A 72,089-nucleotide genomic window follows, 5' to 3' on the forward strand; every position below is an offset into this window, starting at 1 on the left:
ATTTAATTTCTGCAAGCCAGCCCCATGACACATTACCATGGCTAGCTAAGCATTAACTGGATTTTCCATCCGTTTCCCATATTGTTGGGCTCAACCTTAACTTGTCAGCTTGGGCAAATCCCTTAACCCCTGTAAGCCTCAGTTTCTTCCTCTGTCAAATGCAGGGGTTAGGCGAATTGATCCCTCTAGACCTTTCTCACTCAAAGCTTCTGTTATTCTGGGTACAGCAGCCTGGTTGCCATACTCTGTTGCCCTAAGCTCAAGGTGAAACAAAAGAAGTGTGCTTAAACAGGGCAGACATTTTACAGAAAGTGGTACCAGTTAAGAACCATGATTTCCAAGCTTTTGTGAGACTGCAATTCAGTGTTTAAAAGAAAAGAAAAAGAAAAAAGAAAGCATGCTATATATGTGTGTGTATGTTTATGTATATATTTATTAAGCTATATTGTAGTGGTGTGTTCATTTAAACACATCCCAAAATATGAAACTGAAAGTCCTAATATTTTCTTCCCATGCCCAGATGGATCATGTGTATCCTCTAGAACTGCTGCTTTAGAGAACAGAACTAGTTTATTCTTCAATTAGTATACTTAATAGAGAGCAAACTGGTAGGACCCGGAGTTCTTCTATCTAATGGCAAAAAGAAAAAATACTGAAAATGATTTTGTTTTTCAGCTTGACAGATGCCACCAATTAATTTGTGGTTGAGAGGTAGCCAAGTGATGATTTAAAAAAAAATCCCTGAATCTAAAGTCAGAAAACCATGGTTTGAATCCCTATCCCCAGAGGCTTCTACCACTATTCTTGTATCTTAATTCTTTGTGCCTTAGTTTCTTCATGTATTAAATAGAGTTAATATTACATATCCTCCATAGCTCACAGAATTATTGTGACTAAATAGATTATATAGACTATATATATATTGCATTATACAAATGTGAAGTGTAAGAATTATTATTACCAAATACACAAATAGCATAAATTCCAACCCACCTTCACCTTCTACAACTGCCTTCATTCTTACATACATATAGCCTAACCAAAGAGTACCATGCACTGTATCCTAAATTGATAAATCTATTAGGGAAAAAAAAAACAACCCAGAGCAATTAAGTTGAAAACCTTCTGAAAATAATGCTGAATTTCTCATCTTTGCAACAAGATTTATTGCTGGGTAAACAATAGATTATTGTTTTGGTAAGAGGGCCCTCCTACATGTTCTGTTCACATCCTGCACCCTCCACCTTACTCCCCAGCAGCTCCCCACTCACAGTGGTCCTCCTCGGCAGGATGGGGCTACCACTCTCCTGGGCATTGTCCCGTGCTCAGGTGATCTCGGTGCCGCATTATCAAACCTATCTGCCCTGTGGCCCGTTCTCTCAGAATTCTGTCATCTCATTCCTGGGAGAACAGTATCCCCAAGCAATGCCATTTACTGGTGGTAGGTTAATGTATGACCTCCTGCCCCAAGGACATTTGCATTTTAATAGAGAATAGAGACCTGAATATACAGTGTATTAGTCAAGGATAGCAAACTAATGGTTGGGTTGTAAACCAGCTCCTGGCAGGTGGGGGTGGAGGATGCATTTGACTTCAGTTCCCACCTCATTGCCCTTCTGCCTCTACCATCACCAGTGCCCCTCGGAACGCACTCTGTCTCCTGTAATCCCCTATCCTGGCAGTCAAGGTCAAGCCTGGGCCCAGGAGGCAAGGACGACAGCACCCTTGGGCAACTGTTCTTCCCCCAAATCAGGTGGGACTCGGCATGAACCACTGTGATATCTTCTCCGACTCAGGGGTGCCCACTACCAGGCTTCTTCATTGTTCGCCAGGCTCCCTGGATGTCAACCTCCCCGCCTTCCAACTGATGGCAGCTAAGATTTATTGACCACTTGCTATGTGTTAGGTTCTACGGTAAGTGCTTTACATGTTTGAACTCATGCAATCCTCACCATCCTGTGACACTGAAATTATATATCAAAATGGAATGTCCAGCTGAATGTCAATCCTGGGTACAGGTACAACTAATAACGTGCATTTTAAAGATTTTAAAGATGAAGAAATACTCTTTTATTAAACTATTTTTATATGGCATATAGCTTCTATTATATGTCAGTCACTGTTACAGGCTGTAGGGATAGTCCTGTGAACAGAACACAAAAATGCAGCCCTTGGAGATCTTCCAATACCAGGAAGGTTAATAAAGGTAACTTTTAGGGAGACTTTTGGCAGAGATCTTAAATCAGACAAGACAGTTAGCTACCTCTCCTGCCAGGCCTTCTCTTTTGCAGGTGATACCAACTTTTGTAGAGTGATCAGACTCAGTCAGTGGACTGGTGGCCCCCCTTCTCTCATATACTGGCATCCACTCCAGCTTTATTTGCATCACCGTGGGCTCCAAGGAGCCGAGTTTCTAAATCTCATCTGTCTCATAAAGGTAGCTGTTCAAGGAAGTGGGCTGGGACGATGGCAAAAGACTGACCACATATTCTATCTGAACCAGCCCTATGGACAGAGGAGAGTTCTATTTCAGAAGTTATAAAGTCACTTAGAGCTTAAAACCAAAAAAAGTATGCTTTGCGCTAGAAGCTTCTAGCTACATGTTAGAATTCACGAAAGACAAAACCTCAACTTCATTTAAAAAAAGAAGTCAACTTCTCTTTGTGAATATGGAACAAAGTAAATTAGGATCTCGATCTCAAGGGTACTCTATTTATAAAGAAATTTTCTACCATCAGCATCTTGACAGGACTTTTGTGGCCGCTGTGATGAGATGCATTGTGTTTCTAAACTTTACCCCCAGGCTTTTAACATAAAAATGTCCCTTTGGACTTTGAAAGCCTACTATCCCAGAGAGAAGACACGGCAGAGAGTAAAACCCAGTAACTAAAGTGGGGCATACCCGAACTGCTGGGACAGTGGGACAATGCTAAGCAAGGTAAGCTGCTTTGGGGTTGCCAGTGAATGATGAATAATTTGCAGACAATTTTCTAGACTACAATGCAGGGTTGGGGGTGGTACTAAGGTTACCATAACAATGCAAACATCATGCTTCCATCTTTGCCCTGTCACTCTGTGAGACCTTCTTCCCCTTTCCTCATCTGGATGTATGTTACATAATTTCATATATTTTTCTGATTTAAAAAATATATGCTCAGGATAAAACTGCAAACATTACAAAACTAACAGAGTTGAAAAGGACAGTTCCTCATAGTGTGACCATACTTTCTTATTTTACATTTGCTGTCTTATTAGCAGCACACCCTTCATTCTCAAAATCATTCCTGTTTAGATGACAAATTACATGTCACCCTATTCATAACCTGCACCCTGGACTTCACTATGGTTACTGCTTTAGTGTTTTGTTTGGCTTTGTTTTGTTTTTTGAGAGAGAGAAAGAGTGCGTGCACGCGTGAGTGTGGGGAGGGGCAGAGGGAGAGAGAGAATCCTAAGCAGGCTCCACGCTGAGTGTGGAGCTCAAGGTGGGGCTCCATCTCATGACCGTGAGATCATGACCTGAGCCAAAATCAAGAGTCAGACACCCAACCAACTGAGCCACCTAGGCACCCCTCTTTTAGTTCATTTCTAAAATACACCTTCACCCACTAATTTCAAGAGCTCTGAAAAGTATATCACATGTGCTCAAGAACATGATCCTCACAGTTCTTAAACGATGCCCAGCATTTTCCTCTTTCTGAGATGAACTTGTGAAGCTTGTGGCATCCCATGGAGTTTCTATGGAGGCACTCCTGCCATCCCTCTGCTGCCCCCATTGGCCCTGGGTCACTTCTGTCTAATGTCAAAACCAGTCACTTCAACCTGCACTGATGATGCTATAACGTCATAGCTCTAGTGAAGCAAATGCACCCAAACTGCCAAAGCTGCTAATGAGCCAACACTTTAAGCAACACCAAGTCACAGTGACCTTCATTACCACAGGGCACCCCCATCACGGTGCACTTTGTCAATGCAGTGGGGAAGCATGCTACGTGTCTTTATAGACTTTAACGAAAACAACACTTTTGGCGTTCATCCTCGGGCTGTCTTCTTGGGAGGCTTTAGGCACAATTCCATGGGGATCCATCCAAGGGCAGTATCCTTGGACATCCCACTCCCCATACTCTGGCACTAATCTTCCACCATGCTGGGGGGATTTGATTCTCAGTCTAGGTGAGTTGTAACCCAGGAGGTGGCTTGGTCTTCACTAAGACAGAATTCTGGGGGCGCCTGTGTGGTGTAGTCAGTTGGGCAACTGACTCTTGTTTTCCACTCAGGTCATGATCTTGGAGCCTACGATTGAGCCCCGAGTCAGGCTACCCACTCAGTGCGGAGTCTGCTTGAGGTTCTCTCTCCCTCTCCCTCTGCGCTCCTTCCTCAAATAAATAAATAAATAAATCTTAAAAAAAAAAAGAATTCTGCCTGTGCTCTGCAGGCATGTTTGAGTCACAGTGTGATCTCATTTGCCACATGCAATCATTTCTTAATCTATTTATATTCTTGGTCCCCATTCTCTTTACCTTCTGCCTCATTTTTTCCCTCCCTCTTCCACATTTTCTTTTTTCTTTTTAAGATTTTATTTATTTATTTGACAGAGAGAGACATAGCGAGAGAGGGAACACAAGCAGGGGAGTGGGAGAGGGAGAAGCAGACTCCCCGCCGAGCAGGGAGCCCGATGCGGGGCTCGATCCCAGGACCCTGGGATCATGACCTGAGCCAAAGGCAGATGCCTAACGACTGAGCCACCCAGGTGCCCCTCTTCCACATTTTCTTGATAGTTTTCCAATCCCTAGGTATTTCATTAGTGTAATATTTGTTCATTTTCTTAATTCTTATACTTTATTTTTTTATGGTAGTGGAAGAAAGTAGGGGAAAAAATGTTTCTTGTGTGGAATGATATCTCTTTTCAATTGTAAATTTCTTGAGAACAGGACCGTTTCATAGCACAAACTCAATGCCTCGTGCATGTGAATCCTTAATAACTGCTCTTCTGACTCAGGAAATAAAGCTCAGGATTTATAATAAATCCTTCATATTATTAACTTTTTGACAGAACATAAATATAGCTGTCAAGATATTAAAAATATTGGGTGGGTTCAGGAATTAGAGATTTTTTTCTTTTTTCATGGCATCCAGTGACTAACCTTTCCCCAAAAGGAAAGAAAGCAGACAGGATTTTTGTCTCTTCAGCATCTGCTAACAGAAAACCTACTTTTCATTAGGGCTGCTTATGTGAATGTATGTTAAGAAGCAAACCATATTTGAATAACTTCACTTTGGGTAGTTTTCCACTTCTTACATTTTTCTGCCCTAGTGTTCCAGAAGTTTCTCTTGTCAGTTAGCCAGTAGCTGGCTGTTGCATCCTGATGGTATATTCAAACATAAGGATTCAGTGTAAGGTCAACAAAAAGGCTCTCTCAGATCTGGAGGGAGCTCGCACAGCCTGCCCACATTCCTGCACACTACAGCTCTACATTTCCTAAGACCTGGGCTTAGTTTGCCAAATGGGACGAGTTAAGATAATTTGAAGCAGCCTTAAATTGCACTGCAGCGTTTTGTATGAAGGAACTGAAATTCTGTGCTAATTAGGAATATTTATATCATGGGGATGTCTTGCAGAGTGGAATTTTTAAAAACCAAATTATACTGAGTTCTCACCATAACACTGTCCTTAGACTTCCCACTGTGGGACCTCCTTTGGGGTGTGAGTGGCTTCTAATAAGCTCCCTTTAATGCTTCAGGAATGAAAACCCTTGAGTAGTGCCTAAGGTGATCCCATTGATTCAGCCTTTCAGCCTAGAGTTTTGCAGAGAGCTCAGGACAACAAATAAAAATAAACCTTGGAATGATTACATTCCAAACTAACATTTTGTTTACTGACAAATTATTAGATCCCTTATTTTAAGGGGTTTTAAATTTTGCTGAATGTAACTCATTATTTGATTAGTTTATGGTAAACCTGAAATCGTCCTATCAGAGAAATAATTTCATCTATTGACTGCCTTGACCGTCCCTGAAATAATGTCTCTTGCTACTATGAGATTATCACACCCGCTCTTTTTACTTACTGACCACATGAAAGAATATAGTATTTATACATATTATGTAATTGATCTAAAGTAGATTTGACTCAAATAAAATTTTAGCCAGGCAATGTGTTAAGCTGTTGGGATACTAAATAAAGCAGAGACTATAGCCTGGTAAGGAAAAGAGGTAACTGTACAAACTATTACCTAAAATATGTAAGCTCTAAGCTAATGAATGTACAGGATGCCACAGGAGTGGGCACACATAACTGCTCATTATGTGTCTGTGGGGCTCAGGGAGACCTATCTGGCAGAGAACACATATGTTAAATGACTGCATAGTTTTCCACAGCTATTGAAAGCTTTGGTGGGGGTGGAGGGAGAGAGAAATGTGGTATTTTAGAATCGTGAATTAGAAGAACAACAAAAATTTCCTATAAATAATTAGATGTACTGGATGTTTTTTCCTTTGGCACTTAATACATAATTATATTAAAAAGGCAAATGCACATATGTCATATTATCCTCCCATACACAGATGACATCAAGCTGGTTTATAGAGTGGATATGACAGATGACAGAATTAAAACTGAAATTTATCATTTTAGCCTGACAAGATGAAGTTATCTTTTCCTGCAGGAAACAAAATGATATTCATCAGGGATACAAATAAAGGCTTACTTTTAGATTAGAAAGTGGAAGCTGAGGAAAACCTGGTTTGCAGAGCAGATGGGCATTTTGCACACCAATAGACTAAAATATGAAAAACATATTTTCATTCTGGGAGTCACTTATAAAGAGGGACAGTAACAACTGACCTGTATTCGCGGGAGGGTGGGAAGTCAGGAATGATTGATGAAATCAATTTGACACAACCACCCTTTCCTGAGTAGCTGCTTTGTGCCCAGCCTGAGGGTATGAAAATGAAGACACTTCCCTCCTGTGAAACTAGTCACTGTCCACTGGGGAAGGCTGACACATACGTGATAAATTCTACACAATGGTTACTTAAAAAGTGCTATGGGAACACAGAGAGGAAAATTAATTCTGTCTGGGGGTATGAAGGACCTACCAAGAAAAAAGAACATGAGTTTAGCCTGGAAGACTGGAGTTTGAATTTCCTCGGTGGTAACGGAGGGCAGGGGAAGCAGGGTATATAGCTAAGGACTTGGCAGGCAGGAGGAAGTGAGAGGCTAATTTTAGCTCTTCTATCATCTGGAATAGTCAGCAGTGAAGGGGACTGCATCAAGATTCGGGACCTTCTTGAGATTGGAGGGATCATGCAGACAACAGATAGTGACTCTACAACAGTCAGTAAAAGATTCTAAATTGTTTTTAGTCTTATAAGCATTATGGATTTTACAGTTCATCACTTTATACTTTTGCTCCTAGGAAGCTCAGAGACAAAATTTTAACCAACCACTGGTGAGTGTATAAGCTTTATAATACACCTATTGCATATTACAAATTACCTTACCTGTTTCCTACTTGCTTAATACAGTAAGTTCTATTACCTATTAGTAATATTTTATATTTTTCTACATTTATGTTATATGATACATTTTGATAAGCCATATGCATCCTTTTGATTAATAGACTGATATATATATAAACAGGTAAGCTATGAACTAATTCTAGAGTCACTTTCCTTTTTCAGTTTATTTAGAGGTATGAAAAACATCATGATTTTCCTTTTTCACCACTGAATTGTTCCAAAATATTGAAAGACACAAAATGCAAATCAAAACCACAGTGAGATACCATTTCACACTCCTTAAAGTGGCTACAATAAAAAAGACAATAACAAGTGTTGGTGAGGACATGGGGAAATTAGAACCCTCAAACATTGTTGAAGCCACTTTGGAAAACTGTTTAGTAGCTTCTCAAAAAATTAAACATAGAGTTACCATATGATCCAGCACCACTCTTAAGTGTAAACACAAGAGAATTGAAAACCTACGCCCACACAACTGACAAGGATACAGAGAAAGGGGAACCCTCATGCACTGTTGGTGGGAATGCAAACTGCTGCAGCCATTCTGGAAAACAGTATGGAGGTTTCTCAAAAATTTAAAAATAAAACTACCCTACCAGCCAGCAATTACACTACTAGGTATTAACCCAAAGGGTACCAAATACAGATTTGAAGGGGTACGTGCATCCAGATGTTTGTAGCAGCATTGTCTACAATAGCCAAATTATGGAGACAGCCAAATGTCCATCGACCAATGGAGAGATAAAAAAGATGTGGTATATATATATATATATACACACACCCCCACACTCACAATGGACTACTACTCAGCCATCAAAAAGAATGAAGTCTTGCCATTTGAGAAGAAGCTAGAGAGTATTATGCTAAGCGAAATAAGTCAGAGAAAGACAAATACTATATGATTTCACTCATATGTGGACTTTAAGAAACAAAACAAACAAGCCTAGGGGAAAAAAGAGAGAGGCAAACCAAGAAACAGACTCTTAACTATAGAGAACATACTGATGGTTACCAGAGGGGAAGTGGGTGGGGGATGGGTGAAATCGGTCATGGAGACTAAGAAGTGCACTTGTGAAGAACACAGGATGACGTATGGAAGTGTTGAATCACTATATTGTACACCTGAAACTAATATTACACTGTATGTTAACTAACTGGAATTTAAATAAAAACTTAAAAAAAAACAAAAACATATGCCTACACAAAAACTTGTACACAAATGTTCACGACAGCATTATTCATAAGAGCTTAAGGCATCCATTAACTGATGAATAGATAAGCAAAATGTGGTATATCCATACAGTATGCTATTATTTAGCCACAATAAAGAGTGAAATACTGATGCATGCTAAAACATGGATGAACCTAGAAATCATCATGCTGGCTGACAGAAGTCAGACACAAAAGCCACATGTAGGATTCCATTTATATGAAATAGCCAGGGTAAGCAAATCTATACCAATAGAAGGTGGATTAGTAGTTGTTAAGGGAATGACAGTGGTGTGGGAAGGAATGAGGTGTGTCTGCTAATAGGTCAGGGTTTCTTTTTAAAGATTTTATTTGTTTATTTGAGAGAGAGAGAACGTGTAGGGGGAGGGGCAAAGAGAGAGAGAGAAGCGGACTCCACACTCAGCTGGGAGCCCGATGCGGGGCTCCATCCCAGGACCCAAAGGCAGACGATTAACCAACTGAGCCACCCAGGGGCCCAAGGGTTTCTATTTAGCATGGTAAAATATTCTAGAATTAGGTAGTTGTGAGGTTGTGTAACTTTGTGAAATAACAAAACCCACTGAACTTTCCACTTCTTAAAAGGGAGAATTTTATGGTACGTAAATTATATCTCAATAAAAAATACTGACAGGATTAGTTGGGCAGGTAGAATGTGTGGGAGATCGATTAATTATATTTTCCTGCATAAGACTTTGTTTGATGATCACTTCAAACATCTCTAGGTAATTCAGGTACTTTCTTTTATAACTTTGAGAACTTCATTAAAAAAAATCATTTTCCTCAGCCTTGAAATTTACACAATTTATTTGGAAGAAATGGCTGCTTAATGACTTTTTTAAATTAATCATAAACTGTCTTTTGAATTGAGTATTAAGACTATTAATAGTTAATTCCTAATTAATTAGATCTAACATTTATTTTGAAGTTTAATACCCATCTTTATTTAGACTATAAAACCATTTCAATAATAAACAAAATTATCAAACATTGTTTTTCGTATTCCCTAGCTAGATGCTAACATGACATTCACCATATCTGGGGGAGGTATTTCTTCCAAGCCTATTCCCAGCACAAAGGAAAAGGCTGCTTGAAACTTTCCAAGCTCCAGTAAGTACTATGGAATAAAATTACTTCATTCTAAAAAGATGTGACTGTCCTCTCCCCTGTACTGTAATTATTCTTTCCTAGGAAGCAAGTTCTTAACATGTTTAAGACAACATGAAGTTTAGATATCTTGGGCTTGGGTTTTTTTTTTTTTAATCTTGTAAAATCAGTTGGGATATAGTTGAGCCCTGTCTTACTCACATTTCCCAGTTACCTGGATTAATTGATGTGAACAACAATGGTGCTTTGAAGCACTCACGTACAACAGTGGAAAGGATCACATTTCTTAGTTAGTGAATGAATTTCTCTTTCATAAAGCTTTGTTTATGCAAATAAATAGAGTATTACCTTGATTAGTGAATTCCCTGGGAGGTAAGGGCCTTCTAAGAAGTCAGTTGTGTTAAAAACCTAAACAAACAAAATCGGAAAGGATGGGAAGGTGAGCTGCCTGAGAAGCCTGCGTGCTCAGCTTCTGCCAAAGGCTGCCCCACTGAAAGCGAATAGGCCCAGCCGGGGGGAAACCAGTAGCCTTTTGAAGTCCCACCTCTGCTGGCCCATCAAGCCTCCACCTGCCACACTGTCTCCCTCTCCATGTTGCTGTTGCAAGCCGGTTCTAAGCAAGAGACAATCTATACCCTTCTCCTTCCCTACCTAGTGGCTGGTGAACTGATTAGATTCTGAAAGCCTTCTAACTAGAGGGATAACTCTAAATTAAATTTTAACCTCTAGTTATGAAATTAAGGCCCTATTCTTTTAATAAAAAGTAAAATTAAAAGAATCTGAGGCCTGGGCAAACCGCTCAGTGGCCTCGAAGAGGGGCCTGCTGGGCATATCAGCCCGGCACCTGGCTGTTCCTGAATTAGATCTCTGGGGACAAAGACAATGCAGGCAGGACAGGTCTGTTCTCCACTGAGAGTCCTAAAAAGCTAGTTCTCATAGCTGTTTTTTTTTTAACTTATTTATTTATTGAAGAGAGAGAGAGCACGAGAGAGAACAGAGAGCACAAGCGAGTGGTGGGGTGTGGGCAGAGGCAGAGGCAGAGGGAGAAGCAGCCCCCCCTCACTGCTGAGCAGGGAACGTGACGCAGGGCTCCATCCCAGGACCCGGAGATCATGACCCGAGCCGAAGGCAGACGCTGAACGACTAAGCCACGCAGGCGCCCCCACTAGCGCTCATAGTTTTGAGGTCCAGAGTCCAGTGAAGTTTCCACAACATCTTCACAAGAGGAGGTATGCAAGTGGGAGGAATGGCTAGGGGCTTGCCTTGCAGTTGTGTTTGCCAAACACTTCCTAAAGCTTGAGATACATGAGTTGTCCCTATCAAAACCTAGGGGAGAGGCTGGTGGAGCAGAGAGTCCTACTGCCACTGCCACTCCTGTGTATCTTGTCACCAGTTTCATCCAAGATCACCCTGGCCCTACTTGGGTCTGCTAGTGTGTTTCTTCTCTAAGCCCTGTGTCTTCCTCCACTGAGCACTATCGGTCCCTTACTCATTTCCTTAGCTTTACTTAACCCAGTGTTTCAAAAAGCAGGCTCCGGGCTCGGCAGGGAGTCTGCTCCAGATTCTCTCTCTCTCTCTCCTTCCCACTCTGCTCCTCCCCATGGTGTGAGCTCAGGCGTGTGCTCTCTCTTTCTCTGATAGATAGATAGATAGATAGATAGATAAATAAATAAATAAAATCTTAAAAAAAAAAAGCACCTCAAAAACCTCTAACATCCAAACTACCAGAATGGAGGTTCCTCAACACCTCCCTGGCCAACAAAATCAGTCTCTAAAAGCGAGGCCAGAAAGCCTCATATTTAATAAACTCCCTGAGTGATTCTTAAGTATACTCAATTTTAAAAATTCTTAGCATCCATTGCTACCTCTGATAAATATTGTATATTTTGAAGATCATCTGCTTTCATTTTAGTTAACATTGAATTAGGTTTCATTATAACTTGTTTTATCTGAGATCTTCAAACATACCCTACACCTCCTATGTTAATTCAACTTCGCTCTAATGAAGCCAGTATTAAAACACGTTTTCTCTATTTATATAGCCATACTGTATTCAAGTGACCCCTGGGCTGTTACTGAATTATCCTTACTTGGGGAAAAAAAACTATAGAGAGGATGAATAGTTTAAAATTTTAAAAGAAAATAAATGATAGTGGTATTAGACATCCCTTTGCAGATATTAACTCATCACTGATTTCTAGACATTCTACTATATCTCTATATATTCCCTGAAAATTTAGGTGCTTGCAAGTAATGCATATTTGGGGATACCTATGAATATTTGAAATCCTTCTTCTTAAATAGCTGCTGAAAAAGGCATATTTTTTTTCAGAGAGATTTATATGTATATAGGAGGAAAATGTATACTTTTAGCTGTAACAGTCTGGATCGAAAAAAATCTTGCAGTTGATTTCTAGTGTAGACTAAAAATTATATTTTAGAGAACATTTTTAAAAATGCACTTGTAACGCTAGAAAAATTTCTTTTCCAAAAGTGTCAACATAACATTTTAAACTAGGGCAGGCGTATTCATTACCTGAATTGGTAAAAAATGCAACCCAGGCAACTGAGATTTTCTTTTTCTACAAAACATTTAAATTAAAGATCATGAGAAAAAAAAATTTCCCTTTAAACATGATGATAACTTCATAAAGAATTAAAATCTATAATCACAGCTAGAAATACAGATCAGATTAATTGGAGATGAGATGAACTATGTTCACAATCTCTCACATCTAGCCCTTCATCAAAGGGCAAAAATGCAATCATTTGAAAGATGTGTTTCTCAGGAAAACCATTCAGTTATATCTGCAATAAAAGTGGTGGGCTTATATGTGTTCACTTGGGAGAAGATGGTTGACATCAGTCATTTGCCATCTCTTTCTGACCTATTTCTGAGACAGACACAAAACATGAATCTAGAGGGATATGTATTGAAACGACACATAGGGTAACATAAAGGGTAGCAAAGGAGAGGATGTATATAGCAAGGAAGAGGAAGAAAGATGACATCTGGAATATAAAGAAATCTATAGAGTTAGAGGATTAGCACTGGTCTGCAGAGTGCTTAACAGAAACTGAGGTAAAGGGAGAGGGGAAATCAATGAGGAATTGGCCATTGACAGAAGCATACTTTGAGAGAATGAAATGGAGAACAGAAGAAATTCAGGAAGCCGGTTTTTAAAAAACAGAATTGTGAAGAATGAGATTGTGGTGGGAATACTTCTAAAAGAAAGATCTTCTAGCTGTTTCCAACAGCTGGACATAGATGTGGCAGATAGAATAATGGGCCCTCAAAGATGTCCATGCTCTAATCCTTAGAACCTTATCCTGTATCCATCTAATCATATGAGTCCTTAAAAGCAGAGGACCATTCCCAATGACAGAGAATCAGACAGTAAGAGAAAAGACTTGACCCAATATTTCTGGCTTTGAAGATGGAAGAAGCATGCCATGGAGCCTTGGGGGCAGCCTCTAGAAGCTGGAAAATGCAAGGAAATGGATTTTCCCTTAAAGCCTCTGGAAAGAAACACAGCCATACAACACCTTGATTTTATCCCAGTGAGACCAAAGTCAGATTTCTGACCTATAGAACTGTAAGATAATACATTTGTGTTTTTCAAGTTTCTGGTAATTTGTTACAGTGGAATAGAAAATCAATACACTAGACCACAGGAATGACCAAGGCACCAAAATGGCTAGCTGCTCTTTCTATATGAGGAAATAATGAAATGACCAATCAACTGCTTTGATACAAGCCCTCAACCCTGCTCAACTTCACACATCAAAATTCATTTGGTATGCTTCAGTATTATCAAAGGAACATTTTCATAAGTGCTATTGAATAAGTTCCCTCTGCGATATAGTCAACAAGGACGAAAACCTAAGGCTCCTGCAATTCTTCAATTAGTTATCAATCCAGTAGAGGAGCATATTTCTAAAAGGAAATTATGAGTCTCTTTCTTATTATAATTTAGAGTGGCCTCCAAGAGCTCTTGCCACGTTACCCAAGTGTACAACCTACCAATTAGATCCGAATTGTCAGCAGCCATAAAGAAACTGAATTTGAAATAGTATGTCACAAAGCAGGCATGAATGCATAGAAATGCACTCATGCTTTAAGAGCAATATCATTAGTTGATTAATATACAGAACATTTTTTGTGTCATTTAACCTTAAGGCTGCCCATTAGCTTAATCTTTTATCTGAATAAGTCTTGTAAGACATGCTTAGCCTGATAAGAGGATGCAGAAAAAATACGGCATTAGTTTGGATTGTGCCTTTTCAATTTCCATCAGCAATAATGGTGAGTTGTAGAAGGACGAAGGAAAGGGACAGGGAATCACAGGAGATGAGAGAGGAGAGGAGGAGGGGTGATGAAGAAGAGGTAGAAGAGGAAGAGAGACAAATATTTGGTGGGGAGAAGAAGACTAAAACCTGTAGGTGACTCTCCAGTGCTAAAAATATCATTACATACTTTATTTCTTTGATCCTCCCAACAGTCATATGAATTAGTAAAAAATTATTATCATCATTTGAGATAAATGGATCTCAGGCTATAAGCTAGTTGGGATTCAAGCCAGGTTTTACAACTCTAACATTCTTTCCAAGATGACATTCAACATCTTTATGTCCAAAAAAACTGATTTTTTTTGAAAAGGAAGAAGAAAGAAGGTTATATTTCTAATCGAAGGCTATGGCCCTATTTGAGCAATGTTTCCATTCAACTACTCTACTGTACTCACCCCCATGAGGACTGGCCCCAGGAAAGAGTAGTTGACTTTGGTTTTCCTTATACCCTTTCTTTTTCCCCCTTCCAATGCCAAATGACCCCACTGTGACATAAAGCACCTCCCATCCTAGCTGCTTCTCACATCAACCCCAACTCACCAATGAACAAAAGGACAGACAGCTCCTGGGACACCTTTGCCCCTCCTGTGAGGACTCTCAATCCAGCATCTGCCTGTGAATTTGCCACATTTTGGTCTGGAACATATTCTTAGCTCTCCTACTTCTCTGACCTTCAAACATTCGTGTAAAAGAACTTTTTCCCCTAAAGAGTCCTCCTGAAGAAGGGCTTTCTTTCTCCTAACCAGGACCCAACCCCATTCAAATGGCACAGTAGATGCACTAGAGATTGACTTACACTAAATTTAACCAGAGTCTCATAAAAACTGGGAAAAATGCTCCACGTATCTGGGAGAACCCAAGTGTAGTGATAAAGCCAGAAGATGGGTGACCAGGAAGACTAAAGAAAGCCACCCACCCCCAGTCACCTTGAATCCCTTCAGTGACTGGGACATCCTTTTCTAAAAGAGGTAGCAGGTGGAGGTGGGGAGGAAGGTAGTCAAAGTAAGAGGGAGCCTTCAAGATATCTCAACCTCTTTCCCTACTTAGCTCAGTGTGAATGATAGTGAAAACCCTTCACATTTGTACAGAGCTTCTCTGTTTATAAAAAGGCTTTCATATCTATTATATCATTAGTATCTCCATTTGCTCATGAAACCCTGTGGGTCAGATTCACCCAAGGTACCTTAACCCGATTAGCCCAGAGTTAATACAGGAACACGGGTTTTCTGGCTCCCAGGCCCGAGTTTTTCCTCTGCACTTTAGCACCTTCAATGATGCAAGGAAATGTGTAAAAGAAAATGGAAATGTGGGATATGAAGTATAAAAAATAGTACTAAACAGACATCTTTATAAGATTTTTCAGTAGACCTGTTTCATGTTATTTACAGATTTCTTCCCACTGAAATTATGATGCTAGATTTAAAAAATAAAAGCAGGCATTTTATGGACTGTTATTGGTTGAATGTTTGCTTCCCTCAAAATTCGTATGTTAAAACCCTAATCCCCAGTGTGATAGTATTTGGAGGTGGGACGTTGGGGAGATAATGAGGTTTAGAGTCTCTCATTATTATGGGACCCTCGTGATGGGATTAATGCCCTTAGGAAAAGAGAGATCTCTCCCACCCCCATGGCAGCCATGGGAACACAGAGGTAGCTGGCTGTCTATATGCCAGGAAGCAGGATCAGGAGCTGAATCTGCTGGTACCTTGATCTTGAACTTCCCAAGCCCCAGAACTAAGAGTCTATGGTATATTGTTACAGCAGCCCAAGCAGATGAAGACATTGACTGTTATGCAATATCATCAAGCTATTCATCAATTTGAAACAAAATTTGTAGGTCAAAAGCAAAGCACATGCTGTAGACACAAATAAATCCATATTTTTCTCAACTCTAGTTTATAATTCTAATATATTTTATTATTTAAAACATGTATATTTCACCATTTTCAGTATTCCTCCAGATCCGGGTTTCTCAACTTTGGCACTTTGGATCAGATAATCCTTTGTTGTCAGGGGCTGTCCTGTGTATTGTAAAATGTTTAGTAGCTTCTCTGGCCTCTACTCACTAAGTACCCATAATAACTCCACAGATCAGTCATGACAATAAAAGTTGTGTGTGGCCAAGATATTGTCAAATATCTCCTGGGGGCAAAACTGACCCCTGTTGAGAATCACAGCTCTAGAAACTAATGTGTAGGTACCTCCTGAAATAATTACCTTATCTGCACATCTTTTTTATCCCTTTACACTGCGTTTAGTTAAAAGATAGCAAGAATAGTGTGTTCTGTTTCAGCAACAAAGGCAGTGAAATTTTTTGTGCACTGCAAGAAGGATGATAGGAATAGATGTATGAGAAGGATGCCAAAAAGGATGAACTCAATATAAAAAGTGTGGAGCAACTCTGAGGCGTTTTCATATGAATAGAAATGTGAAAACCATAGACTGCATGTTCCACATGCTGCATTCCACCATTCCCAATAACCATGGTAGAATTGTACGTTTATCTACTTCTTTTCCCTTTCTGTAGATACTTTTTGCTTGGGAAAAGTATGGATGCTAAACCTACTTACTTCTGAGAAAAAGTGTGACAATTAAATTAAGTGTTGAGATATTGCCATTTGGGATAATCCCCACTTGAGTGTGTAAACTCATTTCAGGAGACCGTATTATTATACAGGAAAGCAAAATAAATATAAACATATGCAAAAGCCTAACAGTTCCTTACAATCTAATGAACTTTAACATTAATTTAAAAAAAAAAAAAACGGGCACCTGGGTGGCTCAGTCGTTAAGCGTCCGCCTTCGGCTCAGGTCATGATCCCAGGGTCCTGGGATTGAGCCCTGCATCAGACTCCCTGCTCCGTGGGAAGCCTACTTCTCCCTCTCCCACTCCCCCTGCTTGTGTTCCTTCTCTCACTATCTCTCTGTCAAATAAATAAATAAAATCTTAAAAAAAAAAAACCAAAACCAAAAACAAAACAAAACTCTGTTCATTCCAGGGGAATACTTCTGAGATCTTTTTTAAAACAAAAATATCCACTTAACCTGATTTCTTGAGTAGTTAAGAACAGGGCTCAGTGGCCAATGAGATTCTTGTGTCTATGAACCATTTCTTTAGGAGGCAGAAGGCAGAATGGCCAAGATATCGATGTGGTTTGTTCCATTATACCTTCACGTTCCACTCAGCTTCTGTTGATTGGTACTCACTGTGAAGATCAGTTACAAAGGGCTGTGTTCATTGGCTTTTCATCTGATATTAAAAAAGGCTAGCGCTGCAGTGGAATACTATTAATGCTGGACCAGTGACCACCATGGAAGCTTTCACTGTATTTGGGGAGCACAATTTAATCCATGAATCATGGTGACCCATCATCTCAGCTTGCATAGAACTCTCCTGGTTTGACCATTGAAAGTCCAACATCCCAAGAAACCACTCAGCCCTGGGCAAGCCTAAACAATGGGTCATCTTATCTGAGTTTTGAGTTTTTGACAGAGGATTTATTGAAGTTAACTTTAAAAAAAGAAAGTGTTTTCCAAGAGTTGGAAAGATAAGGTCAAGAATAGTCTCTAAATCTACTTTTAAGGGAAAAAAAAATTCTTCTAACAATCAAGTAGCACTTGGCATTTGGAATATGCATTTAACTAGCCTATATGACTTCCAGGTATTTGCTGCTGTGTTTGTGAAGATGAGCATTTCCAAGGGCAAGAGAACAATCTGTCTCAGAGTGCTTCATTTAAGCAAGGACACGCTGCCAACTTGAAAGGAAATGAAGGCCACACTTTGTCTATGGGGGGATCCTGCAGTTATTCCCCTGCAAATTTAATTCAAACAGGTATTGAGATCTGAAACATGGAGATATCTACAAATTAGAGGATACTTGGTTTTTAAAAAGGAAAGAAAAGAAATCCAGGCCACAAAGAACCTATCTCAAAGCAGCAAGAGTGGTTCCTTTTCATGTTCATCACTATATTCCTAGGAATATGTTTTGAAAGTCTGTCCTGTGAATAAAATTTCTTGAGATCTTCACATGAGAAATGCATATTATAAATTTTAAAACTTAAAATTATTGTCTTCAAGTCAATTTTATTTAAAAAAAAATAGCATGGGTGTAAAATGTGCAAAATTAGTGCTATTCCAATACTTGATTTTTAAACTTATTAGTTATACAAATACGCCATTCAACTAGTTTATTGATGATTCCTTTAGGAAATGCAGTGTTATTTGAATTATCACTCAAAAATAGACCTCTTTAGAATATCACCATCTTAAAATAAAAGGATTTGTTTAGAGAGATCTCACTGAAAAATATCTTATTTTCTTCAAGCCATTTAAGAATCTGCTTGACCTACAAGACTGATAACCCTCAGACTGTTTATTGTATGTTTATTGTGGGATGTGCTTATAGATTGTACTTGAGCCAATTCACTACATGAGAAAGATTTCTGTGAAAAATCCTCTTATTTGACCTGTTACTTGGGTCTCAAACCAACTCATAAACAAAAATCTCCAACAGGAGAGTCTTAGACAGGAACTTCGTTCTGTAATGGGGTAGAGACAGCTGTTGCCACACATCATGACACTACTTAAGAAAATTGGTCTAGAGCTTAACCTGTCTTTTAGTCACTAGGTTCCAAATAAGCTATTTTGTTACTATAATTGTTATGGCTTAATAAATCCATTGTCAAAAGCTATGACCAAAGTGAACAGAAATATTTAAGCCCAAGAAGTTTAAGGAAATTGAATCATGATTGAAGCTCAACTACTGTTTTTCAAATTCTAAGGGCTATTAGCATATGCCAACATTTCAAAATAGAGGTATAAGTCTTAGGAGTCACCAAAAAAAAAAAAAAAAAAACTTCACCTTTTTTGGCACATACCTTGTAAGACCTCATTTCAAATGTCAGGGCCTTAAAATAAAAGCCTCGAATTTAAGGTAGTATTGCAATTCCTTTTTAGTAATGTAACCGGGGAATTCTTCTATGTACTCCGCATCTTATTTTGGCTCCTACAGATTAATCCTGCAAGACTTTGAAATGACTATATTCTGTGAAGTATTCAATAACAATATCACTAGCGTCCACCTCAAGACATATGTAATGACCACATTTTGATTCTTAGCTCTCAAGCCCCAGTTACACAGAGTGTTATAAGCAGAAATGTATCAGAGATACCCAGTGTAATACCACTGGTTTCAATTAATTGCATGTCCATTACATAAATTGTGGCCTATAGCCAACTGACAGATTAGAAAGCAATGAAGGTAAGGGTAGCTGGAGTTGAACACAAACACACCCTGAAAATATGGCATCTTCCAAAAAAACAAAAATTTTTTAAAGATTAAAACATGGTATCAGTGAAAGTGATCTGGAGCCACCCAAGTCCTGAAATGGTTTGTGGTTTTGGCAGTTTTTTTCTTAATTGGCCACCAACTCTTCACTGAGGTCTCCTTTCCTAGTTAAATGTTGGACTTTAGGAATGATGTAACTACAGCCTTCATTGCCCAGTGGAGACAAAAGGACCAGGACTGTAAACCTAGGCTGACAAGTGACTACCCCAGACAAACTGAAAAATCTGGTCCAGCTGTTTTGCAAATGTTTGACACTGGCTGGCTCTGAGATTAAAAATATGACTTTCTGCTCCCACAAAGTTTAAGTAAAAAAAATGGCTTTTTTTTTTTTTTTAAAGAGCATCAGAAGGCTTTCATACTCTGTATACATTTACTATAAAAGCTGAATCAAGCACACCATGAGGGGGAAAATTGACTCCAACTGATAGCCGGTTTAAAAAAAATAGGCAAACCAAACCATCTGAAATTAGGGTTTGTCATGGAAACAGCATGCTAATGGGACCATATTCTGGGTACCTTTATGGTTTTCCAAGAAAGTCTTGTTTTGCCACTAGTATGATAAGAAACAAAAGAATACACTGGCTTTCTCTATGCTATACAATTTTAAATAAGTTGTTTCCTAAAAACAAAGCCTGATGATGACCTAAAAATGTCTCTTAAGGCTATTTAAATCCAGCATTATAAAACCTTTGCATCAAATTTATAGTTACATCATTATAAGGACACCCACAGTAAGAATGCCTTATATTTATTTCTTGCATTGAGATTGATAATCTTAAATTTTTTTCCCCCAGAAATTATCTGATTGAAATACCTAAAGAGGAGACATGTTTTAATTTGGCCTAAGAATTGTTTTTTTAAAACGTCTACACAATAAAACCTTCTCAGATATCTACCACAGTAGATTGAAACAAAGAAAAAAGACCATAAAATTGCATCTTGCTACTTAAAGTTGAATGCTGTATTTTCAATTACATTTAATTTTTTCATTTGCCTTAAAATAAATAATGATGACTTAAAAGACAATTAATTGTGTTATAACCACAAAAGTAACTCGATTGTATCAATGGTCTTCATTTTAGTTCCTTGTCATTTTATCACAAAATATTTTCATGGGAAGATTTAATATAAATATTTTTAGTCTGTAAAGGAATAAGAGACTTGTTTTCCAAAGGTATTTGAGGTTTTTCATCTGGCATTTTCCATTTCTCATAACCTTATTTCCATATTGTAAAATATGTAAGTAAACTTTGTACCTCTATTTTATAAAAATTGTGTGTATATACTTACGTATGTGTATCTATAGATACCGATACATATATACATATGTATATATCTATAGATACACATTACATATATATATATATATATATATAAATTCTGACTAAGAGTAGACCAACTAGATAATTTCTCTGGAAAAGGTTCCTTGAACAATATAAAAATGGGTTCTTCTGAAGCAAACAACAAAAACAACCTTATACGCCCAACTACTGTTTAAAATGCTAATAAACACACAATCAGTTAACCATTTATTGATTACCTATTTATGGTTTTGGAATATCCAAGAAGATTATAAAAGACAGTACCTCAAAAAAATCGTGACCAAGGTGGTGCCTGATGATTTAAATAAACCTCCATATTATAAAAAGTCATGTAAATTTACCCCCTGAAAGGAAAAAAAAAAAAAAGGTTTAATATTAAAATCAGAGTTCTCTTTTTAATTATGCTCTTTGAGTAAAGAAATAATTTGGAAACTTCTATTTTATATCGTTACTGTCATGAAAGCAGATGTTGTCTAGGAACTTGGCAATCAGTCCCAACACCGCAAGTAGGACACTTCTTTAAGGGCTAGTGTGAATGTGTAAGCACAGACTTCTTCATTGAATTCCTGAATTTATATACTTTGGGGTTGGCTATGAGACACTATAAAATGCAAAGATAGTTCAGACAGCTCCAGCTCTATTTTTCAGGCACAAAAAACATATAATTTTGTACAAAACTTTGATTTGTTTATTTGTGAAATTAAAAATATGGTATTTTATATATATATATAAACTTCTATTCCTCTATAAATATAGATGATTTTGTGATAGTGAACAGAATAAATGCATACCAAATCCAAAGACCATTGTCATTTTAGGGTATGACAGACATAGATAAATTTAGGTCCTAAGTACTGGCATTTTGATAAACTCTTAAAATTTAAAACAATACAACCAGAAGGACTGCTTTCCTCCTCTCTTTCACAGGGAACTAAAGTGAATATTTTTAAATGGCTTTGAAAGATTTACATTTGACACATTTCTGTAAATCCAAAAAGGAGCACACAGGATTCAATGCGGGAGAACTGCACACACTTTCCCTTTACCATGCATGCCCATATTTTGTTTGTTTCAGGAGCTAACCCCATCAATTATTCCACCTTCTTTACCTCCTGGCATCTTACAAGGTTATTTTTAGTGATGTGGATTGTTCCTCCCTCAAAATATGTTGCTGAATAATCATCATAATAACATGTTGAAAGTGTACAACTTTTACATTGTAAAGTTTCTGATATATGTCTAATTATTATTTGGTTAAAAAGAAGAAAGGAGCACTTCATGTGGAGGAAGTCCATTACACCGAAATCTCCTTCAAGTTTTCCTATTCAGCGTAGGTCCTGCTGTCCTGTTAAGGAAAGCAGAGATCAACTCCTTAACAAAGCTTTCCAGGTGACCTAATGTTTCCATTTTATAGAAAGGTAAAATCTAAATGCGGGCTCTCAGTCCTAGAGGCAGTTTTCCAGGCATCAGTATGCAATTAGAATTAACATTTTACAAACCCCATCTTCAGTCTCTCCCAACCCACACAAAGCTTCCTGCCTCTTCCCAAATCTCAGCAACCACATCTTTCCGTGACGTGGGCCAAACCCATACCAGGTTTTAGACACCAGAATGAAATGAGCTCATCCACCAAAAATTAGACATGAAAAAGTTTGGCACTGGTTATCCCACTCACCCTCTAACCAACTTAGGTGGAAGGAGGGAGTGCCTGGGCATTGGGAGGCCAGTGTGGAGGGAGGCTGGGACTGCCACAGTCCATATCCAGGGGGCCTCCTCGAAGCTATGGGGCTCTGGACGGTGAAAAATTCAGTTTCGGATAGTCAAAGGGACAAGGCCTTCACAATCTGCCCCCCTCCCCCACAAGAAAACACCTGGGATGGGCAGAGGCCTCCGCCCCCACCCCACCCCCCCCGCCCCCGATTTGGAAGCTCCGTGGAGTTCTGTATCTAAAGAGACCTGACCCCAAGCACTGAAGGGAAAGGGGGGAGTAGAAAGAGGAGGCGGGAAGTGACCCGGGCCGCTCAGCCCCAGACGCACCCGGACCGCCGCAGGGAGGGGCGCGCTAGAACAAGCGAGAGCACCGCGAGCTCCCGTTTTACCTCTGCAGTACGTTGAAAAGGGAAAGAAGGAAAAACCTCAAATGGTTAAACGGCCCTAAATAATTAAAATTTAAACAAAAGCAAAAGAAAGGGGGGGGGAGAGAAAGAAAAAGAAAAACGCGTGATCGGTCGTCATTTAAATACAAATATACTTACAAAAATCTTACACAGGCTATTTACAATCATAAAAGCGTACAGTCCTGGTACCAGAGTGTGAGAACGAGAGAGGTCTGTCTATCCCCCCTGCTGTAGTCGGGCCCTCCAGTCCATTTGCCCCCAGGGACGGAAGCTTTTGCAGGAGCTGTGCTGTTAAAGAGGAGCCTGCGAAAAGTGAACGGCTAGTGAGGAAGCCTCAAGTAGCCAGGTTGGCAAGGCTTCCACGGGGCCGGCTTTATGGGGATGGCTGGGACGAAGCCGACGGCTGGGAATGGGCTGAGCCCCCGGGTCTCAGACGGTGGTCTCTCCCTGTTTGCTGTTGGTGAGCCTGGTATAGAACTTCCTCCAGGAGTTGAGGGTCTTGCCGGACCAGATCCAGAAGCCTGACGTGATGCCCACGATCAGCGTCATAAGGTACTTGATCATGAAGACTGTGAAGTCTGGGCTCATGGGCGGGTGCGGCGGGGCGCCTCCACCCGCCTGGAGGTGGGGGCAGGGGATGGCATAGCTCTTGCAGCTCTGGGCCACCCAGCTGCGCTCCCACTGGTCCCGGAAGGCCTGCTCGTAGAAGTAGCAGGCGATGACGATAGTGGCTGGCACCGTGTAAAGCACGCTGAAGACGCCGATGCGCACCATGAGCTTCTCCAGCTTCTCGGTCTTGGTGCCGTCGTGCTTCATGATGGTGCGAATGCGGAAGAGGGACACGAAGCCGGCCAGCAGGAAAGACGTGCCGATGAACAGGTACACGAAGAGTGGCGCCAGCACGAAGCCGCGCAGCGCGTCCACATTGTTGAGCCCCACGAAGCACACCCCGCTCAGCACGTCGCCATCCACCTGGCCCAGCGCCAGGATGGTGATGGTCTTGATGGCCGGCACGGCCCAGGCGGCCAGGTGAAAATACTGCGAGTTAGCCTCGATGGCTTCGTGACCCCACTTCATGCCCGCTGCCAGGAACCAGGTGAGCGACAGAATTACCCACCAGATGGAGCTGGCCATGCTAAAGAAGTAGAGCATCATGAAAAGGATGGTACAGCCCTCCTTCTTGGTGCCCTGCGCCACTGTGCGCGCCCCATCCTCGGAGAACTTGTCGTTACACACCACTCGGTCCTCCAGCAGGAAGCCGGCGATGTAGGCCACGGCCACTGCCGTGTAGCAGCCCGACAGGAAGATGATGGGCCGCTCCGGATAGCTGAAGCGCCGCATGTCCACCAGGTACGTGAGCACCGTGAAGAGCGTGGAGGCGCAGCACAGCACTGACCAGATGCCGATCCAGGTGCGCGAGAAGCGCAGCTCTTCGGGCCCAAAGTACATGAGCCCGTACACCTTCGTCGGCTCACAGGGCGCACCGCAGTCTTTCTCGCCCAGGAAGTGGTAGTTGAGGTAGGAGGGCACCTTGAGGGCGCGCGGGCACGAGAACTTGCCTCGCTCCGACGCGCCGGCGCCCCCCGGAAAGCCTCCGCCACGGTGCCCCCCGCCGCCGTGCTGAGGGTTGCTGGTCCAGAACTCCGGCAGCAACGAAGGCGTCGGGGTGCCCTTGTCCGACGTGTTCTGGCCCACGCACAGCTCGCCGGCGCCGTGCACCGGGAACTTCTCGCACTTGAGCGTGTCAGGCCACTGGAAGCCGAACTTGTTCATGAGCGCCTCGCAGCCCTGGCGCGCGCGCTCACACAGGGAGCGGCAGGGCGGCAGAGCCTGCTCCAGCACGGTGCACACGGGCGCGTACATGGAGCACAGGAAGAATTTGAGTTCCGCCGAGCACTGCACCTTCACCAAGGGGTAGAACTGGTGCACCTCGAGGCCCGCATCCTCTTGGTTCGTGTGGCCCAAAAGGTTGGGCATGATGGTCTGGTTGTACGCAATGTCCGTGCACAGCGGTATGGAGATGGGCTGGCAGTAGCCGTGGTCCGGGATGGAGATGCCCCTCTCGCCGTTGTACTGTTGCCCGCTCTGCTGCTGCTGAGGCGGCGGCGGCGGCGGGGGCTGCTGCCCCGGACCGGGCCCCTGGCCCGGCCCCTGGCCCACCGCCTGCCCCCGGACCCCCAGCAGCAGCGGAGCCTCCAGGAGCCAAAGCAGTAGCAGGAGCCGGCGCGCCAAACGTCCAGAATCAGCTGGGGGGCGGCGGCGGCGGCGGCTGCCCGCGTCCCCGCTCCCCTCCGCCACCCGTCCAGCCGGGAGCGCCCCGGCATAAAGTTCCCAGCTCGCGCGGCCGCCGGCGGCCCGGGACTTCTTAGGCGCCTCCTCTTCAGCCATACTTTCTCGGCTCCTTTCTTGGCGCCGCCCGGCTGGGGCTGGCAGTGGCGCAGCCGGCGGCGGCTCCCCCTGCGGCCGGGGAGATCTCCTCCGCGCCGGTGCCCTCCGTCGAGCCCAAGCCGCGCTCAGCCCGCTCCCCCGGCTCCCGCTCCGCGTCCCGCAGCCGCCACCGCCGCGGAAACTTGCGATTCATGAAGCGTGGGCGGCGGGGAGAGCCCGGGTGGCTCCGGCGCGCCGGGGTCGCGTCCCGCCTTCCTGGCCCTTCGCTCGCTGGTTCCCGGCTGGCGGCGCAGCGCTAGTGGCCGCGGCGCCGTAGAGCGTGCAACTCTCCGCAGCCCAGCGGCCTCGACTCCCCCCTGCGCCTCCGCCTCCTTCTCCGCCGCCGCCGCCTGACCATTTGTGTCAATCCCTCAACTCGCTCGCTCTCCTCTCTCGAGCGCGCCCTCGGACCGGTTTCCAGGCGCCCCGCAGTCTGTCTTTCACCAGGAGGGAGGAGCCTTGAAACCGACGCGGAACTGGAGGTTCAGGGACCGTCGCCCAATCGCGGCACTGGCTTCCCGGCGCAAAGGGCGCCCGCTGCCTGCCTCCTTGAGCGAAAGTCGGCGGCGGGCGGGAGGAGAAGGGGGCGGGAGGAGGAGGAGGTAGTAGTGGTGGCCGAGGCACCGCTCAGGCACAAAGAGTGGGTTTGCTATGAAGCGGGACAGGCTTGGTTGCCTTTCCTTTTGCGGAAGAAAGGGCGAGGACTAGTGGGAGAATGGTCCCATATGCTGTTGGAGATAATGAATAGGAGTCGGCGGACCCCGGGACTTAGCTTTTCTTTTCTTTTATCCATTTTCATGTTTAAAAATCCTGCTCTTAACGCTGGTTACAAACAGCAAACCGAGCGCAGCGATCAGAACAGATGCCTTTGACTTAAGGAGCGCACGGCTTCCTTTGAGTTTCTGTCTGTCGAGGTTTTGTTTAAAATATTACTCTAATAAGTCCTAGAGCTCTCAGCCTGGGCTTGGCGGGCTTTGGACGCGCCATTTCCCCAAGGAGGAGTTCACGGGATCGCTGTCAAATGAAGAACAACAACAAAACACAAACACAAACTTTGACGGAATTGAAAAAAGTAAAACCAGATGCGCCGTCCGCTACTATTATCCTTCTAGTAGTCCTTTTTCTCCTCTTTAATCAAGTCAGAAACAGAAGCAAAGGGAGGATGTCTATTAGACATTTAGAGAGAAAATCTTGAGAACCCGACGACCTTTCTTCGGGAGCGTCCTCGCTGCCCGGGACCGCAGAAGTGCCTCGGACCGGAGCAGAAGCATCGCTGGCGAACAGCCTGGGCTGTTGGGGAGCTATTAGGAGCCTTCCAAAACCCGGGGACGCCCATGGCGCAAGGGCCACTCCTGGGAGTGTCAGACCTGGGCCAGTTAGGAGCCACAGGCTGGGCTGCTGCGTGGTGGTCTTCCACCGGTATGCGGAGCTGGGGATGCCAGTTTAACAAACAATACAGAGAAGTCTGAAAGCGAAAGAGCCAACTGCACATTCCCTTCCTAATTCTAAACAACACAATCCATCTCAACCTGCTTACATTCTTCTTGTTTTCTGCCTACGTTTTTTTTAATGATGCTTTAACGAGGTGACTCAGTTTTATCAATAAAGTGCCATTGTATTATTAATTCCACCTAGGATTTGTTGGCCTCTGATTAGACTCTCGGGATACTTTTCTACAGTTATTTTCTATCTTTTGTTTATCTGTTCATTTGTTTAATACACACTTAGGAAGCACCTCTTATGCTATAAGCGATATTAGGTAGTAGAATACAAAGATGTGTAAGTCATGGCTCAGCCTTACAGGAGGGCAAAGTGCAGTGGGGCATAGAAAGGTAGATCAGTTAGCCTGTTGTCCATCTCAAAGCTGAATGAGCTCAGCGAGGCAGCCAGCCAGTGGAAATGGGTGAGAAGTGTTCCGATAGAGAGGTGGGTGGAAGGTGCAAAAGACAGAGAAGCTCTGAAGTACTTAAATTGCTGAAGGGAGTGGGGGTGAGGAGTGACTGTGGCTGAGATATCATAAGGAAGGCAGGAGAAAGTTTTAGTCCATACTAAAAAGTTTGGGCTGAACAGTATACAGACAATAGGGAGCTTTTGAAGGGTCACTTTCTCCCACATACACGGGGTGGGGGGTTCAGAATGGCTGTGAAAGATGGAACCTGGGGCACGCTGTCGCTTGGGAACCTTGAACATTAGTCTAGACCTAAAGGTCACCACTTGAGATGGGTGGTACTTGTACCACATACTAACAGGGCACTGTGAATTTCATCACCAAGCATGTTGGTGTCTCTCAAGAATGTGTAGTCGTATCTTTACTCATTAAACCAAAATGACATCTGTTTGTCTCAGATACATATATTATTGTTTTTCAAACAGTCATGGATGTAGTAAATTCATAAAATATATATTTGTTTTAAAGTACTTCTGGGTTCCTAATATTTTTTTAAAAGAAAATGCAACAGGTACTAAATGTACAACAGGTATCGTATGTGAGTGTATGTGTGTGTATTGACAATAATTCATGAAAAATTTTGTTATTGAAAAGAAGGTGCTCTCTGAGGTCCTTTGAGCACTCATAGTCCATAATTGTTCATTTTACCTTCCAGCATCTTGGCCTACCAGTTTTCCAGGGACACTTTTTCTCTAGCCTTCTGTCCTGATGTTCATTCTTCTGCTGATAGCATACCATACTTAGAAACTTTACCAAGAAACTTTACCAACATCTTCCTTCTACCATTCCTGTCTTGTAAAGACCTACCTATCTTGGGTTCCATTCCCTCAAGGTCATTCTTGGTGACTTGGCTGGGTGAAAAGTGAATTTATTCTAACGTGTTAGTTACCAAGAAGCATCACATGCATTAAGCATCCACCAACACCATTGCTCCAAACCCTCTTCTCCCCCACAGGATGGGGCACAGGGAATAAGGCAGTGTTCAGTTCTGTTCCTCAGAGTAGGTGACACTCTCCTGCTTTAAAAGTTGTTCTATTGAAATTCTTGAGCTTATTTTACCTTCCACTGGACAGTGAAGTTTACTAGGGAGGAGGCTCAGAAATGCTATTAGAATTAAAAAAGAAAGAGAGAGGGGCGCCTGGGTGGCTCAGTCGTCTGCCTTCGGCGAGACCCACATTGGGCTCCCCGCTCGGCGGGAAGCCTGCTTCTCCCTCTCCCACTCCCCCTGCTTGTGTTCCTGCTCTCGCTATCTCTCTGTGAAATAAATAAATAAAATCTTAAAAAAAAAAAAAAAGAAAGATAGAAAGAGAGAGAGAAGAAAAAAGTATTTTTTGCCAGATCATGGAACTGGAAGAAACTAAAGATATCACCTAGGAACTAGCTGATTTTCTCCTGTTTATAATGAAAAATACTAGACCCAGAAATGTTAAGGGACGAACTTCAAGTAACTGGCCTTGTTTGGTTTGAATTTCATTAGATGCTTATTTTAGCCCTTTCTATGTTCTTCTCAGTAGTTATCACTCTTTTAATTTTTTTTAAAAAGTCAGTTTTTTGCAGTTCTCTCTCAGCAGATTGTGTAAAAAAAAAAAAAAGACCTTATAAAACTAAAAAAGAAATCTTTTCCTGAGAGTTGTCTTCCAAAGTTAAAAAACCCTAGATTTTCTATTTATTTTACACCAATCCAGTATTTCATTTATTAAACCTTTGTGTTATAGAGGAAGCTATTAAAATCAGGAACAGTTCACAGTTGGAACTGATGACAATTAGTGTTATGGAAAGTCTTTTGGGGAGGTAATGCAGGCTATGGATAACAAAATGGTAGAAGAGCCTATTTTTACTTTAATCTAAAATATATTATTTTCTCAGGATGTGGAAAGGTTTGAGATCCACATATAAAAAATGACTAAATAAGTATGAACTATTATGAACTTTGTAATAAAAATATTTCAATTAGGCAAGAACTATAAACATAACCCAGTTCCTCCTCGATATTGGTTCTTCAAGCTTCAGACTCTGTCAAGTCTTCTTATATCAAAGATCTTGTTTTATCAGGCCTTTCCCAAATCTTCGGAAGTTTCTTCAGACTGCTTATGTCAGGTTGAATGTGGATAATTACCAGGGCTAGAGATCCAGTTCCAATTACATACACTTGAGTGCACATGGACACGCAAGCAGTTAGATGAATACTCCACATGCAACCTGGCGGACCTTGAACTTTTAGGTGAGTTGTTTTGTTGCTGGCTTGTGGGTGGCAGGCTTGAAGTATCTTTGTTGAATAACAGATATAACACGGGGTAAGGCTATATTTTTGAGCATCAATCATATGTATCTGGCATTGTTTTTCTTAATGTACACTACATTTTGTCACTTAAATTTTACCACTCTTTGAAGTAAGGTACTAATTATTATCTTCTTTTAATAGATGAAGAGTCTAATGCTCAAAGTAGTTAAGCAACATGTCTAAGGGTCTATAGCCAGTAAGTAGCAGAGTAGGCCTTGTGTCCGACCAAAGTCTATGGGCTTCCACTGAGTAACAGAATATGAATACGTCTACTCCTAAAAATTATAGAAGAAAATGTGGTTTCTGAGATGTGCAGATCACGGTAATTCCTCAGTATTTAACATAGTTTTCTATGCCAGGATAATAGGGATATCACCGCTGGGACCCAGAATGTAAATATTTTGCTTGACATTCGTGCTCTGTGGAATGCAGTTTGAGAAATGCTGGGTTGGACCTAATATAGTTTGAAACTGTAAGACATAATATAGTTTGAAACTCTAAGATTGGACTCTCACCTCTGTATCTCACCTGTCAGGAGTTCACTCTTTTCTTTGAATTTCTAGTGAAGTGATATTGATTGATTAGGGAGATGATAGTGATAGAGAAAACTCAGACTATGCTATTCCCTCCTACCTGGGAGGCATCACCTAGGAGTCTATCATACTGCCTTTGCAGAGACACTGGAGGTTAGAGACGCTGCCTGAGCTTTCACACTAGATCTCTACCTTATTCCTTCTTGAATTTCCAACCCAGGAATTTCTGCATAAGCTAATACTTGTCTTCCCAAACATCTGTATTCTTTTGCAACAATTCTAAAACTAAGTGTCTTTTCTTTGTTCCTTTTTTCCTTCATTCTTACACAAATCTGTACTTGACATTGATGGGATAGTTTTTGGATTCATTTATACACAGAGCCTCACTTTAGAAACTCTCTTTGAAAGGTCCATCTTTTTAAAAAATTTATATTGCTTTTCCTAAAACAACTTATCAAAAGAGACAATAAGTTTGATTATCTTGACTTTTATCTTACAGGGCACTTATTGCTGACTCATAGTAAGATCCTAAACTGACTTATCTTTTGAGAGTCAGTTATAATTTGCTAGAATGTACATTTTGAACATGGTAAGACTCCAAAATTTAATATGGATGGGTATATTCGGTAGGTCTAAATATGAATCGTGGATTATTTGTACACAAATCTCACAAAACACATTTAAAAAATAGAAGTATAGAAGGAAAGAGAAATCGCCATCCCTGAATTATCATCAACAAGGTAGGATAATAATTACCCAAATTTGTCCTGTAAGTCAAAGATTAAACTATAAAAGAAGACTGCTAAATACATTACTTAAGTCTCAGTTTCTCCAAAGATCAGATGCAAAGAGCCATCTCATGACTCTGCTTTAATTAGTCTGTTGTCATTAGGCAATTGGAAATAGTGTATACTCTGGGAAAACTTTTGCAGAACATATAGGCATTTGTATTGGATTTAAAATGTAGTCCTTCTGTGAGGGCCTGGGCAAGAAATATAGATGATCCCTTGTAAATTAAAACCATATGTTTCATGAGCTGAAAGAGGCCTCTCTGATTGGCTAAGATGTGGGGAGCAGAGTTTGGAATCATTTTGGTGCCGAAAGAAGTTTTTAAGAGAACAAGTAAAACTTGTGCCTCCGTAAGCAAGCCTTTCTGCTCTCATTTCTGGACAACTTGACATTTTTTTGTTGGGGGGGTAATAATGTGCATCTTTTAAAACCATAGTGTAATCAAATTGTTTTTCATTTGTTTGTTTATTTTTTTCTTGCCTTAACCTGAAATCTTCTGGCCAAAGGTAACATGGAAGCCAATCCATGGTTTCTAAAGTATTAGTAAAAATTCTTAAAATAACATCTTTGGGACTATGATTAAGAACAAATGAACATGCAATGAGGCATTTCATTTCAGATCTGACAACATTTCTCTGGCCCGGGGGGTAAAGAACAGTACCCGGCTATTTGTACTTTATTAGACATCTAAGGCTAAAAAGATCCTAATACTTGAAAAAAAGTAAAAGAGAAAGAAAGCATTTTTTCCCCATGAAAGTTGTCATCATCATAGTACCTGACTTAATCTTTACAGCAATGCTGATGAAGATAGCAAGATGATGAGCTTCAGTTAAGAAGCAGAAATGGAAGCTTAAGACATTGCCTTGCTCAGGGGTGCCTGGGTGGCTCAGTCCACTGAGTGTCTAGACTTCGGCTCAGGTCATGATCTCAGGGTCCTGGCATCAAGCCCCCGCATGGAGCCCCCACATGGAGCCCCACATCATCGAACCCGAGCCCTGAGCCCCAAGCCCCGAGCTCAGCAGTGAGCCTGCTTCTCCCTCTCCCTCTGCCCCTCCCCTTCCCCCGTCTCTCTCAAATAAATAAAATATTAAAAAAAAAAAAGACATTGCCTTGCTCACACAGTCTGTCAGTGGAGCAACCAGAATTCAAATGCAGTTACCACAGCAGCATGCCAAGGGAAACAAGATGAATTCCCTAGCTTTTGTAACCTAATTAAAGAAAGTTCATTAGGGGATACAAAATTCTGCTCAAGAACCTAGCTCTAAGTTATTTGGATGTTTTAGTATAAAGGATGTCAAACACCGTAGGGCAGTGTCAGATGGCCATTTCTAATACCCACCGACAATAAGAACCAAGATATAATGGTATGTCTTAGGTGCAGGAAGGTGTTTCTGTAAGGAGACAAAAAAAAAAAAAAAGACTAAAAATACAGCTTTCTTGTGATCTGATTTAATGGGGTACACCCCTAGGGGATATACTTGCTATTCTTACATTTTTCTGCATCAGAAGAAAGGCCTGGACATTGGAGTATTCTTCAGTGATGGGTAAAAAGCACTTCTTTTATCTTACTGAGTTTTCTTGCTTCCCTGAGCCTCAGTTTCCTTGTTTATAAAATTAGGGTGATAATCTAAATGGGTATTGTGTATCTTGCTGGCTTTAATATTCTGTAATTCTGATCACAACAGAGAGGTATGGATATTTACATTTAAAAGTCAGAATATTAATCAATAGGCAAGTGCATTTGATAAAACTGCCTCAGCATATTGATTTGAGGAATCTCTGCATTATTGATCTGATAGGTTGGAATGCAATCGTGTCTGTTTAAACCAAGGGCTTTTCTTTTCAGCTTTCATTTCCCCTCGGCTCTCTCAAGAACAGAAGTAAGTGAAGTCTCTGCTACATGGGCTAGTGTACTTCCCCTCCGGGCCTCGCAGTCTGTGGAGTTTATATGGCATTCTGTTTGCTGCCAGCCCTTCAGATTAACACAGGCATCTTAGTTTAGAAAGAAGAGAGTAAACTTTGCCATCATTAAAAATTCACAGATATTTGGAAAGTATGCACACAGATCAAGATTAGATCTAATGATTTTGATCTTCCCATGGGGTAAATTTTCCCTTTCCCCCATGACTACCCTTAAATCCATCATTTTCTAAATGTGCCATATAACTCTTGCTATGTAACAAACCACCCCAAATGTGGTGGCATAAAATGATAGCCATTCTATTGTGCTTATGATTCATGGACTCAGGAATTTGGACAGGAACAGTGGTAATGACTTATCTGTATACCACGAAATGGGGAGACTCAGCTGGGAGGACTCCAACGCTGGGGGGTGACTCAGGCAGTTGAGGGCTGGAACAGTTGGGACAGGAAAATCCACTTCCAAAATGCATGGCCCCAAGGCAGGGATGGCTGGGCTCTGATGTGACTGTCAGCCAGAGCGATACAAGTCACCTCTCCAGCATGGAAGCCTTACGGTAGTCACACTTGGTACATGGCAGCTCAATGTTCCAGCAAATGAGGCAGAAGCTGCATGTTCTTTCATGACTTAGCTTTGGAAGCCACAGAGCGTCATTTCCAACATGTTTTAATGGTCAAAGCAGTCACAAGCCTGATCAGATTCAAATGGAAGGGACATGGGTGCCTCTTCAAGGGGAACAGTGTCAAAAGGATTTGTAGCAACTTTTAAAACCTGCCATATGAAGAAATCTGAATCTATAAAATAACTTTATTTTATATTCCAGGGTTAAAGATAGTTTTAATAATAACATTTACTGAGTGCTTACGATGTGCTAGCTGGTTCTCACATTCATTTGCTGAGGGATGTCCTATTATTATCTTCACTTCACAGAAGAGGGAAACGAGGCTTAGAGAGAATTAAGAACTAGTCACACCCTAATGAACAGGTGAAGGGAGATTTGAACCATGGCTGTCTAGCTATAGACTATAGGGGCTTAACCACTGCGCTGTATAATTCCTCCTTAGCTAACTACAGTAAAGCTTTTTAAGAATTGTTAACCACAAATTTTAAAGCTATAGGCCCTCACCAATACTGAAAAAAAAATGTTTTGGATAAAATTGCTATTAAAACAGATTTTGTGGTCTCAGAGCAACTGAACAAAATGTTTCACCCCTACAGAGACACCTGCACATTGGCAAAGCAGTTCCGACAGGATTGGACAAGCTTGAACTGGTAGAGCTGGAACCTTCCCCAAGAAGAATGGAGTGAGTCATGAGGCTTGAAGATTCCTGTATTGTGACTACTGGGGGGGGGGGCGGGGAGGGGGAATCAGGCTTTCGTCTTTGACTCTCGGTTGGATGTCATTCCAAAGTTCAGGGACGGTTTTGCATCAAGAATTGGGCTGTTATCAAGACATATTCTGGGGCGCCTGGGTGGCTCAGTCATTAAGCATCTGCCTTCGGCTCACGTCATGATCCCAGGGTCCTGGGATCGAGCCCCGTGTCGGGCTCTCCACTCGGTGGGAAGCCTGCTTCTCCCTCTCCCACTCCCCCTGCTTGTGTTCCCTCTCTCACTGTGTCTCTCTCTGTCAAATAAATAAATAAAATCTTAAAAAAAAAAAAAAGACATATTCTAATGCAAAGTTGTTTCATCTTTTAGGGCAATTAGAAAGTAGGTAGCTTAAGTGCAGAAGTAAAAAGCTCCCATTTTTTGAACTCAATTTTCACACATCAGACCAAGTTATCTAGCAGGTTCATGTTCTAAAAAAAAAAAATTACAAAGAGACGCACCTCTGTGATGAATTAAAAACCTGTGTTCTGCAGGAATTCTTACTAGAATATCCCAGCATGCAGCTAAGCTGGTGTTACCCTTGTGACACCAGCCTGGAAGTGCTAAGAGCTTGGGGAGTAGGGGGCAACCCTAGAACTCTGTGTGGTTTTAGAACCACTATGGATACTGAAATGTCAGCTCTGCCAGCCCTGTTTCCAGGGAACTGTTGTAGACAGGAAATGAGATCGCCTCTGGCCCCGCGTTTCCATCCAGCTCCAGGGGCGCTCCCTGCTGCACACAGCTGTCACGGCTGCTCTGTGCTCACACACTGACCACCAGAGACTCGGCCAGCCTCGTTCCTGCTGCCAAGCTGCCCTCTCACCAGTCTGTCTGTGATGGGCCGCACAGCCCCGCAGGGTCCACTGCTTCACAGAGCTACCATTCCCTTCCCCTGCACTGCCTAAATTAGGAAGATTTTTTTGCCATCTATAGTAAGAAAGTTCCGTCAGCTCATCTTGGCATCCAAAGGTAAACAGGGTCTCTGTGCTTTACTCTTTCTGCCATCAGATAATATAGGATGTCTTCCAAAGGTTGAGCTATGTGACTAACAGAGTAATTCAGTCAAGAGCTACCATTCAAAGCATTTCTCACCCACATGGACTCTAAACCCACAATGGTCCCCTAAGCCTCCTGCTCAAAACATAGTGAAGTCTCTTCCCAAAGAGCTTCATCAGTTTTATATTACCATTTATTTCCATTCAATATATGTTCATGGAGCACTTTCCATGTGCCAAGCACTCTGCTCAGTGTTCAAGGTATAACACCAAACAAGGCAGACATCTATCCTGTCTTCACAGAGCGTTCATTCTAGCACTGAAACGGACACAAACATAGACTTAAACCACTCATTATACATGCATACATAAGTTCATTGTAGTTGGTATAAATTATGTTAAGTCTTTGGTTGGGAGTTACAGACAACTCTGGGTAGCTTCATCAAGGAGAGGGATACATGGGAAGGTCACAGAGGTGCCTAGCAGGATCCAAGGAGGAGATAATTAAGCAAGAATCAAATTAGCTCTACCTCTTTGGTAGGAGTTTATGGATTTTTCCTTCTGATGTGCTTCATTAATGTGACTTAGTTATCAAAACCCCAAGTCTTTCAGTTCAAAAGGGAATGTCTTTTGTCCATCTTGAGTGTAGCATCTGCCCCTGGACTAATTGATCAGAGCCAGGGAAGCTGTTCTTTCTGTACAGACATGGTTGTTGGGGGGGGTCACCCCTGAATATTGGGTTACGATCCCAGAGAAGGAGTGAGGCAGCTCTGCAAAATTATTTATACAACAGAAGTAGGAATCACCCCAAGAACATCTGATCTAATTTTGGGAAGTGGGTAGGCCCAGAGAAAATTTCACTATGGATGAGAAATACAAACCCATCAGCTAAAGGATGAAGAGGAGTTAGCTAAGCCAAAAGGGAAAGCATGGGAAGGCGAGAGAGTAAAGAGGAATGGTGCAAAAACTCAGAGGTAAGAAGGAGTAAGACATATTTGAGGACCCATGAGAAGGCTGGATTATAGCCAACAGCATATCTGAACTCTGGTGGACTGGTAGCCTTATCTTGAGCCCCACGTCTCTTTCATCAGCCTTCCCAAGAAGCCAGTGGAACTCCTGGTGGCCAGTAAGGGCACTGCTGAGTTCCTGGGCAAGGTTCTTCTCTACTGTTAGTAATAGAGCTTGTTGACACCTCTGATTTATGGTTGCTTTTGCCTTCCAGAAACACTCATCTTCTTTACAGAAATATATTGGCTTTTCTTTTTGAAAAAGAAAGGTTGATTAAAATTCACCTTACCTACTTTCTCTAGATTTTATAGATATGCCACCTGATCTTTGCATCTATAAAACAGACCTATATAAATTCTACCTGGATTTTAAACAGTTTTTAAAGCAGCTCTTGAATTTTAAGAGTCTATAAAATTACTGTTCTGTTAACCTAAGGCCAGATATTGAGCTATTTTGTTCTTTTGGAGAAACAGTAACTATTAGGAGTTACATAAGATGATCTGGCCCAAATTTTTTAACACTTTAAAGAATTCCAAATAGCTGTTGCGATAGCTGTGGTGATTTGAGCTGAGCAAATGTGGAGGTCTGCAGGGGTTAAAGATAACCACAAATTCCTTGCCATTCCTTGAATTAAGTGATGGGAGTCTATTTCCCCTCCCCTTGAGTCTGAACTGGTCTAGAATTGGCTTTGACCAGCAGTACAACACAGAGGAAGTGACACTGCGCTAGTTGCAAGCCAAGCCTTCAAAGGCAGGCAGTTTCTGTCTTTGTGATCTGGGAAGCCAGCTGCAATGCTGTCAAGAAGCTCCAGGATTACCGAATGTTGAGAGGGAATGCAGGAAGGTCCTGGAGCTGAGGCACCATCTTGTGCATTCAAGGGCACCTGCTGAGTGATCTCAGTTATACCCTGTGAACAGAAGAACTGCCCAGCTGAGCCCAGTCAACCCACAGAATTGTAAGACATGTTACATTTTTGTTGTTTTAAACCAGGCAGCTTTGGGGTGATTTGTTACACAGCAATAGCCACTGAAGAGAGTCCATATGGATTTCTTTTCTATTTCTTCTAAGAGGCAGTGGATTTTGTGTTACTGTTGTTTTTGTTCCTTTGTTTTTGGATCTTCTTAAAAGCATTTTTATTTTACTAATGCTTTTTTATTGTTTTACTACCAATCAATAACAAAAAATCATATAGCAAAAAAATAAATCTTCCTCTCACTCCTTTCTCTTATTCTCCCAGTTTCACTCCTAGAGACAACAACTTTCGGAAGCTCCTTAGGTACTTAAAAATAAGCACAAGCATGTGCACTCTTTCCCATTTCTTTTCTTTTTACATGCAGATGGTAAGTTACCATACACATGGTTTCACACCTTCCTACCATCACTTACTAATGTATTTTGGAGGTAGTTCCATACTCAACACACATAAAGTTACCTCATTCTTTTTAATGGCTACATAATATTCTACTGTGTAGGATGTACCACAATTTATTCAACTAGTTCTCTATTCATGGGTATTTGCTTCTCATCATGTATTACAAATAAAGCTGCAAAAAAAAAAAGAAAACCTTGGACCTATATCATTTTGTACATGTGCAAGTACAAGAATATATTCCTAGAAATGAAATTATTGGGCCAAAGTTTACTCATATTTTAATTTTTATAGCTCTTTCCAAATTGTTCTCCATATAAGTAGTACCAAATTATACTCTCACCAGCAAGAAGTGAGAATACTTGTATTCCCATACATTGTCTAATACATCTAGACCAAAGTCCTTTATTGTTTGTTAAAAGTTTTTCAGTTGATTCTCTAAGATGTTCTGGTAACTGTAATTTACTTCCTCCCCTTTGCTATTTTATATTTTATTTCTTTCTCTTATCTAATTGTGTTGGCAAGTACTTTTAGAATAATATTAAATGATACTGGTGTTCTTAAGCATAATTGTTCTCTTTTTGACTAATGAGAATACTTCTACTGTTTTCTCATTAAGGATAAAGTTGACATTTGAGATGAGAGACATTTATTTTATCATGTTAAGGAAACACTATCCATTCATTCCTAATATTGAGACTTGTAGGAAGGGATGTTAAGATTTTATCAAATTTCAACATCTGTAGAATAATCATATGAGTTTTGTCTCCTTCAATCTATAAATATGGTAAATTATATTAATAAATTCCCTAATACTGAGATATCCTTCCATTCTTAGAGTAAGCCTCATACACTTGGTTATAGTGTATTAGTCTTTTCATATTTTTCTGTTTCCTGTTTGCTAAAATTTTTATTTAGAGCATTGCATTTTTTATTTAGAAATAAAATTGATCTGTTGTTTCAAAGGAAACTTGACGAAATATTCCATCAGACACGAGGGTAGTAACAATGTGATGGATAAACCACCAAATGAGAAATTCCAGAGAAAGGGTAAAATACTGAGGACTAAATTTTGGAGAATACCTATGTTTTAGGGTAGGGGGAGGAATGAGAGTAAATGGAACACACTGCAAAGAGACAGAAGTCAGGCTTTAATGTCCTAGAAGCCAGCAAAGAGTGTGCCATGAAGAATGGGAAGATGCAGCGAAATCGAAAAGTTTAAGCCTCTTGGTGGATAAAGGGAAACGTTCCAGTGAAGAGAGAAAGGCTGAGGCACACAGTGGCATGGGAATGTCGGGGGAGATGTTTGTGACTGATGGAGTGAAGTTCTCAAGGAGAGGGACTTGGGGAGAAAAATCCAGAAAATCCTGAGGTGGCAGGAAGGACAACCGAAGAAACTCACATCAGACAACTGATTCTAGTCAGGCAGAGGTAAAGATCTTCTGCAGAGGAGGAGAGAAGCCAATGCTTGCAACAATGACCTATTTGGAGTAATATTTTTTTTTAAGATTCATTCATTTATTTATTTGACAGAGAGAGAGACAGTGAGAGAAAGAACACAAGCAGGGGGAGTGGGAGAGGGAGAAGCAGGCTTCCCGCTGAGCAGGGAGCCCGATGCGGGGCTCGATCATGACCTGAGCTGAAGGCAGACGCTTAATGACTGAGCCACCCAGGCACCCCTTGGAGTAATATCAATAAATAATAATAATAATAAATGGGCCAACTAAGTCTTAAAAATCTGAAATAACAAGTGGCAATTCACTGCAATTGTCCCAGAAACTAGAAGAGAAAAATAAGCAATCTTCTATAGAAGACATTTAATAGAGAAAGTAGAAGTTGACAGTTTGACCTCCAGGGTCCAAGCCCAGCCCATATAGTACTCATTTGAGTGAATTGCCTTTTCATTCCTCCTTTAGTGAACGAATTCTCCAGCACACAGTGTCTATAACCAGGGGACAAAGAACACATCCTGAAATAAGGGAGATGGCTCTTCTTCAGACCTAGAGGTTCTCTTCATTCGGGCAATGGGCAGCGTCTCATCGAGTAAGCAAGTACAAGTCCCAGGTTTGGTAAGGAGTAGCCACACGGAACCCTTCTTTTGAGGACCCTGGAGAGTCTATTTCATGTTGTCTCAAACAGGAGAAGGTAGCTGAATGTGGAAATCACTAAATGTTCTCAAGTGTCCTGTCTGTAATCCTAAGAAGGAATTATTCTGATTTTTATTGGCTTAAATGCCCAACTTTAGCAATGATATCACCAGAAGCTATTAAGCTTCATATGAGATGAGATAATTTATAGGGCTTATTAACATATGACACTGGACATATTCTGCTCCTGTAGCTCATTAGCTGAGTGACTGTGGACAAGTTTATTTAACGACACTGAACCTCAGTTTCTCATCCGTAAAATGGCGCTTATAAAAATCCCTTCCCTGATTATCTCACTGGGCTGCTGTGTAAGGATCAGATGAGATAATGAATATATAGAACACAATGAAAACACTCTCCAAACAAAAGGTATATTGCATAAGTCACCTGTGAGAAATAGTTTTGCTTACGGTAAAAACTCATCCCAATCCTGGGACAAACTGGTGGGAGAATTTCACTCTTCTTCCTTTTCCAAAGCACAAACAAAAAAAAGGATTTCCTTTCTTCTATACTTGTGGGAGGTGTCTTGACAGACTCTGAGTGGAATGGATTGATGATTGATACAGATCAAAGCCCTCTTTTCTAGTCACTCTGCTAGAGTATGAGCTAGTCATCCATTTAGAATATAAGCACAGTTGGGGTGGGGGCTGAATCATTGGCTACATGAGAAGATTATGCCCAGAATTAGGATTAAGAGGATAACCACTGACGGGAAACAAAGCAAAGCAAAACAAAACAAAACAAAAAACAACTTTGGCATGAGGGAGAGACATAGTACATTTTCAAACAAATAACTGTTAAAAGCTTGATGGCTGCAGAAAGTTCACCTTAAAGGCATGAATTCAGGAACCAGATCGAGTGGATTTGAATCTCAGCTCTGCCACTTACCAGCTGTGGGACATTTGGGTGAGTTGTCTAGCTTCCTCACTTTTCTTCCCTGTACAATGAGGAACGTAACGGTACTTAGAAATTTATAAAGCACTTGGAACAGTGCCTGGTACATAAAGATTTATTAAATAAGTTATCTGGCAGATGGCATTTGGTATGTCAGACTCCAGCATTGGACCCCTATGTTTGTTTGCTAGTTGGAGAAGGCACATGTCATTGTTCCACACGGAATGCAAAGTTTAACGTGCCTATGAGTATACAGACCTAAATGTAAATATTTTCAGAGACATTCCCTACATTTGGTGTGAAACCCAGACACTAATACATTACAGATACTTTCTTTAGACAACAACAAACCAGGCTTGAGATCTGTGATCTCAGATCTGCTCTCAGACTGGGCAATGCATTTAACCTCTTCACGCCTCAGCTGCTCTCTCTGTAGTAATGCAATAAAAAAATGCTTGCTTCACAAGGGTGTCATGAAGATGAAAATGAGATAACATTTGTAACAGGCTTAGTACTTGCCGAGAGAGGCACCACCTAAACACGCAGATTGTAATTAACATCATCTCATATCCTAACGGACACTGGTTTGAATGCCATTATCTTATTCAATAGCTAAAGCCAACCGCAGAAATGACAATGCTGGGGGTTGGTTTAGTTAGGAACATAGCACCAGAGAGCTTCCCGCATGAAAGCTGTTGAGAAGGGCGCCACCAGACTTTGCTGCAGTAAAACTTGCTAGTAGCACGACCCGGATTCCCCTGGGGCAGACTCTAAGAGGAAAGCTTAAGCATTTTACAAATATGGCTCTCTCGGGCTTGCCCTCTGTTTCCTGAATGTTGTGTTACCAAGTCCACAGGAATCTGGAGCCAGGAGATTTGGAGTGTGAGTTTCCTACCTGAAATTCATTAGCCACGTGGGCTCACAAAGCTTTTAGAGTAGCTTAAAATTTTGTGGAACCAATAATGTTAATCTTCTCCTGCCTGTTCCAGGTTTACATGAGATAGACAATGGGTGACAAATGCCCAATGAGTAAATTAATAGACTGAGAGAGGCAAAAAGTATTCCTATGAAATTCTACTATTCCGGAGGGGGGGGCAGAATATATCACCATATAATTGGTGATAAGCAAGGTGATTTTAGATGGGACATAGTTGCAACTTACATATACACACTTAGATGTGTGTGTGTATATATATATATATACACACACACAAAGTATACATACACCTATTTATGTGTATATGTATGTGTGTGTATGTGTACAAAATTAAATGCTAGGACATGAGACCTGTGCATTCATAGATATTACTGCTTAGGACAAAGATAGAGTCGGTAGCTGACAAAGGTAGTTGGTAGTTAGGGAAAAATGTATTTGACTTAAAAAAAAAGATCAGACAGTTAATAGTAATAGAAAATAATAATGCAGTTTTTAGAGCAAAAGTCGTGACTACAGTTAAGGAAACACCATCTTAGAAGAAAGATAAGAGAGCCTCTGTTCCTCGGCTTCAAATTTCTGAGTATGGGATTTAGATCCCAGGGCAGAATTTAGAGAACAGTGATTTCTTACATCTGGATTGATCGCCCCTGTTTTAAAGCCCCTTTTCATGCTTTTGCTTATTTTCAGGTCAGGCATAATTATTTTTGTTTAATAGATCAGGAAACAGACTAAGTGTCCTTGAAAAGTTGTGCAATAGCAGGCTGGTAAGTGAATAAAAATCTGCATATGTTGTAATACTGTTTAGGGAAAAGAATCATATGCTAAGTAGTTTTTACAAAGTGGAGAACTGTTTACTAAAACCAGCGGTCATTCATTTAACTCCTTGGAAACCCGCATTGCTGACTGGTTCTGTTCATCCAGGGCCTTTTATCTACCATGTGCTGAGCACAGTGCTGGGAGCTGAGACCTCAGTGGGGATCACCTGGCCTGTTATTTCAGGAGCTTAAATCTGGACACAGCCCAGTTAGGCCCCCAGTCATGGTTTACTTGAATAGTAGGGTGTTAACGTTTTTTTAAAAATGTACTGTCGGTATTTAAGAATCTGGAGATTCCACATAAAAATCTGGTGCCTGGCTTAGCTTAAAACCATGTGAAGATCTGACAAAACCACATCTTGTGTTCTTGCTTAGTTGGCCTTTGGTGAGGCCTGTGTGCTCCCCAGACTGACACTGTCCTTTGCTGGACTCACATCTCTTTCACACATTCACCTTGGAGAGCCCAGGTGTGCAGAGCGACAAGTCAGCAACTGTTACAAATCAGCTGTTGCTAGGGAGTGATAAAACCAGCAAGGTGGACGTTAGCCTAAAGTGTAAAAAACACAAGTTGGTAGAAATCAACCATATTTGCATAGAACCTAAGGTGAAATATTAAAATAAATAATACATCAGGTTGCCTGCAAAATATTCTTATGGCTTCAGATGTTTACAAAATTCTTCCATATAATTTACTATTTCCACCACGACGTTGAGGAAGAGACTAGGCAGGAATGATTTATCTACATTTTATTGATTAGAAAATTGAAAGTCTAAAATTGAAAGAAGTTTCCTAGAAACACAGCCTGAGACAGGGACTTGAGTGCAGGCAATTTCTTGACCAAGTGTTATTCAGGAAAACCTCCCCGCTAAGGGCAGGAGTGAAGCAGGAGAGGGAAGGTGAGGGGTGTGGACTCAGGCAGAGGCCACCTTGGCCTGGGCCATGGTTGGAGGGTGCTCTGGAGCATTAACCACACCACCCAACTGCTCTCTCTTGGGCTCAGGGTGCCAGCCTTTGGTATACTTATCAATCAGACATTAACTGTGGCCTCCCCCCCACCAACTTCCTGGGTGAGGTGGCTCCTCTATTAGCCCACCACAACTTTCCCCGAAGAGGGGGGGGCATATGTAAGTCTTCAGCAGGCAACACTCGGAGCTGCTGGGGGAGATGCAGCAGTCCAGTAAAGGGGAGGTGGGGGGGGGGACGCCATAAGGGCAGCTTTGAAAATACTGAGCGCTCAGCTATTCACAGTGAGATTTAACTACTAGCACTCAGGTGGCGTGGACAGACAGACAGACAGACACACACACACACCCCCCCACACACAATGTGTTTTAGGAGTTGGCAATTTCAGAACGTACACCAGGGTTCCTTCCAAAACTAGAAAGCTCTCAGTCTACATTTTGAGAAATTGTGAAGAAATAGTTTCACCTTTATAAAATCCAATTTCACAGCATACTCTGTGCCAGCTATGGAAATTGAAAATTAAAGTCTAAGATTTTATAAACCAATAGATAATACCATGTATATCTACATAATATATATAATATCATATATACACACATACATATGGGTGGATATATACAGTATATGTATGGATATAAGTATAGATAGACGATATGATTGTTAGTGTTTGTCTGGGAAAAATATCTTGCCACAGAAAATGGAAAAGCTTTGTGTTCAAAGGATTTAGAAAATAAATTCTCCTTCGACAGAGGCTAGCCCCTTGGGATTTGTCATAAGAAGGAAGAAAGAATTTCCAAGAAATACCAAGTTGTCCTTCTGACATATTCCTACTTTGTTCTGAAACAATTTGAACTCAGAAGCACATTTCATCAAGTATAGAAGTTATAGGTTTTGCTAAGTGTGAATAGAAGAGAAAAAATTTAACCTTAAAACAAATTTTAGATAGGCACTTAATAGAATTCTCTTTATTAAAGGATGCTAATTATGTGTACATCCTTCACAATTGATGGGACATTGTCAATATTAGTAATTGTGGCAAACCAGGGAGAAAATAAATGGGCAAAAGTCCAAGGTAAAATACAGTTTATTTTATTTTATTTCTTCCCTGATTTCTTCCCATAACACCTTCAAGATGCCATCCCAAAGCTATTATCATAACTGAATATTTTACATAATGGAAAGCAGAGGCACCTTAGATCTTCTTTTGCATGACAAATGCTTAATTAGAAAAATAATAGGATGGAAATGAAATTGGTATTTACTATGACTGGAACAGAGAAGTGTCCTGGAGAAGAAAATTCAGTTTTAATTCACCAAAGGCAAAAAAAAAAAGCAAGCAAGCAAGAAAAGAATCGTACATGATGAATAGTAGAAACAAATCAGAGACAGGTTTATTGCTTGTGCCTATAACTGGGATGGAAACTCTGTCTCTCTTTTGCTTTCTCTCTCTCTCTGTCTCTCTCTCTCTGTCTCTCTCTCTCACACACACACACACACACACACACACACTACAAAGCCAACACAATAAAAAAAAGAGTGTGATATTAAAGTTAAGTTGAAGAAGTCCTTTTTAATCGCTTGTGAAGAGTCAAGCCCTCTAAATGTTGCATTTCCAGCAGATTAGATAAAGCGTACACCAAATTAGTGTATCTTCCAATTCTGTACCGCATTAACAACCTAATTATAACTGTGAAATAATTCAGTGTGGAACCATATGCTAAAATATGGTAATTGCTCTTGTATGGTTTTTGAAGAACTAGTTGTATTTTCCTGTGTCTCTTTGAGTTGCCATGGCTTATTTGTTGCCTTTGGTCAGGGAGTCAGGGGCCACAGGCTCTTCCTTGCCACAGTATATGAGAACTACATTCATTCCCCCCCACCCTTGCATTTATTGGCAGATTCATACAAAAGGGGGCAGGGTTCCACATAAGTGGGACCCCTGAATCCTTTGTCCATCTCAGTCCTGCTCTTCTAAAGCAATCCAAAATGTGCATGGGGTGTATATAGTTTGTCAGAATTCTTTTTTTGGGAACACGTACACCAAGTAGAAAGCCTTGAGTTATTTGCTAAAATGCTGGGCCATAGAATATTATGTGCATTTCAGTCCATTGAAGCTGACGTAATTAAGGTCACTCCACAGTTGTTTGTTCTGATTTTGTGTTTTCTTGTCTTTTTTTTTTTTTTAATTAAGGCTTTATCTTTTTGAGAAGTTTTAGGTTTATAACAAAATCGAGGAGAAAGTTCAGAGATTTTCTATATACCTCCTGCCCTGCACATGTGTAGTTCCCCTATTATCAACATCATTCCTCTGAGTGGTACATTTTTAAACAAGGATGAGCCTGCACTGATATATCATAAGCACCCAAATTCCAGTGTACATTACAGTTCACTCTGTGGGTTGGACAAATACATAGTGACATATATCCATCACTATAATATCATATTGCTTATTTCCACCACCCTAAAACTCCTCTGCATGCTGCCTATTCATCCCCTTCACCCTGCCTGGCGACCACTGATTTTTCTTACTGTCTCCATAGTTTTGCCTTTTCCAGAATGTCATATAGTTGGAATTGTACAGTATGTAGACTTCTCGGGCTGAATTCTTTTACCTAGTAATATGCATTTAAAGTTCCTCCCTATTTTTTCATGGTTCGATAGCTCGTTTCTTTTTAGTGCTGAAGAATATTCCAGTCTGGCTGTGCCACAGTTTACTTATCCGTTCACCTACTGAAAGACATTTTGGCTGCTTCCAAGTTCTAGGACTTAGGAGTAAGGCTGCTATAAATAACCGTGTGCAGGTTATGTTTACTTTTTAAATTTTTTACTTCTTCTAGATCAAGGAGAAATTAAGACCACCAGATGAGAGAGGCTACTCACATTATGAGCTATGAACTTTGTTGCCTTCAAAATGCTACGCAGTAGGTCCTCCACTGATGGGAATATCTTAGTCGTTTCTTTGTGTGTGTGCCCTGTTTCACTTGTCACCATCCTACCAGGCTTTGGCCCACTGTTTTATTGGGAGAAGTATGAAGAAAGGGCCCATCTCTGCCTGTCTATATAAGTAAATATGAAATTGCCTAGAAGAAACCTCTTGAGTTCCACTTCTTTCTCTTCTAGCTAAGTTGTCTGAGGTCTATACTGTTCGACTTTTGTCACTTAGTGTTCTTAGTGTCAAATCCAAGACAGAGGAGATGATTCTACATATCAGTCAATGAGTATCTGCATTGTGACAACCAGATGACTCATATCTCATGCTCGGTCAGAACATCCATCCAGTTTTCTGTATTACCTTTGAATGAGGGCAGCAACAAGACTGCAATGGTCTGGACCGGGGGGTTTGTTAAACAGGTGGGAAATCAGAAACTATTTCAACTCATTCATTGTTCCATTCAATATTCTTTTGCTAAGTATTATTGCTATACAAGGCTCTGGGAGTTGGAAACAAAATGAGATGCAGTGTAGGGTGTGGGAGGGTAAGGTAAGCCCAGACCGATTAGAAGATATGATGTCCGAAGGAGCCCTGGAGGCTGAGCTGGAGGTGCAATGTGGGAAGGAGGAGGTGTCCAGGGGATGGAGCTTCTTGGGAAAAGCGGTGGGAGATCCCTTCCTTTGTGCTCCTATTGCTGATGCCCACATTCAGGCCCACATCACTTCTTACCAGGACTACTGATTGACTACTACCTCCCTATCCCTAATTCTATGCCTGCAAAGCCATCCTCCTCACTATGGCCAGAAAGGTTTTTCCAAGATGCAAATCAAGCAGCTCCCTTCACTTTGAGGACCATGGCCAAGCTCATCAGCAAGGCCTCCCCAAGCCGGCCCTGCCTGCCTCTCTCCATGCTTCACCCCACACTCATGTTCTGGCAAAAGTAACCCCCTGTTACTTTCACACTGGACCACTTGCGATTCTTCCTTCCACTCAGCTTCTGCTTAAAATTTTGGATTTAGCTGTCACACAGCTCTGGATTTGACTGCGGGCTCTGCTGCGTCCAAGCTCAGTGACTGTGCGAAAGTCTGACTCCTGAGCCTCAGTTTGTAAAGTGGGGGATGGTAATAGAATCTGCTTCACAGGAGTTGTGGGAATTAAATAATGAATGTACAACACATGTCAAGTTCCTAGTCTATAGTAAGTGTTCAACATATTTATCTATTCCTACTATTTTTTTTTTTTTTTAAATTTAAGACTAGGTTAGGCTTAACCTCTTCAGGAACTTTTCCCTGTTCCGCCTCCAACTTTACAGGCTTCCTGAACTTCAGTGGTCCTCGTTACCCTGCGTATAGCTCCTATTGTAATGGACTCTAACCATTGCCCTATACCCAAATTACTGTTTCAGACTGTGATCCTCATGGGGGCAGGGACTGGGTCTTTCTGCTCATTCCCGGACCCAGTGTCCGGCATCATGCCTAGCACTAAGCAGGGCTCTGTTTGTGTTTGTGTGTCGAGTGGACACTGCCTTGAGAAGACAGCCGACACAGGAAGGGGCAGGCGTGTGCTCGGCCCGGCAGACGCACACTTCTATAGCCATAGCCAGGAATCTAGGCCAGCCAGGAGATGAAGCCACAGAGGGCAGGTACCCCAGGATGTGCCCAGGAGGTAAGATGGCAGAATTCATCAAGAGTCTAGACAAGGAGATCGGAAGCCAGTGGTAGGATGGGGAGCCTAAAGCTTCCTGCGGCACATCTCCCTCTGCTCCCTCCGAAGAGGGAGGCCCTGTGGCCTCCTCCTGACCGGAGTTGGGAGCTGGGGCAGGAAGCAGGGCAATTTCTCACAACAGACACTGAAAAAAAGAAATCCCGGAAAATCAGCAACACCTTCTCTGCCCAACTAACATTTTCCTTTTATAATTAAAAATATTGTGGAAAGAAAAAACGTCTTCTCTTCTGGAAAGTACCATGTTGGTGACCCACAGAGAAAGAGTCATTTCGGTTATGTGTCCTACACTCTGGCTCTGCGTTCCACATTTTGACTCGAAGAAAGAAAAAGATTCTGAGATGATCGTGAACCATTGCAGGTGTTCTGGCTTAGCCCTAACCTCACAGAACAGGGCAGCGGGTTGAGGAAAGGAATGTGACCTCAGCAGAGATGAGCCTCCCTTCCGCTTATGGGTCACAAAATTGATGTGCATCTTTTATGGGCAGGCCTGATTTGGGCTTCTTTTTCCATACAACCAACAGAAAACAAACAGAAAGTCAGACAGACAGAAAGGCAGGAAGTTCTGAGAGCTGCTTCATGGTTATTGTTACTAAGGAAACCAATTCTTTAGTATTCATGTGTTCAGCAGACGGCCGCTCTGAATCTCTGAGGCTGAGGCGGTATCACAGAACAGCACAAGGGAGAAGAAGGGATGAAAACAGCCAAACAGATAGATATTGGAAGCGGTTTAAGAAAATGTGGATAATTTAGCCATCATCTGTGGTTTCTGGTGGCTTTACAAATGAGATCATTGCCAGCACCAAATGATTTAAAGAGTGATCAGGAGCACGTCTTCCTGCTGCATTTATATAATCATATTCACATACTGTCCACATACTGGGAAGAAAAGCCTCCCGGGAGGGGACAAAGATCCTTGAGATCTGGTTTCATTTTGAGAAAATCATCACTGTGTGAAAAGGGCCTCTGAAATGTATTGCTATCTGTTATCCCTATTCCGAAGTGCTTTTCCCTAAGTATCCAACGATGGAAGTGGCCAATGTATTGCTGATCACCTCAAATTTTCTCTCACAGAATATGGGGGCATTTACCATAGTTGCTGAGCATCGCTCTCCAAATATAAGAAAAGTCAGTCCCACAGAAGTCACAGTCCCCAAAAGACGCCCATAATCCCACTGACTGGCCTGTGGGTGGCAAAGGCCTTAAGAATATGAAAGAGTGAATTAGGGGACATGGAACTCTGCATTGCTGATCAGACTGAGGTAGAAGATACCAGGGAGAGAGAATACACTCCTCACCCCCACTCACCCCCAATCATCAAAATGATGCTCAGGGAGTCTTGCAGTTGAGATTGTGGCCAACTAGCAATTCTCCTAATGAGAATCCAGGCAAAAGGATAGCTGAGAATCCTTTCTCTCAGAGAGAAATAATATAAACAGAAACATTTCTTAAGTGAAAAACAGTGCCATGCCCCTTCACCTCTCATCTGCATGGCCTAGGGGAAAGCACTGGGGGACATCTAGGAACATCTCATGGTTTGGAGATACAAGTATCCACTGAACTAGGTCATCATTAACATCCCGGTACAAGGTCATGTCGCCGGCCTCCTTTCCCAAATCCAATTAGCATCAATTGAGCACCACCTGCATCCTCTACTGGATGCGGTCAGAGGTATGAAAATGAGTATGACATGGCCTCATAATTCAAAGAACCTACAATCTAATTGATGGAAAACAGTGAAACATGTAAATCTGAGCAGATGACATCTTTCCTTAACATTCTTAAAAATTCATCATACGACCTGAATGTCCTTGGCCCCTGTCCGGCTCTCCTTTGCCTCTGAGGCCCCAGCCCACCCCTCTCCTGACACTGGCATCTAGAGCTTTCCGGCTCCTGTCTCATTGTTCAGATCTCCGTTAAAAAGTCACTCCCTCCGGGAAGCTTTTCCTGATTTCCCAGCTCAGCCCGCTGTTGTATCATCTCATTGTACCCTCTTTTTCCTCTGCTGTGCTAATTGCACTTCGACCACATATTTACGTGACTGTTCGGTTCCCACTGTTCTCCCCGTTAGACCCCACATTTCATGGAAGCCGAGGCCAAGGTGGCTTTTGCTCATCACTGGGTCCTCATGCCCATCACAAAGCCTGGTCCAGAGTTGGCTCTTGGCAAGTATTTCTTAAATAAACAAATAGATGTTCATAATGAAATCAGCTAAAAGGTAAGAGAAACAAGACCCTGAAGCAAAGGGCTGGGGGGGTGCTTGTTTCTCTCCCAAATGTTTGCTATGTACCAAGTGCCCAGCACATGGAATGCTTGTGAAATGAATGAATGAATGAATGAATGAATGGTGAACTAGGAAAAAAACACCTCTTGTTTTTCTCTTTGATTATATGATTATACTTTACATAAACAGTAATGTTCAATAGCATTTTCTTTCTCTCTCTTTTTTTTTTTTTTTGGTGCTACAACCTTGTGAAAAGATAGTTAAAAAATAAACAATAACCAGTCAAAAACCCAGGATCTGGCTGAGCAACACTTATGTGCCATTTCCACCAAAAATAGTCTCTGTAGCAAAACACTGGACAACTTCAATTTTGTGAGAGAGAACTCCTGATTGCTTTGGCTGTGAATGCTGACCTGAGAAGCTTCTCTCCCATATGGCCTTAGAGCCGGAACCACCAATCATTCATTCATTCACTGTTGACTCATTCATGGATTTATTCAACACACATTTATTGAGTAACCACTGTATCCTAGTTGCTGAGCTGTGGCATCCACCATATACCAGGTAACGAGACAGTCAAAGCCTTTCGCAGTTAAGTTGGGAAACTAGGTCTATATATAAATAGATGATTCAACCCTAGCAGCAGACTTGGGAAACAGGGCCTTGAGCACTCAGTACCTCCCCATTTGTGGCACTGGTTAGACTCATTAGCCTACTTCTAATGGCTATGAGCTCCACAAAGGCAAGCCTGCCTTTAGTTTACCCACCTTTGTACCTCCAACAACTAGCACTAGCCCTGGCACATGGTGGGCTTTACCAGTAAACATTGACCTATTGACTAACTGTTGCTGACATTTATTTTATGACCCAAGCCCTGTGTGCTGCATGTTAATATGCATTACCTCCTTTAATCTTCTTGCCTCTACTCTGTTGCAGTTGCTATGATTATTTCCATTTTACACATGAGGAAACTTGAGGCACAGAGAAGCTAAGGAGCTTGACAAGGACACACAGCGAGTGAAGCGACAGAGCCAGTATTCAACCTAAGTCGGTCTGATAGAGAACTACCATGTGCCCCTGCTTTTCTATTAGGCTGAACCCTAGGAAATTGCTGACATCTGGCCCTTTGGGCCACAGAAATAGCAAATGTGTAAGTCGATAAGTAACATAAATACTGGTAACCCAATGTAAGTAGATAAAATGAAGTAAATGAAAGGTTATGGATAGGGTGCTGGGGAAGCAGAGCAGGGACAGGTCAGGGATGGTTTCCTGGGGCAGCCTTGCAGAATGGCCAGAGATTAATCAGCATGTTGCATGGAAGGAGGGGAGCGGCATGGGTATTTACACATGCCCTAACTCAACACATCTTTTTTTTGGGCTGACTGCGCACCAGACCCTGTGCTCATGCAGGCAGCAAGCGGAGCTTGGAGTCGTGCAGAGAGGAGAATTATCATAAAATGGGGGCATTAATATGCTCTAGTAAAGTGCCCTAGAACACACAGCAAAAGCCTGAATGTGAGAGAGACCAAGAACTGGTCGGTGGTTTAGTCAGGAGCAAAGGATTCCAGGCTGAGGAGCAAGGTAAGAGGGAACGGGTGCCACCAGAAGACCACTGACGTCCGGCATGGCCTGCACACGGAATGCAGGAGAGACAAGGGGACGGCGTGCCACAGAGGAGGGCTTCCAACGGTTTCCTCAGCTACCTCATGGAGGAGGATGTGAAGGGGCATGAATGGGCAGCAGGAAGAGCACCTGAAACTGTTTGGGGTGGAAATTGAGAGCTTGAGTCTCACAGAGGCAGTGGAAATACCGATGCTCAAAGCCAATGAAATTTAGAGTAAACTCTGAGAATTATCAGTTACTCTAGGTATTCTGTGAGACACAGGCATTCCAATTTAATTGGCTGAAAGCTCTAGAGAGCCTCACCCATCTTTCTACACAAAGACTCTGCATGCCAGATGCCTCTTTGTGCTAGGTTCCCTCCTTCAAACCCCTCTTTACATGTGTTTAAATTCAGTTGGGGCTCCCTGGCTGCTAAAAGTTGCTTGTTTTAACATTTATGTTCATGGAGGAAGAGGTTTTAATCAAAGATTATGGAACTCCATCTCTTCTAAATCTAGATCTGTTTCTCAGTTCCACAAGTCTCTTTGAATGGCGTCAAGAACCTCAATTTTGGCTCTTAAAGTTTGCAGTATGATTCTTGAATTGACTGCCTCATGTCTCCTCTGTTCTATCTCCTTTGGCAGACAGGGACCAGTTTTGTTCCTTTATTGGCACTCAAACAGATGTAAACATCCCAGGTACCAGGGAAAATATCATGAAGCCCATTCAGCGTTATGACACAGCTCTGTAAAACCCCCTGGTATGTCCAGTGCAATGAAAGGTATTAATAATTATAGAAGGTATACAGATTTGGATTTTATTTGGATTTTTTTACTTTTAAAGATTTTATTTATTTATTTGAGAGAGAGAAAGTGAGAGAGAGAGAGAGAGAGAGAGAGTTGTGGGGGCAGAGGCAGAGGGAGAGAGAGTCCCAAGCAGACTCTGCGCTGAGCAGAGAGCCCAACACAGGGCTCGATCCCACGACCCTGAGATCTCGACCTGAGCTGAAACCAAGAGTTGAACGCTTAACCAGCTGTGCCACCCAGGCGCCCCTACAGATTTGGATTTTAAAAACCAAGCACAAAAAGTGTTTTTAAATACAACAGGCTAACCTCTAGACATACCTTAAAAAGTATGTTATAATGTATTTAGTGAAGAATAATCAAACTTTACCAAGGGTTGTCATAAACAGAAAAACATTAAGACATTAGGACAGTTTAGCATAAGGCCCTATTCTGGTTAAGTGTATGATCAGAGATTCAAATAGAGTCTTTGAGATTCTTTGTTCAAAAGTAGGGCTTGACTTTTGGACGTTCCCTGGCTAAAATTAAGGCAATCTGTTAGCCTGGCCACTCTGTATGGTCACGAGCAAACTTTTTGGAAAGAGGTGACCGGCTGTCAATCTCATCTACCATCGTTGGAGGCTGAGCAGAAAGGAAGTTGTAGGGTTGCTAACTGGTAACTTTTATCCCAGCATTAGCTTTCTATTGCTGTTGTAATTCCCACGATCTTAGCCAACAAAATCCCCCCTAAAACAATGAAGCATCTTTACTTCCTGAAGGTAAATCTAAAAAGCGCCCTTGTGGGAAATAGTCACCTCTAATGTCCCATTCACCGCAGATGGCAGCACTGCTGGGAATCCTCTAAGAGAGCGACAATGAAGATTGATGTTGCCATCTGTCTCTGGTAGAGTTAAATGTTTATGTCTCCCATAGCTGTAGGGTTTTGGCAGCAATGTTATTGATACCCAAGAAGGAAAATGTAATTAAAGTTAAGAGACTAAGAGCTGGAAGCTGATTTGATTCAATATATTTTGTCATCATATCCTGCTGCCTCTTTCTCTTTCTCTCTTCTTCTGCCCTATTTGCTGACTTTTTTCCCTCACTCATCTGGTCTATACCCAATGATCCTGGAGGTTTACCTTAGCTGAGCCTCTATCAAAGCTTCTGAGAGGATCTGCCTGGCTGACGCAGTCAGTTTCGGCTCCGGTTGTGATCTTGGGGTCCTGGGGTCAAGCACCGAGTCGGGCTCTGCATAGAGTCTGCTTGAGACTCTCTCTCTGCCCCTCCCACCCCACTCTCTCTCTCTCTCATAAATAAATAAATCTTAAAACAACAACAACAACAACAACAACAACAACAACAACTTCCTAGATTCCCAACAACACATGTTAGCAGTGGGGAAGAGGAAATGAACAAGGTGGCATGCAGGGAGCTCCCTGGAACAACAGATAGAAACTTAGCATTCAAAACAACAACAAGGACACCATTAAAAACCTTTGAATGAAAATTCCTCTCACAGCTCCCTCCAAAGGTTTGTAGATTTCAATCATTTCTTCTTCTTTTTTTTTTTTTTTTGGTTCCCAGTACAGTAATCTTTGGATTACTCAAAGATCTTTCAGATTTTCTGCACAATTTATTTTAATATAAATTATTCACTGAATAAAAAATGTATACAAAATCTCTACGTTTTTTTTCCTCTGGAGTAACTCACTGTCCCTAAGGATGTGAACAATGGGATTTGTGTTTGAGCAAGCTGTTAAAAATAAGTCTTCAGCTTTAGGAATGGCTCACATGTGACTCAGTTATTTTTAAAAATAAATAAATAAAGCCTGAGGAGAGTAGAGGGCAGAGGAATGGTTTAAGAAGGAAAAGAACAAGCAATTCATTTTCATGAATTGCAAGACATAGTCTAAATATAGAAAAGAAGACTCCAGTCATCTCTGAGGGTTGAACATAACTCTTTTGCACCCCCCTCCACACACCCGTATATATACTTAGATTTGTCAGCCTGCAAAGAAAAATCTCTGCACCCTCGAACTGACTGCATACTATCTTAGCTAGGGCTACAACACTTGCATTCCACACAGAAAAGAGATTTTGTTGCCTTAAATGAAGTGGGTTCGAAAACTAGATTGTCTGTCCCGAAAGGTGTTATTTTAGTCCCCAGTGAGGCATTTAAAGCTAGACAATTGCTTATTTAATCCTTTGGCACAACAGGGTTTTAAAAAAATTAGTATGAAAAAGCTACTTACTCAGGCTAAGTCAAATCCAAGCATTAGCGAGTCTTAGAGGCTAGAGATGGAGAGAGTGCTGCTTGTTGGCTACTTGAGGAGGGTTCTTTTTTTTCTGGAACAGTGGCTGCTTGGCTTTGGGAGGCAGGAAGCTAAAGAGGGACAAGAACAAAACTCTGTATAACACATGGTTTCCTGTAAGGCAAGTGGAACTCCAGGCAGTTATCACCTCCAGATTCAAAAGCCATAAGGTGGGCCAAGGTTTTCCAAGTGCTTTTGGGGGATAGCATTCAGTTGAAGATAATTTTAAAAACAGACACCTACCTTCCAGAATTCCAAGAAAATCACAGTCTTGGATTTTCTCCCAGTCTACCAAACTCATCCTGATCAGCAAGCAAACACACACTAGGACAGCGCCTCTATGTTGTTTAACTCCAGAGATGCATTCTTTTTTTTAAAGATTTTATTTATTTGACAGAGAGAGACACAGCGAGAGAGAGAACACAAGCAGGGGGAGTGGGAGAGGGAGAAGCAAGCTTCCCGCAGAGCGGGGATCCCGATGTGGGGCTCCATCCCAGGACCCTGGGATCATGACCTGAGCCGAAGGCAGACGCTTAACGACTGAGCCACCCAGGCGCCCCGAGATGCAGTAGTTTTAAAACAAGTCTGCAAATTACTTGAAACACCTCCCATTAAGAGGTGAGGTCTAACTCCCCTCTCCTTAAATATTGGGCTGATCTTAGTGACTTGCTTCTAATTAAGAGCAGGTAGAAGGAGTGACTCTTTGTGGCTTTTAAGGCTAGTTCATCAAGGGTGACACAGCATCCACCAGGCTCTCTCTCTCGAGGTATATTTCCTTGGAGCAGGGATACCGCCATGCTAGAGAAACCACAGAGAAGGAGCACAGAGACCCAGCAGTCCAGCCCCAGCCATGCCCTCTTCCCAGCCCACAGGCCAGATATGTGAGCAAAGCAGCCTTTGAGTTGGCCCCAAACCCAGTAACATCTGAGATCTTGAGCCAGAACCACCCAAACAGGCTGATCCAGAATGCTGGATCCACAGAAACCGTGAAAGAGAAAACAGGTGAATGCTGTTCTCAGGCGACCGATTTTGAGGGTGATTTGTTTCACAATAGATCAGTGGAAATTTTTTGGTACCTAGAGGCGAGGCGTTGCCATAACGGAAGTGGAGGGCAGAGATCGGAGGAGCTTTGGAGAGGCTTCGGGTGAAGAACTGAAGGAAGGTCAGGAGATTATTGGCAGCTGGGGGAGAGGGGCCCCTTGTTCTGAAGTGTTGCGGTATTTACACCAGTGGTAACATGGAAAACAGAATATGTACCTAATGGATCCAGGAAGCTTTCCAGGCACTGTGTTGAAGGTGCTTCCTGATCCTTCTGACTGCCGTAAAATATGAGAGGAGAGAGATGAAGTAAAAAAACCAAACTGAACCAAACCAAACCAAAAAACCAATGTTAAATAAAAGAGCCAAGACTTTAGGGGTTCAAAAAATAAAACTATTTTTCAGTTTCATCCTCTCCAGATGGCCGATGAGGCTAAAATTAATATATGTAATTTCCATCTAAAGATGAAGGTAGCGGTGTGACTCAAGATTCCTTTGCTAAGACCTCACACAGTTTAAGGTAGTGCCTTACAGAGTCTTTCAAACAGCCAAGGGTCCCTCTAAAGATCTTAAGAGCATGCCTTTGAGATGTCTCCATTAACAGAAATGTTTCTAAAAATCTTAAGGGCACAGTCCCACAATAGCCCTAGTCTAAGGTAGAGAAAAGCTTATCTCAGTGAGATTTGTGGCTGTGTTTTTTTGTCTCATGGAGTGAATCTCAACAAGACTGAGGGGAAACAAAAAATTTTTTTATTAACATATAACGTATTATTCGTGGGAAACAAAATCGTAAACAGACTTTTACTAATGAAAACGTTGTCAGCTCAGGCTAAAAGGGACAGAGGTAGTATAAAATGAAAAGAGGCTTTTGGGTTCCTAAAATTCTCCGGGAAAGAAGCAGGCTGAAGAAATTGCTCAGCTATAAAGATGGGGTACATTTTTGGGGCGCCTGGGTGGCTCAGTTGTTTAAGAGTCCGACACTTGATTTCCCCTCAGGTCATGATCTCAGGCTCCTGGGATCGAGCCCTGCTCAGTGGGGAGTCTGCTTCTCTTCCTCTCTCTCTGCCCCTCCCCCTGCTCTCTCTCTCAAGTAAATAAATAAATATTTTTTTAAAAAGATGGGGTACATCTTCTAGAACATGAAGGATAATTCAGAGGGAGGAAGCTAGAGTCCAGAGAATGGAATCAAGTGCCATGAAGAATCATTCCTACTCAGCTGTAATCAAGGAGCTTGGTTAATCAGTGCCTGGCTGGATTTCAGAATTGCGACAGGCTTATTACCAGATTGTCACAGACTACTGAAATGTCTCTAAGTGGCTATCCTATGCTTCTCTCACCAAAGTATATTGGGTGGGGGAGCAATAGCTTTTCACTTTCGTCCACAGATCTTCAGATCAAGAACAGTATTCGGGAGATTGTAATTGGGGATCTGCACCTACCGAGCAGCACCTGAACCTGATTGGATGATGGGCAGCTGGACCTTGAACCTGGATGGATGCCATCCAGGTGAGCTGTTTGGGGGTCTTGGGAGGGGGCGAGTGCATTTGCATGTGGGATCAATATAAATAACTTCTGGCTGGAGGGCAGGTTGTTAAGGTTTTAAAACATGCCCACAAGTTTTTGACATTTTTTTTCCATTGAAAGGTGGAATCTAACTCTCCTCCCTATAAATGTCGGCTGGCCTTAGTGACTCACTTCAGCAAAGAGAATACTAGGTCATAAAAAGCAACACAGCTTCCACCCGGTTCTCTTGGTGCGTGTGGTTTGGAGCCCCAAGCCACCATATAAAATGTCCAGCTAACCTGAGCCTCATGCTTAGGAGACCTTGGAGAGAAACCACGTGAAGTTAGTGGTGTGCTCTGTTCTGGCTCTTTCACCTCCCAGCTGTGGCACCAGATATGTGAGTGATGAAGCTTTAAAGATGACCCCAGCTAAGCCGCCGTCTGACTGCAGCCTCATGAGAAATCACAAGCCAGAACCACTCAGCCGCACTGCTCCTGAACTCCTGCCCAAAGAAACTGGTGAGAGATGATAAATGACTGTTGTTTGGAGACACTAAATTTGGGGGCGATTTGTTATCCAGCAATACGTAATTGGAACAAGGAGGGCACCAGTCACATTTCATTGTCTGTGAATGGGAATCCTTGGAGTTCTTCAGCGAGGTGGTATGACAGGGGTTGTGCAGACCCAGCTGTAAGTGCTGGTCAGCATCTCCAGCCTTTGTCCAGACGACTGCGTTCTCAGTTTTTCTCTCCTCTCCCCCGGTTTTCTACTTCCATTTGACACCATGTCTTAACTTCATCTGACACTAAGCGTCAAGGCCAGTCCCTATATACCTGGTGTCCTGACTTCATTAGTCTCTTCTGGGCATTCACCTGGGAGTCCCCTTAATACCACCCTGAGATCAGTTCCAGCACACCCGTACCTGACAAGGCAGCACGTGGAAGCCCCTTCTCATCCCGTCCCAGATGCTCTCTATATTGCGGGGAAGGTGGGAGACACACACATCCAAGTTCCATTTCCATCGCATGCAAAGAGCTGCCTGTCTACTCCTCAGTATGGGACCGGGCTTTCCTCTAGGCTTTCCAAATGAACCTTCCGCCCAACCCAGCCACTAATGATAGGACCTCAGTCAGCAGTCAATGACTTCCATGCAAAGACAGCAACATTTTAGTCAAGATGCACCTGTCCTCTTGGGGTTTGTTTGCCGGCCCACAAAATGAGATGAACAAAAATAGCATGATTCTGATAATAAACTTATGAATAAATTTGAATAAATTTGGTCATGCAATGACATGGGATGAACAGCAATGGGGATCCTTAAGTGACACCTATAGAGTACTATGTTTGGTTTACAATCTTGGTAACAACTGAAAGCATGCAACCTCACCTGGATGTTAATGACCAACAGCAGAAAAAAAAATGCTACTTTCTTCAGCCTACCATAAATTCTCTGATATGCTTGGCAGACAACAACAAGGCACAGAAACCGAAGGGTAATTGAGCGCCATCCCCCAGGGTGTGGCTCTCCTCTGGAGTCAGTAAGAGGAGCATATCAGAACACATGTTGGAACTCTGGTATCCATATGAGGGGTACACAGATTCAGTAATGCTCCCACTACTTCACAGAATATGGGAAAGAACTGGGAATTCCATTTCTTTTTTGCTTTGTGAAGATGTAGGAAATAACTTACCGATAGGCTCCCCTCAAATTGAGTGCCTCTCAAATGATTTGCGATTTGAATAGAATCTTCAGGGGGAGAGGGTAGAGGGGAAATCTGAGACAGACGAACAGACTGGTTAGAAGGTTATGCACCTCAGCTTCCCTCCAGGGTGGTTCGCTGTCGTGGCTGACCAACGGAAACCCTTGAGGAGATTTTGAAAAGTACACATGCCTAGACTGGCACCTCGGAGACTGGGGTTCAGTAGGAATGTTTAGAAAGCTCTCTAGGGGATTTGGGCGGTCAGCCAGGTGTAGGAACCCCTGCCTCTGTGAGCTCCTGAGGACAACCGGAAATCTTCCCTCTTTGGTTTCACTTTCTCCCACAGATCCGGGCAGGGCTTTGTGTAGAGTCACACAGAGTACACGTGTGGTATGTTCATGTTGTTTGCAGGATTCTAAACAATTTCTTAGGAAGGTAAACTATATTCCATTCCACTCTTGTTTAATCTGTATTATCCTTTTAACTGATTTATTTAAAAAATTGTTAAATACTGGGCCTTGGTCTCTCTCATCAGTCTTGAGCATAAAGAGATTGAAAAAAGACTTGTTATTGTTATTGTTACCATTTTCAAAGTGATGTGGGGACTTGGAAGGAGGAATCATTTTGAGGGGAGTTCTGGAATGCTTTGCAAGAGACTTTTTGAACATTAAAAGTATTAATAGGAATTTGGCTGCTAGAAAAACAGGAAAAGGCATTCTAATCCGAGGGAACAGTATCTGCAAAAGAACAGGGCCATGAGAAGGTCTGGAATATCCAGGGATCAGTGGGAAGTTCAGCATGGCGCAGGTAGATGTGAGCATGGAGACATGGGAGACGAGCTTGGAAGGAAAGGGGCCTAGAGTCAGTGGTGTGTTGGGAAACCAGCTCTTAAAAAAGAAAACAGAAAGAAAAAAAAAAGGACCTGATTTGCACAGTTTGCCCATTTTTGTGGTGTACATACTCCCATCTGATTTCAAGTTATCAGTGATTTAAGAACTGACTCACAAAATTCCTACATATTTTACCTTTGGTTTTTGTGAACTGGTACCAGCTGGTTCCAGTACCTGACTGAGAGGAGGCCAGATCCTTTAATTCTAAGAGAGAGACTAAAACCATTTTTTTTTTTTCCCTTTTGTCACAGTGGTTCTGCCTCACATTATAGGGCCCATTTCTATGGCTTTGGAGTAGAGTGGGTCAATAGAAATGCACAAGGAATCTGAAAACCCACCGGAACTAATTCTCAGGCTCTTATCACCCAACAGCACTGCCCTTAAACCCAGGCAAGAGGGGCTCCTGTTCTGGTTCCCATTTTAAAGGGTCTGGCTCTGCAGGCAGACCACTCCCACCCCCTACTCCAGAATGAGGAATTCATGGTGTCATGCTCAACAGGAACCTACCTCCCCCACTTCTACTCCATATATTCCACATGTCTGGGACTCTGGAATTCTCTCAGTATATGGAGTCTTCCCCCTCAAGCACCTTCCCTGAGGATAGGCACCTGGTCCCCAAGGGTTGGCCAATGAGGGGCTGTTTGCCAAGGGTAGGACAGAGTATGGATGTGGGAGCAGGGGTGTTGATACCCATGCACGTGAAGCCTCTCACTCGGGATCCACACCCCTAGAGCTAGGAGTGGGAAGTGAAAAGCAGCAGAGGGGGCTTGAACCGGGTGCTCTACATGCTGACACGTTTTGGAGAAGAACTTCGAGAAGTTCCGCAATTCTAAGTGCAACCCTGGCCTTCCAGGCTATTATGAAGACATATTTGTCCAGGTAAGAGAACAGAATATATTTGACATTTTGTTAGTTGGATTTGTATTTTTAAATATTTAGATATAAGCTATGTGGGCCTCCATTTGGACTCTACCCTGGGCCCAGCAAATGTCAGGGGTGCTCCTTGCCTCCCCCATTACCAGGGTTGTATTCTAAGCCAAGGTAAGCAAGCTACAGACCCCGGGCAAATTCTTGCCCACTGTATGTTTTTATATAGGCTGTGAGCTAAAAATGGGTTTTGCATTTACAAATAGTGTTTAAAAAAATCAAAAGAAAAATATTTCACGATATGTGGAAATTATATGCAATTCAAACTACAGTGCCCATGGATTGTGTGACTGGCACACAGCCAAACCCAAACCCATTCGTGTGTGTATTGGGCACGGCTGCTTTCATGCTACAACAGCAGAGTAAGGAGTTGTGACAGAGGCTGTCTGGCCTGGGAAGCTGAACATACCTGCTCCCTGGCTCTTACAGAAAAAGTTTGCCTACCCTACCCCTACAGCAACAGACAGGAGGAAGGGAAGATTCTAGCAGTTCTCCTGTAGGTCTGCTCAACAGAGTCACCTGGTGAGCTCCCCAAACAGACCAATGCCAGGGCCCCACTCTGAATATTTTAGGATGAATTGGTCTGGGTTTGGGGTGTTTTGAAGATGTCCCCATGAGTCTAATGAGAGCCAGGGCCGTGAACCACTGGGCTAAGCGAACGTAACGTGAGGATCGGAATTCCTCAAATGTAAGGCAGAATCAGGTTACGGGACCTGTGCCTACTTTCCCCAAGGATCTGAGTGGATTACAGCCTTTCTCTGAGGACACAAGGTCCCCAGTTACCTGATTTGGCTGAAGGAGGAGCGAGGAAAAGGGATCATTGTTTCCCACCATGGTATGATGTCTAAAGCCAAGTTTCATTTCTACTTCTTGAAATCCTTGAACTGCTGGTTCAAACACGCGTCCCTGGGCGAGCCCAGCATTGTGTGCCTCTGTCAGGCAGGTCCGCCTTGGACTCCGGTTGCACACACCTTCGCCGGGACCCCTGCTGGGTCACTTCTCAGGATACACTCCAGTGGGCCACCCTTACCCCATCTTTGCAGCGTGCCCTCCATAATTATTGGTGGTCTCACAGGGAAGGACAAAAAAGACAACTCTATCAGAATCCCATTCTCCCCCAGCAGAGCCAGCACCATGGCAGAGGCTGGCTGTGGGGCTGCAAGGCTGCTCCGAGCTATTATTGTGCCTGGCTCTCGCTCAGCAGGACTCGACACACACAATATAGTACACGGAGAGCATGGGGGATGAACAGTAAATACGAGGCCTTGGATTTTTTTTTAATCTTGTCAGTTTTCCCCTGATTTGTGTCCTTTATCCTAGCCCCCTCTGCTGTATAAGCTTCTCAAAGCTAATGCCCATAACGCCACCACCCACTGGTAGCAGCAGGCTGCTGGGCCACTGTGGGGTCCTCATTGCGGGGACTGACAATGCCCGCCATTATGCAGCGACCGTACGTGTTAACCCAGTGGCACAGGGTTGCTCCAACACCTTCCCCTCTGCTTTCTGTTCACTCTGGGGGCCAATGGCAACTCTGCGAGTGCCGCCCTCCCGACTCTAACTGCTCGTCCCAGCCAGCGCCCGGCACATCCTCCAACCCGGCCGAGCTGCAACAGCTCTGCGGAAAAAGCAGCGGACGCTGGGCAATTACGGAGCCCACAGGGGACTGTCATCTCGATGGCCACATTTAAAACGTTCAAGATATTCCTCAAAGCTAATTCTTTGGCGTCTTGTAGAGACCAGCCCTCTTGCTCCTTCTGTCTTTTATCAAGAGCTCAGAGGATTAAATGGCGCAGCGAGGCTCCAGCGCGGGAGCGCGAGTGATCCCCACGTGGGCACGCGCGCCGCCGTGGCCGCTGGAAGCAGGACGGTGGCCCACGCCCGGAAACTCCTCCCAGAAAGCGCTTATTCTTTCGGCACTTCTCTAACTCCACGCGGTTCGCAGGGTGATTTCTGGCTCCCGTCGAACTGAGAAATTTGCCTCGTGTCTCATTGTCTCTGCCTTGGCTACCACGAAGTCCGCCTTTACACAGCCTCCTGTCTCAGAAGCCCCTGGTGGCGGCAGGGCCGTGCAAAAACGCACGTGTCCTTGGCACGGCTGACCTGCTGCTGTGGGGGGAACAGCAGGGCCAGGTGGGGCGCAGAAGCCGTGGAGGCTCGCCCGAGCTCTTCTGGAATGGGATGTGCGTTGGCTGAGAACACGGACATTTGGTTTTGTGAGAAGGTTAAGCTTGAGAAAGGCTTAGAAACTCTGAAATCTGTGACAATGTTAAGCTTGTGAAGGGCTCACAAACTCAGTTGTGGGAGAGGAGCAAGGGAAGGATAACCTGAGGCACCGCTGCTGGTGAGTGAGGGTCTTCCCAGGGGAAAGCCAGGCGTCCTGGGTCATCCGAACGCAGGACCTAAAATGCGTTTTTGCCTTCAAGGGTAAGCGTTTTCAAAAAAGATTTGTTTCTCTATTTGAGAGAGAGTGTGAGACAGCTCATGAGTGGGAGGAGCAGAGCGAGAGCAGAGGGAGAAAGAATTTCAAGCAGACTCCCCGCTGAGCACAGAGCCGGACACGGGGCTCGATCTCACGACCCTGAGATCATGACCTGAGCTGAAATCAAGAGTCAGACACTCAACTGACTGAGCCACCCAGGTGCCCCTTCAAGGGCAAGCATTTTAAAATCACCAAATAGCATATCTATAAATTGATAACTGTACCTGGCACGAACACTATTAGCAATTTATGAAATCATGGGGGAGGGGGGATGGGCGTTGTTTGCAGTTGTGAAGCTGACAGGTCCGACCAGGAGGAGGAGGTGATGACAGAAATGTGACTGGCTTTCCGAGGTGGCCCTGTCAATCCAAGTGCAGGCGCCCACTAGGTGGTGTTCAGGGAAGTATGCTCAGCTCAGGGAAGGATGCTTCTGGCAGAATGTGGGCATGCTGAGCTGAAGCTTTGATTTGTATTGAGGGGAGGGTTACCTACTCACCTCATCTTAGAATATGTACAAGATAATTAAGAAAGAGACAATAAAAGATAAATAGGATTGTCATTAAACAAACCCAGATCGGTTCAGATGCATGGAACGTGTGGTGGATGTCATTAAGGAGCTGGTGGAATTGTGAACAATTCCAAGAAAACACAGACTTGTTCTATGTAGCCTCTACCCCTTTACCCAAATCTGACAAACCATATCAAAAAAGGGAGGGCTTGGGGCGCCTGGCTGGCTCAGTGGATAGAGCATGCAACTCATGATCTCAGGGATGTAGGTTCCAGCCCCACGGGTGTAGAGATTACTTAAAAAAATAAAAGCTTTAAAAAAAAGTGTGTGAGGGGAGGTTTTAACAGACTCCTGGAACATTCCAGCTAACTCATTCCTTCCCACATCCAAGGGCCTTACCTGTTTGCTTTATTTCACTCCAAAAATGACTGTGCCTAAGAGTTTTTAAGACAATGTTTGACACTCTATGGTGTTACTGGGCACCAAGAAGATGTACCAAGAAAATGTACAGAGATTCTGCTATACTTTATTCCATATCATGTTACAAGAAAACAACAGTGACAGCTGACAAACCATTACATCTTTCATAATACAGACAAATTACACTTGGTAACAAATATGCAACATGTATTATTCCATTCTCCTTACTATGTTTCATTTTGGAGTATAATAGTTTTCTGAATGATGCTAACACATTTCTTAGGTACCGACCCTCTGCTAGAAAGTACACATCTTAGTGTATCATACAAAAAAAAAAAAAAGATAAAAGAAAAAAAAATCCACTCCCAACTAGAGAATGTAGATTTTGTATGTGCCTCTAAAATATGCTGCTGTAGGAAGGGGAATGAAAATAGGAGATTGCTTATTTTACTTGAGACCTTTTTGTTATTGTTGTTTTTGGTATATGAGAAAATTGCAAGGCAGTAACATACGTGGTTTCCTCTGCCTACAAGCCAGTAAGAGAGATAGAAGTTATGTGCAATTATGCAGCATATTCCTATGTATAGGGGGCAGGGAAAAATCTACCCCAGTATGTACAGCCTAAACATCCTCTTATGTAACAAAGATTACAAAACCAGTAAGTACTATTCACAGATGAGTATTTTATATAGACACATAACCTAGGGTATTAATTACACTGGCTTTCATGTACACACTGAGGGAAAGATACCAAGAGGTCTTGCTTTCTCTGCAAACCTGGAGGCTCCCCTGGAAACTTCTCTTACTACTCTTGGGAGGTAGAAATAGCTTCTCATCCTTTTTTCAGTGGATGGACAGCCACCCCTGCCTTATGTCCCCTGTTTTTTGTTTTTCCTTTGAGCACTGCAAAGACATTTTTTCATGTCTTATGTATCCTGCATCTTTAAGTCAACCAAACTGTTCCTTTAAGAAAATGGCAATGTCCCAAAGTTTCTTTCAGAATCCTGTGCGTGCACTGACGTTGCACTGATACCATCACCATGCTAATGAGTTCCTAATATTCCAGCTGTATGAATTCAGGCTAGTCCTTCATATAAAAATAATCTCACAAAACATTCCAGTGCTTTCTCAATAGAATAATAAATCTGCTAATGAACACATTCTGTAATGATTTTCATGGCTGCCCTCCGTGGGAGGGGGCGGGGAGAGAGGAGGTGGGAAGACGGATTGCCAATAGGAGAGGAGAGGGGAGAGAGACAAACCCAACTTTGGATTTTCTGTACTGAGGACAAGACTGGGGAGCTACAAACCTCCTAAATGAGACCTTCTGAGACACATGTCTGTGTAAAAAACAGATTTCCCTCCACACTGAGTAGCATTATGTTTCCTCTCCCGAGAGAAGCTGCCTATGACAGGGGCAGATATCTCTGAATGACACTAACATTCCTAATCGAAGTCTCTTAATATTAAATATTTTCAAATGTTCAACTTAGAAAGCTTATTAAATAGCAAGATTTAATCATCAGCTGCTCTTGGTTTAAAGTTAGTAAAATACAAAAGTTATGCCTCTCCCCCAAAGAAATAATTCAAAACCAATCACAGGCAAGGCTGTTCTTGATTGTATGTAAAATTTTCTCTCCCTATTTATGTTAAGGAATCCTAATTTAAGCACACATTAAAATACCACTAAAGACTTCCAATGGGTTGGAATGTCCGAGAGAAGAATGGGAAAGACTTCTAGGTAGCAAACAGTAAACACTCTAGCCTTGGGTAACTTTTGCTCTCTTTAAAATCAATTAGTAAGTAATTCTTTGCTTTGCACCTAGAAGCTTTCAATGAATGCTACTTCTGAATAGGATGGATTGTGACCTTGACATATTTATTCATGCCCCACTCCAGGGAAGGTGCCCTTTTAATGCTTAGAAGTTCTGGGTCCAATTCCCTAGGAACACTGGCTTTGACCAGAAAGAAGCTTTTCCCTCACGGGACTTTCAGAGAATGCCTTTGCCAAACTGGCTCATAATTCCTAGTCTTGATCCTAAAAAGTGCGATGCATTTCAAGTTCTCAATCTCTCCTTCTTTCTGACCAACAGGAAAATGTAAAACAACGTACATGAAAAGTATTTCCACAGGAATTGGTGTCCTGAGGGGCTAGGTTTCATGCTTTAGATGAAGTTCCATAACTGCCCCGTTGGCCTCAGTATTATTTGGGGTTGTGCAGCGAGGCCGGCCCCACTGGGAGAAGGCCTGCGTCAGGCAGCTCGCCCTCCCCATCAAAGCACAGCGCGTGCCCAGTCCACTTTTCCCTCCTTGTCACATAAGCGCCTTCATCCTTTGAGGCCCCTCATCTTCTTAATAAGGGAAGCTGGGCCTTTCTTTTTCCCTTGCCATCTTGAAAGCAAGACTCCTGCATTGTTTCTACAACCTGCGTTCAAACAGTTTTTCCAGGAGACTGGTTAAAGTTAAGGTCCCCAATGATGTCTTCCAATCAGCTTGGAATGTTTTAGAAAGTATAATGTAAAGGTGCTTTGGTGTAAATGAGCAAATTTTTAACTCTGGATAACTCTGTAATTTGCTTTTTAAAATGGTAACTAGACAAGATGGCTTTTGGGGCTCATCCAGCAGATACAATTCTTTTGCACCCAAGTTGTAAGCATTCTGTTCCTCATTCTTTTCTCCTCCACTTAGAAAATGCTCCTGAAGCATAACAGAGTGGATGGAAAATATAAGATGTTGACAAAACCCAGAAAACATGTAAAAAGTCACCTCAATTTCCAGAGGTTGAAAATAAGCAATTTATCCCTGTCTTTGTTCTTAATGCTTGAGATTTGTTTCTTTACTTCCAACCTGCTTGGAAAACAGTCATGCTATGTGGCTTGAAAATGCTAAGCAGATTCCAATATCCTATATACATGTGCAGTTATTTCCAAGAAAAAAACCACATTTGCAGATGTCCTCAAAAGGTAAGCGACAAGTGGGGCCCCACAGCTAGGGACCAAGTTGTCAAGTCAGCCTGAGAACAGGGGTTTGCTTTAGCTAAAAATTTCCTTCCTGGTGGTTGCAAAATGTACACTGCTCTTAAAGAAAACACACATTGTTTTATGCCACTATGTGGCTTTCAAGTACAGACATTACTGAAGAAGTGTGAACACCAAATGTGTTGTCTTAATGTATTTAAGACATGGCTGGTGAAAGCATAAAAACCTTTACAGAGACGCTGCACTGCAGAGGGAAATCAAACAAAATCAAACACAAAAGACTGAAAAGAATACATGCCATGTATCAGTAAGCAAAGCTTAATCTTCACATAGTTCTTGGAAATCACAAGGTATCCAAATGCGTGCAAGGTTTTAAATAAATTGCAGAGAAAACAGGGTCTTGCCAGCTTCAATTTTCTTGTAAGTGAAATCCACCACAGGGAGGGGAAGGAAACTGATCCGTCATTCCCTTCGTATTATTGGCCACTTCGTTAATGTTTTTTTTTCTTCCCAGAATGATGACAACTTAATCCTGGAAGGAGGAAAAGAGAAAATTGCTATATGTAAACAAAAACAAAAACAAAAACACCAAAAAAAACCCCAAACCAAAAACAAACAACTTACATCATTCATTTTTTTCTAAATTACACGAGACATCAAAATTGGTCAGGCCAAAAGTAAGTCTATCCATTTTCTCGGCAGCCACCCCGAGCGCACTTATGGGAGGCAGAGGGGTCTCCTTCACCAAAACAGTTCTCGTACCATGATAAGCAAATGTTCTGACTCCATTTTCTCCCCTTAAAATAATTTAGCTCCATGAATTTAAATGATCTAACCTCTTCTTGGATTATTTAGAAGAAAAGAAAGTCAGCAAATTTCCTTCCCCGAATCATTAGTAGTAATACTGGTCTTAATTAAGTGCCTGTAGCATCATACAGACCATTAAAAGGACATATCCTCGTGTTCATTTTTATGGGCATGAAATAGAAAAAGGGATCACATACATGCTTTATAAAAAGCCCGGCTGTATATAATTCCTTGGTTGCCTATTATCAGACCTAGTTTCAGCAGAGTGAAAATTGGCCAGCATGACCTGAATTGCCAGCCTCGTGTCCTGCATACGGCTGTGCATTTCCAGTTTAACCTGTGCCTGCTTAAACTTGGTAACTACTTCCCTGTGAGCGGGTCAAGGGGAAAGAAGGAATGTTCTCTCTCTTCCTCTCCACATTTCTGTTTGGTCCTTAAGCATTTTCATTGAGTCCCTAGGATGGGAAAGTAATGTCTTGCCAGGAAGGCTGAAAAGAAACACTCCCAGGATCAAGTCACACAGCCCAGAGGCTCCAGGCCCAGAACAAACTCCTCATTTCCATTTAAAGCTCAAGGTCACTGAGGCCTGCTTAGGCCTGTTTGTTCCCGTCTACACTGCTACACTGTCATCTTCCCAAGCAGGGAAGGAAACTTGACCTTTTGTTGAGACACAGCTGTCCCACCGCTCGTCACACAGGCTGTCGTGCCAAGAACTCTACTACTACCTTGACTAAGAAAGCAAAAAGTTCCAGCTTGCTGTTAAGAACAGCATCCTCCCTTCTCTCGACTCATTTCCTCTGCTTAATAGGATGATTTTTTGGAAGGTTAACCTTCCATCCTTTCTTTTTCATTGAGGTGAAATTCACAGAACCTAAAATTAACCATTGTAAGGCATATAATTTAGTGGCATTTAGGATATTCACAATGTTATCCAAACACCCCCTCTGTCTAGTTCCAGAACATTTTTGCTACCCCCAAAGGAGATCCTACACCCTTGAAGCAGTCCCATTCTCCTCTTGCTGCAGCTCCCTGGCATCCACCAGTCTGCTTTCTGTCTCTACGTATTTACCTATTCTGGATATTTCATACGAACAGAATCATACAATATGTGACCTGTTGTGTCTGGCTTCTTTCACTTAGCGTAACGTCCATCCATGTTGTAGCATGTATCAGAACTTCATCCCTTGTTGTGGCCAATGGATATACCACGTTTTGTTTAGCCATTCATGAGTTGATGTATATCTGGATTGTTTTCACCTTTTTGCTATTATGAATAGTGCTGCTATGAACATTCATGTGCAAGTATTTAAATACCTGTTTTCCGATTCTTTTGGGTAAATACCGAGGAGTGGAATTGCTGGGCCATATGGCAATTTTATGTTTAACTTTTGGAGAACTGGCAAACTATTTTCCACAGTGGCTGCCCCATTTTATATTACCACCAGCGATACACAAAGGTTCCAATTTCTCCACAACACCCTTGCCAATATTTGTTATTTTCTGTTTTTTTTTTTTTTTTGGATTACAGACATCCTAGCGGGGTGAACTGGTATCTCATTGTGGTTTTGATTTGCATTTACCTAATGATTAGTTAGGCTGAGCACCTTTTCGTGTGCTTGTTGACCATCTGTATGTCTTCTTTGGAGAAATACGTATTCCAAGTCCTTTGCCTGCTTTTAAACTGGGTTGTTGGTCTTTTTGTTGTTGAGTTGTAGGACTTTTTATATATTTTGGTAACTCCCAATGTTACCAAATCAATCCCTTGATTTGAAAAATATTTACTCCCATTTTGTGGACTGTCTCTTCACTCTGTTGATAATGTTCTTTGATGCACATTTTAATTAGGATAAAGTCCAATTTATCCATTTTTTTTCTTTTGTTGCTTATGGTTTTGGTGTCATATCTAAAAATCCATTGTCAAACTTAAGGTTATGAAGATTTACATTTTCTTCTAAGAGTTTTATAGTTTTAATTCTTACATTTAGATCTTCAATCCATTTTGAGTTAATTTTTGTATGTGGTATGAGATAGAGGTAACATTCCATTCTTAAGAGTTCTCTGTCCTCAGTGACTGAGACAAAAAGCCCTTACCTTAAGTTTCTGGGAGAGGCCGGGGGTGGAGGGAGAAGCCTCGGTGGAAGCTCTTTGTTATCACTAAGTCCAAACTCCTCAGATATTATCTCAAATACTTGCTGCTTGTGGCTCACTTGGCCAGCCCTCACCCCTGCCAGGCTGCCCAGATCTCTTCTTAAACAAGTGACCACCCTAGCAAAAATAACTAAAGGAGACCAACTGCCTTAGCCCCCATTCTCCCAGGGAAATGAAGTAAATCCATCTTGTGCTCTACCTGTGGCTCCCATGTAATCATGCATTCTGGCTTCTGCACTGACATCTTTCCTGAGGCCCATGACATCAAAGACAGAGAGCACTTGTCCCTGCAACATTTCCAACACTCCTGTCCACATGCATCTTCAGCTAGTCCCCAAGCCTGCTACCAAACCTGACATTTTTATTAAGCAGATGAAAAAATGCTCTTTCTCTTCCATGTTGCTTAAACAGAGACTGAAGCTCTTCCAGGAAGCCTGCCCACCCACCCTGGACAAATGGAAGAGCTGTGGGTTTGTCCTGATATGTGCTTACCTAGGCATGAGTTCCTACTGCCACACAGAAATGACATATAGTTGACCCTTGAACAATGCAGGGATTGGGGCACTGGCCCCTTGCACAGTTGAAAATCTGCATAGAACTTTTGACTCCCAAAAACTTAACTACTAACTGCCTACCGTTGACTGGAAGATTTACTGGTAACACGAACAGCTGGTTAACATATATTTTATATATGTATCATGTACTATATTCCTACAATACAGTCAGCTAGAACAAAGAAAACGTTATTAAGAAAATCATAAGGGAAAATACATTTACAGTACTGTTCTTTATTTATCAAAAAAATCAGCATGTAAGTACAGACTTGGGTCGTTGGAACCTGTGTTGTTCAAGGGCCGACTGTAGTCATGACCTGGCTCTCCTCCATTCTACCACTTCAATCCACAGAACGCAGACCTGCCCAGGCTGACCTCCTGAACGAGTGACTTCAAATGTCCCTCCCGTGTGGGGACATTTCCTGTGAGGGAGCAAGTAAGGAGGCAGGTGGCATCATTATGTTCTTGATTAAACCTGGTTTTGTTGACTGTTGTGTCCCTAGAGCATAGCCAAGCCCCTGCTCAGATACTCAGGAAACCCCTGCTGAATGAATAGAAAGGAAGAAGGTGGAATCTGAACATTTGGGAGTGGAGTATGTTTTTAGAAGTAGGGTTCCCTCATGGCACACTGACAGAGGCCAAGTGCTGCGCCTGTGCTCTTGCTGAAAGAGCACCGTGCTGCGGGCAGAGCCGGCCATCCACGGACACACCACGAGCCAAGAAAGGTGGGTGGAATTAACACCTTCCTGTGCGCCAAGCTTTTTTTTAACCTCATGACATTCTATTTGAATGATGTGATTTTCAGGGTATCTGATTTGACATAATAATAAACGATGTTGTCACCATAATCTGTGGCATGTCACTATCCTGTTGGGTTGATTTAACCTTTTTTTTTTTTAGCCATTGATGGTGTTTGTCTTTGCCTTCTTTAAGTGTAATCTCTAGAAGAATAGTATGTACCTAACCCAAGGCATAAGCAGGAATTGGATAATAAAGCATAATGCATAATAATAGTAATTGGATAATAAATGGTGAACACGGTGATTATGGATAAGTCCTTTACTTAGGTTTGGGCTCAGACATTTAATGGAAGGAGCCAGGAATAAAAAAGAAGGGAGGTGCCAATGAGAGGTAGCCTCTTTCCCATCTATATGAGATGACTCTATAGCCCAAATTGT

The 72,089-nt window shown here is 42.3% G+C and overlaps 2 protein-coding genes across 5 annotated transcripts in view; both read right to left on the bottom strand.

Moving 5' to 3' along the window:
* Positions 1-20,912: 20,912 nt before the first annotated feature.
* On the bottom strand, positions 20,913-27,041 carry FZD1 (frizzled class receptor 1). The gene has a single exon (XM_032402197.1). It carries the CDS (start codon positions 25,375-25,377, stop codon positions 23,419-23,421), a length of 1,959 nt encoding a protein of 652 aa, XP_032258088.1. The 5' UTR covers positions 25,378-27,041; the 3' UTR covers positions 20,913-23,418.
* A 37,443-nt stretch (positions 27,042-64,484) lies between these two features.
* CDK14 (cyclin dependent kinase 14) overlaps positions 64,485-72,089 on the bottom strand; it is a 547,444-nt gene continuing 539,839 nt past the window's right edge. For 3 of the 4 annotated variants that reach the window (XM_032402206.1, XM_032402205.1, XM_032402207.1), the window contains one exon: positions 64,487-67,934. The gene's annotated coding sequence lies outside the window, so the exon portion shown is untranslated. Of the gene's footprint in view, positions 67,935-72,089 lie in introns of all 4 variants that reach the window. The other variant, XM_032402204.1, reaches the window with a different exon arrangement.

This window comes from Phoca vitulina, unplaced genomic scaffold, assembly GCF_004348235.1.
Source record: "Phoca vitulina isolate PV1807 unplaced genomic scaffold, GSC_HSeal_1.0 scaffold4, whole genome shotgun sequence".
NCBI lineage: Eukaryota > Metazoa > Chordata > Mammalia > Carnivora > Phocidae > Phoca > Phoca vitulina.

Coding starts and splice junctions, on each gene's coding strand:
- FZD1 (XM_032402197.1), bottom strand. CDS start 25,377: ATGGCTGAAGAGGAGGCGCCTAAGAAGTCCCGGGCCGCCGGCGGCCGC.